This window comes from Pelmatolapia mariae, linkage group LG6, assembly GCF_036321145.2.
Source record: "Pelmatolapia mariae isolate MD_Pm_ZW linkage group LG6, Pm_UMD_F_2, whole genome shotgun sequence".
Lineage (NCBI taxonomy): Eukaryota > Metazoa > Chordata > Actinopteri > Cichliformes > Cichlidae > Pelmatolapia > Pelmatolapia mariae.
Window position 1 is genome coordinate 21,391,290 of NC_086232.1, and position 71,354 is coordinate 21,462,643.

Consider the following 71,354-nt stretch of genomic DNA (forward strand, 5'->3'; position numbering starts at 1 on the left):
CTGCGCGCGCGCATACCTGAAAAAAATACATTAAAATTAATAAATAAATCGCTCTATCAATCAACGTCACAGTCCTTCAGCAGCGGTCCTTCCCGCTCGTGCTGCACACCAGCAGCCTCCTCGTGGCAACAGGGGGCATTCTGATTGGCTGGGACTTAACAAGCAATTTAGTCTTAGGAGGCCGTCACAGCTGTTTGCGGCTAATAATTACAGTCTCGAAGCAGTTCCATTGTAAATAAACGTTCCGAAATGTTGCGATGCATGCGGTTTATTCGTTAGTTATATTATTAAATAATGTCAAATATAACTGAAAACTTAACTCGCATCTGATACAAGTGGGTGTGCTGCAAAAGTTTTACAAAAGTTGAGCTCTTAAAAAAATTATTTTCATAATTTCAATACTAATTTGTTAATATTTATATAAACTAAGTAAATACAGACATTTATTTTGCCTCAGCAAAAAAACATACCAGGGCAAAGCTCTTATATTTTTGCCACTATTTATTTCGTTGTGGTTATATTTGTGTTCAATAGAACAACACCGTGTGGACCCTGAAAGCAGCCTCTCTGAGGCTGTTGCTGGGAGCTCCGGCCAATCAAAGCATACAGCGCTCCCGTGTAAGTACTGTGGTGGCTGGGGGAGAAAAAAGCATGACATCATGCTCGGCTCCGTCCGTCTCTACGAGTGAAACATCTTTCTTCTACTACAGCAAACAACAGGAGCCGACTGAGCCGTCTGTGTTGTGAATTTGCGCAGGTCCAGCCGTAAAATACACCGAGAGAGCGGCCCCGGTACACCGGAGCGTGCAGCGGAGACGGGGAGGGGCATCGGCCCGTTTGGGGGGAATGGCGGATGGGGATGCTGTCTTGTCTGTGGAATGGGACAGTGGTGATGAGGGTTTAGCCATGGATCCAGAGAAAACGCTGACTTTCTGCCACGGGCTGCAGACTATGGAGGTAATGCACTGCACAGCTTTACCTTTGATGCGCACGCAGCTGTCAGCAGCTGTTCTGCAGAGCAACATGCTTCCCTCGGCCTGTGTGATTGTTGACAAACAGCAGTGACCTCGGCATATTATTATTATTTTTTATTTCGTCACCTTTTGGTCATTACATCTGTGACATACACGAGACAGCACGTGTATTTTTGCACCACTGCAGTCAGTCAGCTTAGGTCTCTGTTTTATTTTATATTTAATTATTTTTAACATTGGGAAGGCTGTCTGTGAGTCTGTGGCCAATGCAAAAATATCTGTAAGTTTGACTTGTAGACGTGGTCGTGTACAACGAATATCTTAGACGTAACAGGATTGGTTTGCAAATCCTTTAAGATAAAGCAAAGATTCTCGGTTTATATTAATTTAAACTTAGAGACACTAAATTAATGAATTTTTGGTTATGAGTTGCCATATTTCAGTTTTAGATTGTAGTTTTCAAGACTTGTGGACAAGTAAAAATTCCTTGTTTAGCAATGTGGCTTAAAAACCTGCAAATGGACAAACAAGAGCTTTTTAATGCAAGACACCTTGTGAATCTTGGCTGTTAAGAAGAAGAACATTATTCTGCTGAACTGGGGAAGTGGTTTGTTCAATGACTGTGTTGTTCTCTGCTTTGAGTGTGTTGTCTGAAAGTATTAAGTGAATACAACTCCAGTTCTCAATGAATTGGGAGACTGTGTAAAATGCAGATCTCATAATCCTATGTTTTATTTGCAGTCAAACATATAAAACACATCAGATGTTTAAACTGAGACATTTTACTTTATCACGAAAAAATTTAGCTCATTCTGAATTTAAGGCAGCAGCACATTTCAAAGCGGAAATGTGGGAAAGAAAGCTGGAAGAAAATTTTCCAAATAATTTGGTTAAATGGAAACAGATCAGTAACATAATAGGGTATAAAAAGAGCATCTTAGGGAGGCAGGGAGAGTTTCACCAGTATGCAGAAAGCTGTCTACAAGTTGCAGAACTATTTCAGAATAATGTTCTTCAATGTAAAATTGGAAAGACTTTGAATATCTCATCATGTACGATCCATAATATCATCAAGACTGTGAAAATCTGGAGAAATCTCTGTGTGCAGTGAACAAGGCCAAAAAGCTCACGATCTTCCAGCCCTCAAGTGGATCTGCATTTAAAAACAGGAATGATTCTGTCATGGAAATCACAGCAGGGGCTCATGAACACTTCCAGAAATCATGGTGAACACAATTCACCATGCCATGCACAAAGGCACATTAAAACTCTATCAAGCAAAAACAAAGCCAGACGGGAACATGATCCAGAAAGTCCATCTTTCTCTGGACCAAAGCTCTTTGACTGTGGTGTATTTTAAAAAAAAAAGCTTTTCTGTGGTCAGAGAAATTAACGTTTTATACTTATTTTTGGAAAACAAGGACACCACGTCTTCTGGACTAAAGATGAAAAGGAGCATCCAGCTTGTTATCAGTGCTCAGTTCAAAGGTCAGCATCGCTGATGGCATGCACCTGTCGACTTGGCAGTTTTCACATCTGGAAAGACTCGATCAGTGCTGAAAGAGTTTAGCATTAATGGTGGAGCAATATGTGCTCCCATCCAGAAGATGCCTTTTTCAGAGGCCTTCCATATTTCAACAAGACAACGCTAAACTGCATCTATGACATAGCATGGCTTCCAAATTGAAGAGTTCAGGTGCTGAACTAGCCTGCCCGCAGTGCAATTTTATGAGATTTGCAATCATTGATTCTATTTTTATTTAAGTTTTACTCAACATCCCAACTTTTTTTTTTTTTTTTTTTTACAATTAAGGTATTACATAGCTTGATCTTACTTTAATAAAAAGACTCACAAGAACTGCTTTTATTTATTTATAGTCAATTACTCATCGTAATATGCAAACTGTTGATGTTGTTAAGATTAAAAAAATCCATCCGTTGCAGTGACCCTTAGGGAAATGAGGGAAAGTACCTGCTATGCCATTGAGTGTGTGAGTGTCTTGAGTTGAGTGTCTTGCAACTTCATGGAAACATAAAAGTGTGTCTTTGACCTCTGGCTGGATATGATTTTAAATGTCATTGTTGCTTCTCCCACACATTGCGGTTTCATGATATGGATAAGTTTCCCCCTCTCTACCAGCCGTTGAGTTTCTCGCAGGCAGGTCGTAACGTTGTTTTGTTTGCTAGTCTTCTGATTAATTGTTGATTGCTGTTGTTACTCTGTGTGGTTTATTTCACAGGCAGATTGATTGGGTGTTTCTGTTCGGTTGCTAAATAGGGCTCCATTTAGGTTGTTTGTATTTGTGATGGTTGACAGTGTCAGTAATTATTTACTGTAGCATTGCAGTGACTCTCAAACTGCTGAGGCATGGATAACTAAGGGAAATGAAAGTGAATGAATATGACTTTTCGAGGGTAAAATAAAGAAGCTTTGCTGATGCTATTGCATTGACTTTTTAACTAAAATTCAGCTTGGTCATGAGAAAATATAAGGTGTGGAGCATTTTAAGGCTCTGAAGTGGAATGTGGTAGAGAAAGGTCTGAATACTAGAGTGTTTTACACAATGGTTATTTTGGGCTTCCAGTTGCTGATAATTATTTCCTTAGGCAGGGTCACAAGAGGTCACTCTGAGGAGGGGTCTCTCAGAGGTCATTTACCGGAGACACTCAGTGGTGCCTACTGAGCATACATGCAGGAGTGTAGCGACTCAGCGTCTGTCTGCAGACAAATAATCTTTTTTCTGTATTTGTGAATAATGGGTCTCACTGTGACTCAGTGGACTCCAAAAGCTTTATAACTGGCTTTGTACCCTTTCCAGGCTCTGTTTAAGTGATTTCTTGATTCAACAGGTCCACCATTAATCAGGCCAGAGTGTGGCAAGTAAAACTGAACTCATATGGTCAATGTGGTTCATTCATGATTTAACAAGGGGGGCAATTACTTTTTCACATAGTGCCAGGTAGGTTTGGACAAATCATCATTTAAAAACATCCGAAACATGTAAGTGTAACAAATATGGAGGAAAAAAAATAAGAAATCAGGAAAGTTGCAAATACTTTTCACAGCACTTTACCTGCCCTATTTCAGAGAGGGAGAAACTGTGCAGTACACATGAATGGGTTGTGTTTGTATAAATGTGTCCTGTATTGGACGGTGGTTTCACATGTTGACCTGTTTTGTTGCACTCTGTTCTCCTTGGTTGGCCTTGTTGCAGTAAATATTTGTGTATAACACTTGAGCCTCCTCAATGTTCTTCCTGCTTGAGGAACTTGGTCTGTTTACATTTTAAACATTGGGGAACTGGTTGACTTTTCTAAGAAAAGCTTTGAAAGTAAAATGATGCCATTTGCACATAATTTTGTTGTTTTTTTGTTTGTTTGTTTGTTTGTTTTTTACTATTCTTTTGTTTTTTGTAAGCAAAGTTATGGAGACTTGTCAGGACCCTTGGGTGGAAATCATTTGTGGTTAGTCTGCGGTATCTGAGGAAGCCTGAATGACTTCTCGTCACACTTGTATGCATATCCTGTGCCGTGTGGTGGGCTTACCTCTCAGGAAGCACATAGGAACTCAACCTGATGGTATTTATGACAGAACATTTCCTGTCTTGACTCTTTATGTTTTCCATCAGTATAGGCCAAGTCCCCAGATGTTGTTACATTTGACACTGGTATTTGCAACGGTAGGTAACATAACCCAATATTTATCAATTTACGGAAGAATCTCTACTGTATTTGTCCAGAATTCGTTTTAAAATCTTTCTTTTTAAAAACAAAATCCTGTTAGGCCTTATTATATCTTTAAAACGCCATAGTATCATATTATCCTAAGAGAGTACTTTGTTTTCAAGCTGTAGGCTTACTTTTGATTCCTTGAGTTTCTAAAAGCAGAATGGGAGGCAGAGCCTTCAGCTATCAGTTTGTGGAGGGTCATCTCATTACCAAATCCAATCTTCTAGTTAACCTCCAAATGTGTAAGCCTAAATTATAAAAGAGAGCTGAAAGAGAAGGGACAAACGACATATCCAACTACTGCATGTCAGAAACTATTATCTGCTGTCTCTCTTAGTTTATTGCCTTGTTTGTCATTTGCGGTTCCCCTATACTTCCCGTTCATTTTCCTTAGTACTTCCTCTTATATCCACGTGGTAGATGGCTGCCCCTCATTGAGGCTGCTTCTGCTGGAGATTTCATCCTGTTAAAACAGCAATTCTTCCTTCCCACTGTCACCAAATGCTTGCTTACAATGGATTGTGTGATGATTAGGGTTCTCTTACTAACAATATAGGAGCTTTAATTTATAATATAAAGCACCCTGAGACAACTGTTACTGTAAACTGGTGCTGGATAGATAAAACTGAAATCAAAAATGGAATTGATATTGATATTTGGATTTTTGCCTGGTTGGTACATCAACATTAGATTCCAGGAAGTGCTTTTATGGTAATTTTAACATTTTGTATCTATCTAATAGACTTTGATTTGTTCATGGAAATGGGGAGTCATCTTTACACACTAAGGTTAATTATGGAGTTCCACTTGGTTCTGTGCAAGGTCCAATTCTGTTTACATTATGCATGCTTCCTTTAGGCAGTATCATTCGAGGGCATAGCATATACTTTCATTGTTATCCATGAAGCTAGATATGCCAAGTACTGTTTCAAAGACATTGAGGCCCTAATTTCCTGCTTCTAAAGTCAGTCATTGTACTCGGTACTAGAAATCTTAGAAACATGGTGTCTAACCAGATGCTTACTCTGGATGGCCTCCAGGAACACTAAGGAATCTTGGGGTTTATTCATTTATTTTTTCACCAGGATATGCCTTTCAAACCGCATCTTAAACAAATATGTAGGACTGCTTTCTTGCATTTCCACAACATCTCTAAAATGAGAAACATCCTGTCTCAGAGTGACACTGAAACACTAGATCATGCATTTAATACTTCTAGGCTGAACTATTGTAATGCATTATTATTATCAGGTTGCCCTTAACTCACTGAAAAGCCTTCATCCATCCATTCCCTTCCGCTTATCCTTTTCAGGGTTGCGGGGGGCGCTGGAGCCTATCCCAGCTGTCATAGCTGGGATAGGATAAGCGGAAGGGAATGGATGGATGAAGACACGGGGCACACCCTGGACAGGTCGCCAGTCTGTCTAACACACAGAGACAGACAACCATTTGCGCTCACATTCACTCCCGCATTCACACCTATGGGCAATTTGGATTAATCAATTAACCTATCCCCACAAACTGCATGTCTTTGGACTGTGGGGGGAAGCCGGAGTACCCGGAGGGAACCCACGCAAACATGGGGAGAACATGCAAACTCCACACAGAAAGACCCCGGCCTGATGGTGGAATTGAACTCAGGACCTTCTTGCTGTGCGGCAACAGTGCTAACCACCGTGCTGCCCTGAGAAGCCTTCAGTTTATCCAAAATACTACAGCAAGTCTACTGACAGAGACTAGAAAAAGGAAGCATATTAGTTTCTCTTCAGTGGCTCCCTCTTGACTGCAGGTTCACTTGTAGTTCCAAGCATATTTAAAAGTATAATGGGAGGCAGAGCCTTCAGCCTTCAGGCTTCTCTTCTGTGGAACTAGCTCCCAGTTTGGATTCAGGAGACTGACACCCTCTTTAATTTTAAGATTAGGCTTAAAACTTCCCAGTTTGATAAAGTATATAGTTAGGGCTGGATCGGGTGACCCTGAATCCTCCTTTAGTTATGCTGCAACGAGCCTAGGCTGCTGGAGGGCTTCCCATAAGATTCCCATCTGAACTGTTTCTTTTTCACTTACGTTTTTTCACCTACTCACATTCACACTGTTTATACAGCATTGTACATTTACTTTGGATTAATCATTAGTTATTAATAATCTCTGGCTCGCTTCCACAGTGTGTCTTTTCTCCTGTATCCCTCCCATCACCCCCAAAAAGGAAACGTTGTTTCAGGAAGAAACCTGGAACAACGTTTTTCCTTTTCACTGTCACCAACTTCTTGCTCATAGATGGTTTTCTAATTGTTGGGAGTATGTTCTCAATCTTTCTTTTGTAGGGTCTAACAACACAACAAAACATAGGGTCTTATACATGACTGCTGTTGTGATTTGGTGTTATATAAATAAAATTGAATTGAAAAGCAGTTTTCTATAAAAGCATCTCAAGGAAAGCGGTTGTAATCATATACACATATTTCTATCTACAACCGCACCAGTTTCTGATGAGAAAAATGTGAGTTATGTATCCTTTCCTGTGTCTGCTATAATGCCAGGTACTTATTTGGAGCCTGTCTGTCCTTGTCAGGTTGATACTCTTCCACTAATGTCACATAATGTTTTGTGATGCAATGTTAATTGCCCTGTGGATGCATCAGGTGTTACAAGTGTATACTATACAGTACTGCAGAGTTGTGTGCCACATATTATACTAAATAACAGTAAACATAAGTGTCTCTTGGCTAAATACGCTTCACTGTCAGAGAAGCATGTGGAGTTGGATTATTCATGAAAGTTTAGGTCACTGACATGAGTAGAGAGCAGAGGTGATTCTCGTACTCAGAATAGTTGCACAGACATGTGCGCATTGTACACACACAAAGTATGCAGACTATGATCAGCACTGTTTCTTATGCTAAACATATAACCAGCAGATATTTGTTAACAAAATGGGTCTCGTTTACCAGGCTGGAGTTTTTGGTGTGCAACAAAGCCTCAGCTGTGCCACCACATTGTTTCTACAGTAGCCTCACATCCAGAACACACACTGATACACACACACGCATGCACGCAAGCACGCGCGCAAGCACACACACACACAGGCGTTTTGTCCTTTGATTCTCAGCAGGTCTGTGTGACATTTACAGAAGCATAAGTGTACATATAGTATCACACTGTTATGGTTTTGGGGCAGTGGCTCTTTTTTACTGTAATTTTGTCTCTGTACACCCTTGCAGGGAATTTTAAGTCAAACAATCAAAATATGAGTGAAGTTGAGCTTTGAGAATACATGTGGGGTGCTTTTCTGATGTTTTATGACTCTAACAGTTAACTAACAGATTAATGAGTAATGAAAATAATTGGTAGTTACAGGCATGTATTTGAAACAGGGAGCGCACAGGGAACGGTTGTATGAGCGACCTTCCCTTCTTTCCTCTTGAAAAGTCAGTAGTAGCCACCGGCTTAATACTGGAAAATGGGTCTTTAGTGGCCAATTTTATATGCTTGAATTACTGTAATAACAACACATCATATCTTTTGTTGCTTTTTTTCCGCTTTACTTTTTTTAAGCTCCATTTTAACTGTTTTCTCTCTCTGCCTTTTGCTAGATGACTATGTCCCTGCAAGGGCTGGATGTAACCGAAGAAGCTACGGTAGGGAGTTCAACCTTTAACCACAACTAAATATTGTCCACACGGGTAAAAAGGCCTCAGAGCCTTTTCCTCAGTGGTTGCTATAGTAATGCATAATTATTTGTTAGCACTTGGGTCTTGTGTGGTAACTATGCACATGACAGATTTAGCAACCTCTCCTCAGTGCTTTATTAGTATGGTTTATGGCTTTGCTCAAGTGTCTGAGCTCATTGAGGTTGTTATAATGTAAAAGCTTTGAAATTTGCTGGCTTTTTATGATGTGTACATTTTTAATGTTTGGGTTTTCACTTGCTTTAGTTTCTTCCCTTTCTCTATATAGGTGCCTGTGAAACAGATCGAAATGAGCACAATCAATAAGGTGGGAGGTTTTTTAAAACATTTTTTAAAATACTTTTTTACCCGCAGCTGCCATTAAATATGCACTCATATAAAAAATAAGATTACAGATGCAATAACTGTTTATTTCATTGTTAACAGAAAAGTATCAGAGATTTAATATGAAACTGCTATGATAATTTTCACCTGATGATGCTTTTGATAACTCTGTTTTATTTCTAGGGTTTCAGGTACACATAAAAGTCTGTGTGTATCAGTAGTTTAAAGTTTGGTTAGACTTACTGTGTGCTTCATTAACTAACAACAGAAAGACATAACAACTAATAAATGGTTAACATCATGATCCATCTGTGAACACCAAGACCAAAATAGACGTAAAAAGAGAGAAAGAGAGAGAGAGGACAATATCTACAAATTAAGCAAATGTTGCTTTGTAACTGGAGTGGGGGAAGAAATTGATAGAGCATAGGAATACCAGATGTGTTATCTATACAGGCAAGCTAAATAGATTTACTGTAATTTTACTATTTTGTCAGTCAGGCTGCTTTTTTTTTTTTTTTGCTGGTCAGAGTTTCCACAGTCTGTGGATTTTGGATTTTGGGCATCTTGGTGGTGCAACGTTTAACACTGGGCTCCAGTTTAGACCTTCCTACAATATTTCCACTGTGGTTACATTGCGATGTGGTGTTTTATCTATTAGATGGCGAGGCATCCAAAGTACTGTCCTGGAGTGAACAACAGTCCAGGTTACCTGTGTGAAACGGGACATTGCTGCGGGGAGACGGGCTGCTGCACCTACTACTATGAACTCTGGTGTGAGTCAGCTGACCGCTTCTTCTCTGCTGTGCTACTGAGGAAAGGGTTCTGATTTAATGGCTGTTTATCGTTCATTACTCAGACCTGCTGGGAAACATTCAATGCTCACCTGCAGCTCTAAAGTTCTGGTCTCATAATCTACTAATGTTGTTGCCTCCGCCAAGGAGGTGATGTTTTTTATAGCCTTTGGTAGCTGTCATTCTTTCTGTCTGTAAACGCGGTACGTTAAAAAGCTTTGAATGAATTCTGATAAAACATCGTAGGCGTGTAGAGTGGGGTCATGTTAATGATCCATTAAAATTTGGCTTACATTCAATTCAGTTTTATTTATGTAACACCAAATCACAACAACATGACCCAATAATAATAATAATAATAAACACTCAGACAACCCCAGACGACCAAGCACTTGGTGACAGTTCAAAGGAAAAACTCCCTTTTAACAGGAAGAACCAGGAAGAAATCTCTGGTTTCTTTTAATAGACCCATTAAAACACTACTAAGGCTTTCAATGTCAACTTAATGATTTAATGGTCGAAAACTGAAAAAAAAAAAACATTCTAACCTAGAAACTATGATGCTTACAAATTAGATGTGTACTGCAAAAATATAGGAAATACCATATAAAGACTTAAACTGCCATGTCACATTTGACCTCTACTTTAAATTCAATAGATTGATCTGAAGGCCAAAGTGTTTTTATTGACAGCATATGGACATATAGGGAATGATATATGGAGATTCTACATATTAGGTTACTTTGGACCTCTGACCTCTCCTTTAAGTTCAAACAAGGTCAAATTTCATCAAATGTTTTTTGGCTTTAAATTTTATTAATATTGGCAACCTGTAGGAGATGATACTGGTATGTTCAGATTAAAAATATCACGTTATAGTTTGCATCCAGATTTTATGTCATATTTGACCTCTGACCTCACTTTGATGTTACGCATCTTCCTTTCTTGGTGGAGGTTTGCGCTCTTGGAGTGTTTCTAGTTCTTACATGGTTCAGTTTAAAATAATCCTTAATGTTTACGTTCAGTAAGGAAGATCTGTAATCTATCATCTGTCGTCTCAGGGGTTCGGCTGCTTTCTGGTCTTTACATCGCTACCACTTTCCCAACCCTCAGTCTTCATCTTCACAGCCACCCTGGGTGTTCCTGTCCTAAATCCTATCACCGCTGGGATTCCCCACTGCCGTGATGGGTCATCAGAGTCTAGTCACCAAATACATTAATTCCTCCATAAATCGTGTTCAGTTCTTCCTTATCTCTCCTTATTGAAATGTGCCTTGGTGCGGTGCTTTTATGTGTCCTTCCCCCGTCTTTAAGACAGCTGTTTTATGATTGGCTTGCTTGCACAAACAGAAAATTTGAATAGTGTGTGCGCTGGGCTGTTGGTTACCTGATGCGCCTGCGCCTGAAAGCTCAATGAGTCCTTTGATAAAAAGCAAAACTTGTGTGAAAGCAGAGTAGATCTGAGATGAAATTCAGATAACAGACCTGAAGGTTACGTTTTCTTTGGGTTTTTTTTGTCTTTATCACGATGGCCACTCATTTTCTGTTTTCTACAGGGTTCTGGCTCTTGTGGACGGTGCTGATCCTCTTCAGCTGTTTCTGTGCTTACCGCCACCGCCGGGCCAAGCTGAGAATTCAACAACAGCAGAGGCAGAGAGAAATCAATCTGATCGCTTACAACGGCGCTTGCAACTACCCTTCATCAATGCTGGACCTCAGTATGTTTGCTTCATTTTAAATCACACATGCTGAATACTAAATTAATCAATTCTACAGACTTCGCATGCGTTATGATTTCCCTGCATCGCTTTTTCTGAGGAAATAGAAATATGCCTACATTTAGATACTTCAAAATACGTCTGTTAACAGGCATCATATGGAAGTAATAAAGCAGTAAATGTAAAGCGTGTGTTGTTAAATTAACTGTTTTGGGTTTTTTTAATTGAGGAAAGCGGCTCATGCTTTTAATGTAACAGCGAGTAAAAATCCTCATATAGAAGCTTTTGGTGTGCACATCAGTCTGTTTGCAAATCACCAGTGTGTGATGCAGCGCAAAAGCCAGCCAAAGGCACAGACAGAACTCAGAGCAAAGATGCATTTGAGGACAACCAGATTTTCCAATATTTTCAATGTTTGTTATCTAAATTCTATTATCGGCAAATATCTCTCAAGTCTACCGCAGATTTACTCCATTAGTGATGCTTTCTGTCTTTTGCCTGTGGTGAAAAACTGTGTGGACTGTGATCGATTGGCAGCTTCTTGTAAACCTAGTGAAACCTATTTGCATTGTTATTAAACCGTGATCACTCAAAGAATGGACACAGTTAAAACTTACGTTAATCTAGAAGTTTTGAAATTTTAGGAAACAAAGTTAAAGGTTATCATTTTGGATGGTCTTTCACATGCTGCGTCATATACGTCCAACTATTCAAGAAGTGGTAAACAAACACCAGATGTAGCACAAGGTTTCATACTTAACTAAAATGTTTTTGCACAGCTAGTTTTAGTTAACTACAATAAAAATAAAAACTAGAATTTTGGAAGGAAAAAAAATGAACCAATTTTTGTGAACTAAAATAAAATAAAAACGGAGAGCAAACATCCTGAGTTTTAGTATCTGTTAAAAGATGTTATTACAGCTTGCCTGAGGAGGCTTTGATGGACATGTATTAGAAAATACAAAACTTTGATTACTGATGTAGCAACAGAAATGAAATACCAACCAAATAAGAAACACAGGAGCTAGAAAACTTTCAAGGGAAAACATGAGGTACAGCAGCAGACAATAAGGAAGACTGAACTATTTATAAACTGTGAGTTAATTAGGGAAGTGAAAGACGGCTGGAGAACAAGCACTGCTGAAAGTAATGGGAAAAAAGTTGTTTCTTGAGTCTTGATGTGACTAACTATGGAAGGAAAATAGAAATACAGTGGTACCTCGCTATAACACGGTTCACCTTTTGCGGCCTCGCTGTTTTGCAAATTTTTTTGTGTGCAATTTTGCATGCTTTTTTTTTTTTAACAGCGCATTGTGTTCTGCGTCCTGATTTGCTGTAGACCATTGTCAATCAATCTCCTCCGTGGCGTGTCTCCTGTACAGTACAGAAAGCATTCAGCTTGTCATATTTACATAAATCTTCAATCGCTAGCAGTTTGACTCTGAAGTGCTGTACTGTATGTTTGTAAGTTTTCTCCCCAACAAACAACAATGTTGACGAAACGTTTTGCACCGTCAAAGGCAGAGTTGGGTGCCTTTGTTTTCATTCTATAATACTGGACTTATTTTTCTACAGAGGTTTGAACTTTGAGAGTGTTTAAACAAGAGAGAAAAGTGTGAAAATGTTCATGCCTGTCTAAGAAAAGTGTATAAAGTGTGTAGTGAGGGGTTTTACAGCCTTAAAACATCTATAATGTAAAAAATAAAGTTGGCTACTTCGTGGATTTCACCTATCGTGGGTTATTTTTAGAACGTAACTCCCGCAATAAACGAGGGACCACTGTAACCCAAAAGAAAACGACTTACAACAGAGACAAGAAGAACCTAAACCTAAAGCACAAAAACTAAAAGACTTCAGGAGAACAAGAATAAAGTAAAACCAGAGATTCACTAATATCACTCTATAGAATAGTAAAGAATTCAAACAGGAACCCAAAACTTGAAAAATATAGACATCACATGCTAGAATAGCAGAAACACCTTCAGACAGAAATTGGGAAGCAAAAATTCACAGATTCTAAAAATAACACAAAACCAAAGGAGCGTGACGCCAGCAGGTTCACACCCATACCCATCTCACCGTGAAGCTCCCTCACCGCCCTGGCATGTGGGAGGAGTAAGCTTCAACTACAAATGAGCTTGCCACACCACACCAATGAGGCATAACCCCATGAGAAAGCTAACTGACATGTAACACTAGTCTGCGTACCCGGAGCTGAAGCCTAAAAGTGTGCTTCTTTCGTCACAGGTTTTCTGGCTTCCTTCAAGTTGCCCTCTTACGAGGAGGTTGTTGCACAGCCCAGCACCCCTCCTCCGCCTTACAGCTCCATCTTTGCACTGCAGGGAGGTGCCGCAGCAGGTCCTAGCTCCTCTTACCCCCATCATCACCACCACCGTCACCCCTGCCCTCCCTACTTGGGCCCCGGCCCCAGCGGTCTGACCTCCTCACAGAGCTCTGATAACTACACCAGCTGCTCCTGTGAGTCTTGCTCCCTCACCTCCCCATCCAGCACCTCCTTCTCTGTCCAGGTGACGGATGAGACGTACGACAGCAGCCACATGTCCACGCCCAGTGAAGCAGGAGGAGATCTGGCCGTGGTGCCAAGGGTCGGGGTCCCCTTCACGCTGATGCCATCGCCACCCTCGCAGGTTCCACCTGATGTTATACCTGCAGTCACTCCGGATGTCATTCCGGTGCAGAGATGTTCCTCTAACGGCAGTGAAGGAGTCTCGCCTCCATCTCATCCGCTTTCTCTCACTTTGCACTCTCGTCCTTCGCACTCCTCTCGCCTCCCGCTCTCTCCCCTCTCGCTGCTATCTTCCATTCCCGCTGGTCAAGTCCACCCTCTTGTTCCATCGGACCCACTCGGAGCCATGGCTCTTCAGAGAGCGAAAGAAGAGACGTCACCTCATGATCCAAAAACCAGGCCCCTGCACTCAGCTCCTAAGCAGGCTTTCCTCTTATCAAACATGGCTGTCTCTGTGCACTGCGGCGGCAAGGAGGAGCAAAAAAGGGAAAAAGAAGAAGAGGAGGAGGAGGACGAAGACGAGGATGAGGAGGACCATTTCCGGCATCGACGGCTGACGGGTGACTCGGGTATTGAGGTGTGCCGCTGCCACGTGAAAAGAGGGCAACAAGAGGATGAGGAACCAAAGAAGGGGCGCTTCGATAAGGGAGGGAAAGATGTTGTGAAGGAAGGGGAGAAGGCAGATGTGCTGCAGGACAGCATGGACTGTTCCCAGCAAAAGAAGGTCGCCGCACAGTTGCCCGTGCTGGACGACTGTGCGGAGCAGCGGGGCCATGTCTCTTCCCCTTCTAGCATCATCATTAACAGAAACGAGGCTATCATCACTGTGGAGACCCTGTAAGTAAACAGCCATGGAAGGAAGGAAAAGTGGGATAGCATTCGTAACCGGATGAGTGACGAATTAAAGGAAAAAAAGAAAACGATCGGTCTTAGGAAAGATTTGAGCTATCAGAACAGATTCACTGCATCTTAGTGTTGGTTCTACAAATCTCTGTAAATCTCCTGAAGGGATGGCACACAATTTTTTTGTCCTTTTTTTTCTTTAAAAAAAAAAGGGCATTTGGATGATGGTTGTAGAAAGTCTCCAAAATCTTCCATTAGTGTATAACTGAGCTGAGATCAGGTGACTGCAAAGGCATTAGCAAAATTATTGACATGACTTTCATACTCATCCAACCACCCAGTGACCTCTGATGGACCGCTCTGTGGATGGGGACAACCCTGGAAGACTACTACGTTAATAAGACAAGTGAACTATACCAACAGCTTCTGGGTTTTCCTTTAATTTGTCATCCGCCTGTCGATGAAGACTTAAGAAGTGAAAAATGTGATCACTGAAGAAAAGTCTTGGAGAGCTTACAGAAATGTCTGCAAGCCATCAGATCGGATGAGTAACATTTTTAGGAGGGGGTCTCTGTATTTTATTTTGGGAACCCCAGACCTCAAAGTTCTCATGATTTATAAGAGATGATTTGGGTTTGTTGTGGAGTACGAGGTGTTCTTTCCTTAAAATGCAAATGGCTCAAAGTCCTTAAAAATAATTCCCCTTTCTGCATCCTTTTCTTGCTAGAGCCACTATGATAAAATGTTTTCCCTGCAGATGAGGGGAAAAATACCTGACATCCTAGACTCTTTTTTTTCAGTGTTTCTCTGTACGAAGCATCGAAGCAGCATTTTTAGCTCTGAAATGGAGCTCGTATCACCGGCTGCCAGCCTGTGGATATAAAATATTCTGACTTTTGTCAAATCCATACATTTTAACATAAAAAATTGGTCATCTTTTTAGGCATTTAAACATTGAAGGACCTTTTCTTTTTTTATTGGACCCCACTTCCCTTATCATAGATTGATTGATTCAGTGGGTCAGTGTTTTATACCTTGTGTCTTATGTTGCCTCCTTCTTAAAGATTTTTAAAAAAGGGGGGCAGGTACAAACTTTAATTAAATGTGCAGGTGGCAAAGCTTTACTATGATATTGTAGTTATACATATAGTTTCAGACTGTTACATCAGTATACTGTATACTTAGCCAGCTGTTTGTCTTTGGGTTCAGTGCAGTTTTAACGTGCTCCTGCCTTTTGCAAGGCAATATCACTCTGAATCCTCGTGTTGAGTTTTTTACTAGGCGCACACTTTAAGCCTAAACTGATAATGAATGTAAAAGGTTATGCATTGCAACAAAAAAACGCACTCAAAGCTGTTTTTTGAGGATTTTTTATAGCATGATGCTCGACTGAAAGCTTTTTTTGTTTGTTTGTTTGTTTGTTTTTAACAAAAAGAAAAAAATAACAGAGTTATGCCAGCGTGGCAATCCAGTCTGTAGGCGTGTGCTTCGAGAAGTCACTTTGGAAAGACGTACCCATCACAAATGAAGTCACAGAACAGAATCTCCTTTATTTTAAATACTGCTGTGGCAAAACGGGACTTTGCAGAGTCAGACTGTTTTTCTCTAAATGCCTCCTGGTTGATGACTAGTTGACATCCAGAGCAAGGCCAAGGATTACATTAGCCTGCCATGCTCACCTGGCGGAGGATAGCACACACGTTCTCTCTCGTAGTTATCTGTCAGTACAACAATGTGCTCAAAAATAAACGGAGAGCGTCTCACAACACAATTTGTACATGTTTGTCTTGCCATAGTTGTTATTATGAGACAAGGGTCTCGGTAGTTCACTGACTGGAGGCCACTTTTTTCGTGTCCCTAGATGTTTAATGCCTAAGGGCAAAGCTTTTAACTCTTAGTAGTGTGGAGAGAAATCTAATTTAGCACAGTTCACTCCTAAAAAAGAACAAGTCACATTTGCTCTTTTGAACATTCAGATGTGAGTTTGCATGGAAGTTTGAGTGGCAGTTTGCTTTCTGATGATCTCTTGATGATCATCTTCAAAGCACCTCTGCAGTGATTCGCTGATGGCCTGACAAAGATGGTTCATCCTCTGGACATATTGGCAAAAAAGCCTTTTTGGAGCCTTGCGTTTCTTCTCATTTTCATTAGTTTTAGGTAACGTGTGTCGTTGATCAGTGGTGCCTAGTTCAAAAAGGATTTTTCTGTTAGGAATCCGTAGTTTCCCAGCTAATCTGAGCGTGTGTGTGTGTGTGTGTGTGGATTATGAATAGCTGTAAATCAAATGGCGAAAATATTTTCTAAGAGTACTTAGCAGTCTCTTTTTAAAATGCTCATATTACATGTGAGACTTGCAAAAATAGTATTTAGCAATAGTATTCACACTTTTTTTTCCTTATTCTGGTTTATGCTGGCTGACAGGAAATGAGATGAACTGAAATGACATTTACCTCTTTATGACTCATATGCTAGCTGTGCTGGGCAAAGGCCCTCGATTGTACAAACACAGCAGTTTTTTAAAAAATGCCTTTGGCGTAAGTGCAAACTTAGATTATCGGGTTGTATTTTAAAGCCCCAGTGTGTGTCTTGCATGTTACTGACCTTAAACTTTAGTGTTTTGTATTGATTTTTTTTAAGCTCATCTGACTGAAGGTTCAGTGCACTTACGCCATGGCGAGGCATCCGTCGTCCGTTTGTCCCACCGCAATTCACAAGAATCCGTACTCCTCCCAGAGTACTGGTCGGATTTTAATGAAACACAGTGATCACCTGATGTGTCTTCACCCACACTGTGCTCAAGGTCAAGGCTGTACAAGTCGTTTTTACAAGAATCGCTACTCCTCCTGGAGTATTGGTCTGACTTTAGTGAAGCAAGGCTAGATAATCCTGGATACGACTGTTTGCGAGCCTCCTTGACTTCTCCCTCGACTTTAATTATCATTCATTTGTGCAAAAGAGCCGCACAGCTTTCTTTCTGTACTTCACACATTACAACAACCTTTGAACTGTGATGGATCATGAAGCAAATGGGCTGTAATGTCACTGACAATCTGGTTAGTGAGTGCTTAGTTTTTTACATTTTATTGTAGATTTTAATTAGGATAATTGTCTTAAGGGGCATCATTCTGTTTTAAATTTTACACTTAGAAAAGAGGTCAAAAAATACCATTTTTACATGGCATCCTCTTGATATTAGTTTAGAAAGTATCCATCCACTTTCTTCCGCTTATCCAGTTCAGGGTCACAGAGGCTTAGCTGGAGCCTATGCCAGCTGCCATAGAGCAGAGGTGGGGTACAGTCTGGACACGTTGCCAGTCTCATATTCATATAAATGGGCAATTTACAGTGCTTGGAGTCTGAGAGTAAGCCAGAAAGAACAGGGAAAACATGCAGACTCCCAGAAACACTTCATGGATTTGAACCCAAGACCTTCTTGCTGTGAGGCAACAAGTTCAACCACTGCACTACCGGCATAGAAGCTATTAACAAAAACACAAAGTTAGCGTGTGGATCTGTCGGATACTAGCTGAGGTGGTTCAGGCATCCGATTAGAATGCCTTCTGGGCATGCCCCGTGGAAAGAGGCCCCGGGGTAGGCCCAGGCCACGCCGGAGACATTACGTCCCTCAGCACTGCCTGGGAATGCCTCGGTGCTTTCCCCGAATGAGCTGAAGGAGGTGGCTGGGGAGAGGGAGGTTTGATCCAGCCCCAGATGAGCTGGTGGAAAGCGGATGGATAGATGTTTAATTTCTATGACTGAAACTGAACAAGATGGTGAAACATAGGAGTCACACACTGGGGCTTATTGTATCCCGACTCCTGCTTTCATTTGACGTCATTGTAAATAGAACCGGTTTGATTTGTCTCGCCTTGTCAGAAGCCAATTTGTGTGGAGAAAAAGCCCCAGATTTTACCTTTGTTACCACTCTTTGGCCAAGGCCTGATATAAGACTGTTACCTCGCTCGAGTTTTGACTGTAAAGGACTGTTCACTTCTCCTTCTGAAGATAGTATCTACTATATATTTGTACTGATTTTATTTTGTAATGCCAAAAGTTAAAGAATTGAATAAAAATACAAAAAAAAACAACAACCTCACATTGGTACAGCCGTTGAACCATTTTGCCAGAAAACAAAAAACAAAACATCCAATCCTTTTGATTCAGGATAACTGAAGACTGTCTCCTTCTACTCCTGCAGCTACGAGACAGCAGCATATATAGCAGTATGTATATGTGACTGTACATGGAATAGTTCAGATTAATATTACTACAACATGTGGTGTACTTTGAAGGTATCTTTGTGCAATTCTACCTGCGGCTCTTCAGCGTGTCGTACGTATGTGTGAGAGAGTAACCGTGCCGTTTTCTTGTTAAAAATCACTGTCGCTTATTGTGAGGATAATGTTGAGTATAATGTTAACATAATAACTGTCGATTTAAAAAAATGCCAAAACTTTTTCGTGTCATCATGGATATCAAGTTGATTTTGTATCTTGGTGTAAAGCAGATTCAGAGATTTCCGATGCATACTGAGTGAGATGCTCTCACGTTTGTTGTGTCTGTTTGGTTGCACACCATCATGTTTTTTTGCTTTGTTTGTTTGGGTTTTTTTTGTTTGTTTGTTTTTTTGTTTGTTTTTTAGAAGGTGGGGTTGTATTTAGATTTCTTCCATCTCACTGATCATCACTGAGATTCTGCGATATTGGACGCAGACATCTGCTTAACTCTATTGAACAGAAAACTGTGGATTTTGTGTCAAAATAAATGTGCTACCAAATACATGTGTGTACTTCTGCTTCACATTATACGCGCCTGTAGTTCTCACATATTTTGCTGTGAAATACAGCCGATCTGACGCCTGACTAAACTCCTACTCCTGATTATCTGTCGCTGTGAATGACTCAGAATAAATCAGGCTGTCAGCTCTGACTCTGAGAGGTTTTTGACTTTTCCGAAGTTTGATATCTGTGTCCTTGCGTTGTTGACAATGCAACAGTGATGATCACAGCACAAAGTATAAGAGGCTTAGAAGTGACTTTTGTACTCATCCTCTATACTCTAATCAGCCACTTTATTAGGTACACCTTGCTAGTACTGAGTTAGACCTATTTCAAACTTCACAGTTGCTTTAATTCTTTATGGCATAGATTTAATGAGGTTTGGTGTATTATGCATTCAGAAATGAGTGGTTGTTTTAGTTACCTTTTTCTTTCCTACCTGCTCAAAGCCGTCCACTCTCTGCCACTCTCCTCTAACAACTGTAATCAGCGATGCATTTTCATGCAGAGAACTGCCTCTCACTGGACGTTTTCTCTTTTTCAGACCATTCTCTGTAAACCCTAGAGATGGTTGTATGTGAAAATCCCAGCAGATTAGCAGTTTCTGATATACTCAGCTGTCTGACACCAACAATAATACCACATTAAAATACACTTAAATCACATTTCTTCCTCATTCTAATGCTCAGTTTGAATTCCACCAGGTCAACTTGACCATATTATTTCAACCTTTTTTCTTTAAGGGAGAAAGAGAGCCTATTCGACCTGTCATAGGATCAAAGGCAGGATATACCCTGAACGGGTCGTCAGTCTGTCACAGGGCTAAAACATCTCTGTGTTTGTGCTCACATTCACACCTCTGGCCAGTTTAGAATCTCTAGTTAACCTAATCTTAACCTAATCTTTCTTCCTCCCACAGTCCAAGTACCTGGAGAGAATCCACATAGAAAGGCCCCTATTAACAAGCAAGCAGCTGTACCCAATGAAGTGACCAATGAGTGTATTTTCTCACTTATACAAGTTTTGAGCTTACATGTTACCTTTGAAAAGGGACACGTCTCCAGTGCTGAGCTTCACTTCACTTCCCTGACTCAAAACAACAATAATACTCTTATTTCACAAACTCACACACACTCAGAGTAACCGAATCGCTCAAATCTGCTGTCACAATCTATAGTCATACATTCCTAAGTTAATATGCGTTTAACAAAATGCCTACAGCATCAACTGAAGAAAACGTGGATAAACCGGTTTATTGATGGCATGATGGTATCAGTGTGTACCACCCACATTCAACGACACACGAGGGAGGACCCACTATCACCGTGGGGAGAAAGAAAATGAAGAAAATGTGCACCGTGATCCAACATTTCGCTAAGCCAGTGAGTAAACAGGCAGGCCATTACAGTGAAAGAATAGTGTGACAGTGACAAATACTACGGGTCCATGTGATCAAACATGCTTTAACGCCACCTAGCGGTGAGATTTCAGATGACATAAAAAGGTGTTTAAATGTGGATTATCATGTTTTATCTATTTATAGCAAGTTAATCAATGCACAGTAAGGAGTCACAGAGCAACTTGCATGTAATCAGATACAGACCAGGGCTGCATAAAGCCTCAAAATCAACAAATATAAATAAACATATTAATTGTAACACTAGTAAAATTCACAATGATTGTAACAGTAGAAGCAAAAGAAGCTAGAACAAGGCTGATCCAAATATCTGCACCACTAACATCTGTTCTTCAATCATTCAGTGGCCCCTGCAGTAATGTGACTGAAGATTCTGCATTTCAAAGAAAACTACTTTAAGTACTCATATCAGGGACAAACAGACACTGTGTGATGGACGGTTTCTTTAAAATCTTTATTGGTCTTAAATAATTAAATATATGTGTAACAACAAAAAGATGAGTAAGCCTATATATAGAAGGATATAGCGCATCAAAAGGAAAGTAAACACACACAAACTACCCCATAGCCCTACTTTAAAAGTATAATAATTAAAACAAAACCGATCATTCATGCATAGAAAAAAAAAAACCCTGACGTAACCTCTCTACCCATTCTGATGAAACTCTGCTGGGTGGTAATCCTGTTGAATAGAAGTGGGCAGAACAATACAAATATGTTAGTATCGATACCAACACTGGAATTGATATCAGAGCTACCAGCGTAGTAGGATTGTTACTTTGTTTCTATCCTCTGAGTTCAGCATGTGGTCCACTGATCTGTGTTAAACAAATTATTTTTTGGAAATTAAAAATACACAAAAAAAGAAAAGCAGAAAGGTGAGTTCTTGCTGTCTTAACAAATTATTGTGGAAAGTAAAAATCGTAGTGATTTAGTTGTCATTAAAATGTGTGAATTTTCAGAGTGACACACTGCTCTCACGCTGCCTTTACGGGTTAAAAATATCGCTATCAGTATCGGTTTTAACAGTTCTGGCCCTGTATTCACTTGGTATCGGATCGATATCAAAAAGCGGCACTGTTTGGGTATTTTCCGTTGGAGACGTGCAGACGTTTGCTGCTCTGTGATTGGTCGCTAGGGATTAGCACCCACCCCCTGCGCTGACCACTCCCCGTCCGCGCTTTCGACACGTGACTCCTCTCGCGTCGCTCCTGCAAAGTTAAAAACAGACTTTGTTTATCTTCCAGGCTGTTTGATGAAATGCTCTTCAACTAGTTCACCCGCTTCCTTCCCCCCCCCACAGCGTGATTGTTTTTTTTTAACTTTACACCCCAGCTGTGCACGCGGACAAGAGGACTGAACTCCTCCATCTCGCGCCTTCACTCATTTTTACTCATCTTTTTTTAACCCCTCTCTCTAAGCTAAGCACGAAAAAGACACTCCAGCTTTGCCCTCCGTCTCTCTTGCCCGTAAAACTCGCAGTAAACGAGGCTGCTGTGCAGAGGTTTGACCTGCAGGACTGTTATTTAATTTTTTTTATTATTTTATTTTAGTGGGGGCCCTCTTGCAGCTAACGGCAGCTCGACGGGAGGAGGAGTGCACCGCCAGGGGTTTTTAATCGAGCATTTGAAGAGAGAGAGCGCCATGGCGACCGACATGGACACCGCTCCTCAGGCCGACGGTGAGTGGATCCAACCTCGATGCGAAGCCTTGGAGAAGCAGCCACACAGATGGGCCTCCTCGCTCGATCCATTGTCCCTCCTCGCATGGGACTGTCTGCAGCGCCAGCCATGCGCCCACCACCATGTGCTCCGTTTAAAAAACCAGACACGCACACACAGGGAGGCGGTGGTGGGTGCAAAAGATTAAAAATAAATCTGTGCACTGTAGCGCAGATTTGCGCTTTCGACACGTTTTCGACTCGCACCAAACCCCATTTGTATTTTTACTGTTTTTTTTTCTTTTGTAAGCTTGCTGTTGGTCTGCTTTTACATTTAACCCTTTCGCGCTTTTGATTGGACGAGATCGTGCTTACTTCCGCTTTTGCGAGTCGTCGTTGAGACTTTTCCTTATAGTCCATCTTCGATGCCAAGGAAGCGCGCACACATAAAAACGAACAAAGAAAGGAGTTTGAATTTAAGCTGACGTTGTTTGAAAGACACGATTCCTCCGTCTGTGCGTGCGCGTGGCACCATGTCACCCTGCGTGTTTTAAAAGCTGTGCAGATGGCATTAAACCTCAATATCCTGCACCGAGTCATATGTTGAGATCCGGGTTTGCGGAAGATATCATCGTGTTTGATCATAGATAGAAACCAAACCGAGGTTGCTTGTTTGTTTTTTTGCGTTCTTGGGTTATATGAGCGATGGTTTTGATGATCATTGCGCTCTATTTGTTGTTGTTGTTATTGTTGTTTTACGGTAACATGACCCACATGGTTTCGACGGTGATGTGGAAATGTGCAGCCCACTCCAGAATACGAGCCAACAGCGAAACCTTACATAAGCTCTGCGTTGCAGTGCATTTAAATGTTACATAAGAAATGCCTTATTAGCGCCACGGTTGTATGGATCACACTTACCATAATCTCCCATTGGTTTGTGTTTGCCTGAAAACGCCTTGCAGCTGCCTGTCCCAAGGTTATGTCTGTGCAGACTATATATATATATATATCTGTGACACCCCACATGGTGCATTATTGGTATGTCATAGTAGTGACAGCATGTGTGCACGGATGGGCATTTCTGCATTAACTTCCTTGAAGGTCAAGCCTCCATTGATGAGGTTGCGACAGACACCGTCAAAGAGTCTATTGTTTGGCTTGGAAAACAAGAAGGACAACGGCTCCTCGTTAGGTCGTGGATCAGTCTGAGCTCACACAGCAGTGGGTGTAAAGTCGTATTAATCCGCCCAGATGATCAGACCTTTAGGCCGTTTCTGTCAGTTCTGCAACAAGGTGCTGTTGTTAGGTGTTAATTAAGGTGTAATAAGATGAGTTATTAGTGGCTGAAGTGATGGCTTTGCACTGCCAGAACATCCCATCTACTGGGTTTAAATGGGAACTTCTGCAACAGAACAAGCCTCTCCTCACTTTCAAAACGGTGCCGAGTGCAAAAGTATTTGACCCTGGAAATAGTTTTGGAGCTTCTTGCAGCTTTTATTCTTATTACACCAACACAATCGACTAATGGCAGTACAGCGTTTGCATTTATCCTCCTCTTTATGGTCATCTGGCGCGGATTTAAAAGGGCTTCTATAAAAAAAAAAACTTGGTCTAAAAATTAGACACTGCCCTTGTGAGCAGGATGTTTCCCCACAGTGTGGGAGCAGGTCTGTGATCTCTTCAGAGAGGGAACATGTGTATAAATGTGCATTAAGGGCATCGTGGCCATAAACATCACGTTGGACCTCTTTGTGGCTGCTCTTCTTTTGTTACCTCTTCACATTTGTGAAAAAACATGTTTGCACACACCATCCGCCGGCATTCAGGCCCTTTAGTTCGTAAGCTGAGCAAACCGCCCGTGCTTGACAACACACGAGTGATTGGCTGATGATAACAAAACGAGCCATCCGCCTCTCGACTGTTTATCAGAGTAGCTCTAATCTTTTGTGAGCACTTTATCATTGTCGTTGTTGTTCTGCAACCAGCAAACGTTTCCAGCATAAAAAAAGACAAGGACCGTGCACTTTCTTTTTTTTCTGTCTTTTTTTTTTTGTTGCACATGTGTGGCCTGCTTGTGAGCCCGCTGCAGTTGTATATTTAAGCACAAATCACCATCCAAGTTTAGGCTAAGTGCCTGGTACATGTTTTTAAGGAAAAATTCAGTCGGAGTTTCCTTTCATTAAACTGAAATGACAGTTAAACCTCAAAGACATCCACACCCTACCCCCTCTTTTATCATGGTGCAGATGCTTATTTGGCCCCAAAGGACATCCCACTCACATTTGTTTGAGTTAATGTAGAAAGATGTCTTTATATATTTACAGCTACTCTTGATTTTAACCCTCCGAAACTGAGAGTAGTAGTTTGTGCCGTACATATTTACCTTTTGTGAAGCCCTCGTATGTGCAGACTACACCTGAGTGTGAGTATTTGTTAGAGGGTAGGGTGTGTCAGCTGAAGCTTTCTTTGAGAGTGAACATGTTAAATATATCCGTCATCTACACATCAATGGCTTTGAATACATCATAAGATGTGCAGACATTGTGCTTTGACTAAAAGAACTTGCTGTACTTGCTGCATACTTGCATACATCTAACTTCATACTTGGGCAGCACATGTGCTATATTTACAGCTTTGATAAACTAGGTGCGTCCCTTTGGAGGAATGTGAAAACTCTGCTCCACTGACCTTCTTCTCATTCATGCACGCCTCGGTCGTGCAGATACTTAAAACTGAACTGGGCCGATCATGTTCTCTGCCAGCGACTAGCTCCCATACGTCATGCAGGGCAGAGGTCCTGCGCTGGCCTGCGTCTGCCTGTATCTGTATGTGTGTTAAGTGGGTGGGAGGGGGAGGTTTCCATTGGGTGCTCTAGTAGGTGTGCAGTGTTAGTGTTAGAGACTAGAGTGCAATTTGTTGCTGCAGTTTTACAGGACTGCGACGGTGACACTCAGGCCTGTTTTAAGAAGACAGCCACGTGGTCTTTGTAGAGTCTAAAAGTTAGCAGGCTTGGTTGGATTTGCTTACATTCGTTTATGCAACTCTTGTCTTTGCAAACTGCTTTTTTTTTTTTTTTTTCCTCTGTGCCTTCTCATTTTTCTGCTCTTTTCCAGTTGGTCAGTTGTGTGTTTGGCACTTTGCCATTGGGTAGTTCCTAATTTACTGCCCCGACAGGCCCTTGTAGCCTGTGCTGGGGAGGGAGGAGGAGGAACCAAAGGAGGAGGAGGTGACACGTGGTCGGTTGTTTACAGATTTTGGAAGGCCAGGGTGTGGTGCTACTTTTACTTCAACAGGTTAAATCAGGATGGTATCCTTCTTCCTTTTCTTTGTTATAAACTTTACTGTGAACTCTGCAGATCTGTTGTTTTGTAGTAATGTCATTTAAAAAGAAAAAAGAAAAGCAGGAAACCACAAGTTACAGTTGGTTCTCCTTTTTTTTTTTTTTTGGATACTTATCTGTTGCTGGGACTACCTGTGTGTGTTTTCAGCTTGTCCTTATAATCTATATGGCCGTAACTCCACAAACTTCCTTTTGGAGCCATGCATTAGGGTGCTGAGTATTAATTTCACCCTCAGGCATTCCTCCTGCTGCTTTCCCTCACTCCTACAGTGCTGTCATGTGATCACTCATGGACCCAGCCATGCCATATGTAGTCAAGTCCACTCTAGCTGCGCCCCACAGATCGCGAGAACATAGAGTTAAAAAAAAAAAAAAAACTGGCGTCAGCATTTCTACAGCATGTGCTCTCCTTTGCTCGCTCCCTCCTCCGTCCATGCCTGCATCGCAGCTCCAGTCACACTTGTTGGTTTGTTGTTTGTTTCACCACGCTTGCAAGAAGCTAACTTTAGGTTAATTTACTGAAATGTTCCCGTTTTTTTTCTCCATACACCCATAGAAGAGAAGCGTATTAAAATACCGACTCAATCCACCTTATGTCTTCTGATATTGCTGGTGAGTGTCACAAAACTATGCATGTGAGTAAGTTTGCACTGCAGACTTCCTGAATAATGTTTTGCCTGTTATGTGACCTTTGGTTTGCTGTGCAAAACACTGCCCTGACGCACACAGGTGGACAGAAAGCCAGTGTATTAGCTGAAGGGTTAAAGGAGTGCTTGTGCAGTTTGCAGAGGGTGCACTTGATTGTTTGCAAATGCAAGCAAAATTAAGACTGGAAATTGGCCCGTAAACCTTCGGTATGTACTATTTTGCTATAGTCGTGCAGCTGTTCTTATGCAGAAAAAGTCACAGAGCGAGATGTCTTGCACAACACCGATATGTTAAATGTTGCCATGTCGTCTTGCCAGAGTGAGTCTTGGCTTTGTAAACCGGAAAATACAGTCACCATTAACTGCTCAGGCTTGCAGCCAAACTTGGCTTTAGTAACAGAGCTGCACCTTTTAAACTCACTTTTTAAATTGTATTTATTTTTTTGTGTTTTACTCAGACATGAGAAGTTTTTATGGTAAATGGCCTGTAAATGGCCTGTATTTATATAGCGCTTTAATAGTCCTAAGGACACCAAAGCGCTTTACATATCCAGTCATCCACCCATTCACACACACATTCACACACTTATGAAAGTTGCTTACCTCAGAAATCAGTCCACTGCTGTAGGTGATTTGAGTCGTCTGTGTTATTGTTCAGAAAACTAGTGCTGGATTATTTTTAGACTCGTGTGTTGTTACTAAATAGTAGTTTAATGTTTACCTTTTACTGTGGCTTCCGTTCTTGTCAGTGTGTCCTTTGTTTTTTTGCAGTCGTCACACACGCCTTATGGGCAAAGCTGTGAACACTTCAGAGTGTTGATGTTTAAAAAAAATAAGAAAAAAGGTCAACAAGAAAGGGTGGATTCATTTTTTTTTTAAAGTCACTCAAATGATATTTAAAGTTCACAGAAATCCACTGTGAAAAACTATTTTTAAAGGCGACGTTGGTAGATGATCCATCTACCAATCATAAAACTCCCTTTGAACAGGAAGAAACCTCCAGCAGAACCAGCCTCAGGGAAGGGCAGCCATCTGCGGCGACCGGTTGGTGTTAGGGGAGGGAGACAGGACAAAGACGTGCCATAAAAACTTTATATTTATTGTCTGTATACTTGTGGCCATTCTGTGTGCTTTTATAAGGTTGTCCGTCACAGTGTAGACCAGTTCATTAACGAACAAATCCACTCTTCTCACTACAGGGATGTTTGCTCCCGGTGGCACCGTGGCGGAGGCTAACCGTCCATACAGCGACGACGACGACTCGCTGAATGAGGCCGAGGTGAACGGGAACTGGACGCCCCAGGAAAAGGCGCTCCACGAGGCTCGTCTGAAAGCTAAAGCCAAGCGTCGCCTGCGCAAATCCTCGTCTCGCAACTCCACCAGCGAGTCTTTCTCAGAGTCAGGAGAAGTGGCGGGTGGTGACCCGCACAGCCCGAAAGGCAAAGTCAACACCAATGACCGGAAATCCAGGACGGGCAAAGGCAGAGGCCTGCCAAAAAAAGGTAGAATTTGCAGTCTGCTGCGATTTTCAGCCCTTTTTCCATTAGTTTCTACTTGGATCGGCTCAACGCGACTCAAGGGGCTGTTATAGCAACACAACAGAACGTCCAGTGAGGTCATTTGTTTGCGACACGAACGCTATAACAAAGGTGGACGTTGAGCCGATTGCATACCTGCTCCTCACTCTGTGGCATTTTGTCAGACTCGAGGACCACAGTGTTGTTTCTGTGCAGCCATTTCCCCTCGATGCTGGGTTTCAAAAATGACATCACTTTTTCAGGTCACCTCGGATTGCTTGGAATCTCACCCGAGTACATACTTAAAAAGTACTCGGTACCAGGTAAAACCCTAAAAACCATGTTGAGTCATGCCGAGTAGATACTAATGGAAAAGGGTTATTAGCGATGTACCTTCTTTCTGAATCTGTCCAAAACTGCATTGCTGCATCTGGTGCTTTCACCGCTCTAATTGATGTCGCACCTTTTGAATAGTGCGTAGCCGTCACCTACTCAATGCAATGCAAGCATATGTCATTATAGTAGCAGTGCAGTTACGTTTGAAGCAGTGCATCATGAGTTATACCGCTGACTGTTAATGCTGACTCTTCGTGTTCAGGTGGGGCAGGTGGTAAAGGAGTTTGGGGAGCTGCTGGGATGGTTTACGAAGATGAGGAGCCCGACATACACGATCCCAACTATGATGAATCTTCTCAGGTGAGGCCGCTGGGGGGTTTGTCTTTTAACACTTCAGATTATCTGCTAGCAGGTTTGTTTTATATCTGTAAGTCCTTTGCTTTCAAATACTGGCATCCAGCAGTCAGGGGTTTTTGTTTGTTTGTTTGTTTTTTTTCCTTCCATCAGTCAGTGCATTGGATGGCACCCTTTATCTCTTTATGTCCACGTTCTGATACTGAACTGCTGATGAAATACATTGTAATCCATCTTCCATGCTCTGCAGAAACACTGGAAATGCTGACAGTAGGATTTCCCGGGAAATACAAGACTGTTTTCATATCAAAAATATTAACAAGCTTTGTTTGAAACCCGTTAAAAAATTGGTCTGCTAGCACGATTCTTAAATCCAGATGGCTCCGTCCCATTGCAGTCATCACTATTTGCGATCTTTAACCCCTTTATCATCCCATGTGACGCCGAAGGCCGAGTTTGTTTGTCTCTTGCTGCACTTGCGGACTGGGAACGGCGCTTCTGTCTGTAAAATGCTGATAACTGTTTGGAAATGGCTTAGAAAAGCCGGTGTGATTTCGGCCTTGACTGGAACACGAAGGTGGCATAAAGATGTCGACTGTTAAAAGGGAACTGGGACAGAGTGGTACAGAAAAATAGACGAGACATGTGCAGACTGTGGCCTTTGAATCAGACTGCACAGATCACCTGATAAAGGAGTTGCCCAGAAATGGGAACTGTAACACGCTGGAATGCCTCTTTCCTCTTTGTTGACTAATTCTTTTTAGGAGATGGTTTTTCCTTAAAATAACTCAAATAATTAAGAGGACTTGTAGAAATGTATATGTTAGCCTGCACTGAGATTATCATTTGTGCTCCAGGTTGTGCAAAACCTCAGCTGAACGTTAGTTTACTCATATCCTTGGAATTCGTAAATACAAGTGTTGAGACAGAAGTTTAGGTTAAAGCTCACCGGTAGCCCGTTTTCGGTCAGTGTTATGTTTACACATCTGCTGTGGAATTTTTGGTATGACCAAAAAGGAAAAGTTTTCATTAGAAGAACTGAAAGGTCAAAATGGTTGTGAGACTTTCAAAGGTAACAACTTCTGGTTTCTTTGGGCAGAAACAAACTCAGTATGAGTCTTGCACAGCTCTCTGGGGATCTGGTGGATGTTCAGAGCTTTAATAAAGGAAAGAAAAGCACCTCAAGAATGAATATGGATGCTCTTGTTAAAACTCCAGTGAAAAATATCTTATATATCACGCAATTATACTAAGTTGGCTCATACAGTACAGTGCAAAAGCCTCGAGTCACCCCTCATTTCTTCGTATTTTAGAAGAATTTTCTTTAAGCTACTTAACAGTGCCCTACGACTCATTCAAGCATAAAAAGGCCACCTAATTCAAGGATGAACCAGTGTTGTCTACACATAACAAAAACAATTCAAGCATTTTGTTGCTACAAGTCCACACAGCGTGTTCCCATTTCTGGAGTTCAATCTATAAGAACACTAAAGATAACAGGTTGACTGTCATAAAAATTTATTTTTGGACCAATAAGGTAATTTCCTAAGAGCTATTAGGCTTAAAACTTAAACTTAAAACTGAAAATATCTACAGCAGAGGAAAGTGTATTAAAGCCTGACACCTATGACATCAGAAATGGTCTCAGTGGAAGGGTAACTCTCAAGATGCTATTCTTAAGAAGGCTGAGGAATACCAAATTACACAAGAAATGGGCTGAGAATCAGTTTTAACGGGTCTTATGGAGGGATGAATCAAAACTTAAAATTTTTAGTTCAAATCAATGCCACTATGTACAGAGGAGGTCAGGAGAGAGGCACAACAGTGAGTGTATAAAGCCATCAGTAAAACATGGCACATTCAATAACATCTGGAAAGCATCCAAGAGAACGGGGTTTAAAAAAAAAAAAAAAAAAAAAAGGCAGCCAGCATCCAAAGAAGAGCTTTGAATGTCCTTCCAGGATCTTGGGAACTGTTCCTGAAGACTACTTAAAGAAATTACAGCGCAGCTTGCCTCAGAAGAATAAAGGTGTCCCTTCTGAATTTTGACTCTTAAGCTCATTAGAATTATACAAACTCTGTTATTGACTGTTTTACCGTGTACAGAATGTTTGCACGTTTCAGTAAACCACTACACCTATTTCCCTAGCAAAGTATAAAGAAATGAGGGGTGGCTCCAGACTTTTGCACAGTACTGTAAGTTGAACTGACTGTGTATTTTAGAATTGTTGAAAATACTTCATATAATCCTGAAACAAAGCTGATGAGAAATTCAATAATGAACGTGCATCTGCTCTGCTGTGCGTGCTTGTTTCTGACTGACGCCGCGTGTGTGTATTTTTTACACAGGGGGACACGGTCTACGAGACGGTCGTGCCCGAGATAGACGAGAAGGAACTTGAGAAAATGGTGAACCCAATTGTACAGGAGTACTTTGAGCACGGGGACACAAAAGAGGTTCAGGTAAATAATTATAATAAAGCTTTTAAACTCTGTGCATGCTGACCAAGAGTGAGCAGGTTTAAAGAAAAAAGCTGGATGACTGAAGTAATGTGGAGCTTTTAACCACAGGTTTATTGGGCTGTGCTCACTCTAAGCACGGGCGCCAAGCACACGAAGGCTCTCCCTCTCTCAGTGGCCTGCACTCGCACTGTGCTTTGATTGTCTGAGTTTGATTAGGCTTCGGTTTGTGTCTCTCGCTTTTGAAAAGCAAAAGACAGTGTTTTGGGGTCATTTTTGAAAATGCTTAAACTGTAGACTTCTGTGAAAACTAAATGCAGCTCTCCCTCCAAACCCTATCAGATGTTGTTGAAGGAGCTCAATTTGGGCCAGCACAAGTACGAGTTCTCCTCTCTGGCCGTGTCCCTGTCCCTCGAAGGCAAGGCAAGCCACAGAGAACTGACCTCCCGCCTGCTGTCTGATCTGTCGGGGAAGATGCTGTCGCAAAGTGAGATGGGGCGAGCTTTCGACAAGATGCTTAAAGAGCTCCCGGACCTCATCCTGGACACACCGGATGCCCCGCAGGTAGAGCTGATGCATGGGAAGAAGCAGTCACACATATGCTACCAAATATAACTGTGTGGGGTGGAGAGGCACTGCAGGGTTTAACAGGCTTAAAAGATCAACCGTGGTTAAGTGTAAACCACTCCTTTTTATCTCAAAGGTGCACACAAATCCTCTTCAAATATTACACATGCTCTTTGTATCTTTCCTCTATTACTAGGCAGCAAAATGTTGCATACTAGATCGCCACCTTCAGCAGTGCAGAGGCCTAATAAATTTAAGAGCTAAAACTAAAAAATAAAACAAACGTTAGTCGGGCATGTTTGTTACGCTGGTTTCACTTGGTTCGCTTAATCTTTTCTCCTGTTTCTTGCAGATGTTAGGCCAGTTTATAGCCAGAGCCATCGCAGACCACGTCCTCCCCATGTCATTCCTGGACTGCTACAAGGGCAAAGTGGACTGTGAGCATGCCAGGTGAAAGCCGCAGTTCGACGCATTGTAAGAAAGGCTGTATTGTGCCCCTGCCACCCTTCCCCTCCACCTAACTGTGATCCTTTTCTTTAGAGTGGCTTTAGACCGCGCTGCAGTGCTGCTGTCCATGAAGAGGGAGATGGTTCGCCTGGACAACGTGTGGGGTGTCGGTGGAGGTCTGAGACCTGTCAAACATCTCATCAAAGAGGTAAGCCCCACCCCATTCAGAAACAGATAAGTCGCTCGCTTGTGATATCGTAGTGAATCCCTCACATCGTTCCAAGTGTGTATTTACATTATGTAATGTAAACAGGGTGAAAACGGTGCATGCTGGGTAGAGAGCCACAGTCTAGCTGCTGTGTCAGCGAAGATTTTCCTCCCCTGAGAAGTGAGAATTAAAAAAAGAAAAAAAGAAAAAAAATGGAGGGCATGGGAGGGGCAGACATAAACAAACACACTCTCACGGTAAAGTCTTTCTGCCAAATCAATACAATAAACAGTGTGAGAGAATATAAACATGATTTAATTTAAATCACCTTAAAAGCGTCAACATATGCATAGATTTAAAAAACCCAATGTGTCCTGCAATAACATAATAAATAAATGATTAAAATTAAGACTGTCTCAATTGATTCCTCTCCTTGTTTCTTGAGAGGAGGCGAGGGAAGGACACAAGGAGACAGGATTTGACACAACAGGCCTTCTCTCTCCTCTGCTCGTGTGATGCACATTATGAACTGAGACACTCTTTAACGTGGCGTACTGAAATTGGTTTCTAGGTCGCAGGCCGGAGGATGGAGGACAGAGGATTGGTGCAGAGTGTACTGTGCAACTTCATGTACACTTAGGTCCATATGTTTCTGGACAGTGATGACATTTTTGCGTCAGTACAAGCGAACATATTGATTAATTTTTAAATTTATTTTAAATCAAAGGTTGTGACTGAAATGTTCCTCCTTTTAAATTATGGGGTTTAAAAAAAAGGACCTTATTAATTGCTTAAAAATGGGGTATTGTTGTCACCCTGCCAGGTGGGCAGGGGCAATGGACACGTACGTTTGTGAATGCAATAACGCGAGAGCGATGCGATGTAGGAGTTTCAAAATGATACCGTAGGTTCATCTACTTAAAATCTCGGGACAAGTTTGAATCTTAGTGATCTTGACCTAAGGATCAGGGGTCAGAGGTCAAGTTTTATGAAAATCTACTGAATTTGATAACTTGACAACAAGGCGACATAGGATTTTGAAATTGATACCATAGCTGTGTCTGCTAGGAGGCTGAGGGGCAGCATTTGTGGTCGCCAGTATTTTTATGCACAATGACCTGCTTTTTTCCAGAAGCTCCAAATTAATTCAGCTGACTGATGAGCAATTTCATGGCCTGTTCTCTTATTTAATGGCAGCTGATCCATCTGGAGATCATCATATCAGAGGTTAATTGAAAATGATACATTTCTATTTTATAGCTTGGCACTTTAATTTTAAATATGAGGCTCGAGGAGATCTCAGTGCAGTAGAGGCAGTGTATCATTAGGCTGAAAAACTATAATAAAACCAGTTGGAGAGAACAAAAACTTTACGAGTGACCAGATCAAAAATCTGCTGCATTCTCAACAACACCAAAAGAAGACAACTAAAGTGGAGGTTAATAGTTGTTTCCATGGTTTCTGTGAGTTTCACTCAAGAACAAGAAGGGCAAATTGAGACTTTGGGGGGAAAAATGATTTGGACTGATGATGATAAAGTGCGCTTAGAGAAGAGAAACGACTCGTAATCCAAAACATACATGATGATCATCGTGGAGGCAGCATTACGGCACAGGTGCGTATGCAGCTGGCCCACTAGTGTTTATTGATGATGTGGCTGCTGATAGAAGTAGCAGGATGGACTGATGTGGACGGCGCTATGCTCTCTGTTCAGATTCGGCCAAATTCTGCAAAACCGCAAGTAGATAATGAGCCAAAGCCCTGCAAAAGCAACTCTAAATTTTCTCGAGGCAAAGAAATGAGATACTCAGGGGCCAAGTCAGTCACCTGATCTCAACCCAGTAGAGCGTGATTTTTAGTTGGTAAAGACAAAACTGAAGGCAGAAAAACCCACAAACGCGCAGCGACTGGAGGCAGAGCATCTCAAGGGAGGAGACGTAGCATTTGGCTTCCAGACTTTAGGCAGTCAAATGCAGTGCAAAGGATTTTTCATCCAAATATGAAAACAGTCTTTATGTTTAAAATTGTTAGTTTGTCCAATTATGTTTAAGCCTCTGAAAATGGAGGGCTGTGTATAAAAATGGCTGTAATTGTTAGACAGTTAACACAAAACTCTTGTTAAACCCCTTGAATTAAAGTTGAAAGTCGGCACTTCAATCACAATTTACTTTTTTTTTTAAAACTTATTTTTTATTGAAAATGGCTTAATAAGTAATCATAATAGGTAATCATTTGCGTGTGCTTGTGCTGATGGGCTCTGCTACTCGGTCTTTTGTTTCTCTGGTTTGTTTTTGTTTACAATCACTCTTCAGTAATCTGGGATTTTGTTGCCGTGTGAATGTGGGTGTGGACAATGTGGGAGTTCCACTTGAGGAAAACAAACCCAAACTGTAAGTTGTGCAACATTTAAAGAGTGTGAGTGAGAGCGGTGTGTCAGCCTCGGTAGCTTTCAGACCCATCGCTGAATTGGATCCAAAGTTGACTCAGAAGTGTTGGTCATGCTCGGTGTTTTGAGCATCTTGGATCAATCACGCGCTCTAATCGAATGACTAATTGTTCCATAAATAGGTTGAAGTAAAACCATGCTTCCTGATGTACGTGCAGATCTGCAGTGAGAGTGACATAACCAAGCCTGCTATAAAAACGGAGCGGAGACTGAAAATTCAAGCAGAAGTGCAAACAAAGAAATGTTTTTCTTTCTGTCGGGAACGTTAAACATTTCATGATAGATTTTATTTCCCAGATGAAGGTTGGGTTATTCCTGGAGTAATGGCTAGATGAAAATATTTCATAGGCAGGTGCTTTAAATGTTGTCTGGTTATGTGCAGATTCCGTAATTTTGCAGTAAAAAACATGTGATAGCAAGCCTTCTTCGTGCAGCTCTGTTTCTCTCCTCTCTTCTGATCTCCTCCCACCATCATGTGCCTTGATGTGCTTCACATGTATGATTTCTGGCTCTACATTGGATTTGAACATTTCTTTTTGTTGTTCTTTACACTCCCTTAAATTGCTCACCTGAGCTGGTCTAAAAATATCTGTGATTGGCCAGAGTCTCCCATCATGAGTGGATGTTTTTTAAATGAGCAAGCCTAAAAGTACAGGGCTCTAGTTAGCCTTTTTCCTGCTTGTGGATTTTCTGTGCATTAATGCCAGAAGACATGTTTTCATACTGCAGCTCCTAACAGAAAAGATTTTCTTACATTTCTGTATACTCTCACCCATGTTTATTATACATAAACATGGGTGAGAGTAAGCACTGGGATAATTCAGTGTAGAACACTGTATGCATGGCTTTTTACCCTTTATACCTACTCTGAATTAAATGTGGGTTAGTTAGTCTTAATGGGTGTTTGACCTGCAGCTCAACTGATGCGGCAGCAATGCATCAGTTCAGTCTTCAGCTGTGTTTGATACCGTTGCCACACACTGCTAACGTGGCTGTTTGTGTTTGTTTCAGATGAATCTTCTGCTCAAAGAGTATCTGATATCAGGAGACGTGTCGGAGGCGGAGCACTGTCTCCGGGACCTGGAAGTGCCTCATTTCCACCATGAGCTGGTCTACGAGGTATCCACAGCTTTTTATTTATTCAAATCAAGTGAGGTCAAACAAAGTAGAAGGTTTATTTTTTTCTACTTTTTTTTTAAGTGTTTTCTCTCTCTGGTGTCGAGTCAAGTAAACTGAAGAGCAACACTGGGAAGGAAAAAAAAAAAAACTGATCGGTGACAGTCATTTCTGCTTTCTGCCAAGGACACTCTGTGTTTGGCAGTGATTGTCTCTTATTTGCAGTACATGTATTCGCTAAGCTCACTTCAAATCAGTCAAACCAAAATGTGTCCTTGTGTAAGTATAAACAGATTACTGGTTACCAAATTTCAAACGTGCACACAGTTGACAAGCTCAGTCTTGGATGGCAAGTTTTTCTGTTCCATATTAGACCAAGTGCAAACAGATGCACGCTTAGTGCACGTATGGCAGCGGTGATAATTCTGCTTCCTTGTGTGACCTTGTGGGTTCCTGCTAAGATTTGCACAATGTTATGCAGCTAATTGCAGTAAAGCCAGTTTTACTTTTCGGGCACGCAGACTTCAAAAACGTATTTTTCACACAGTCCAAGGTCTGCAAAGGGCACAACTGAGGAGAGCACAGTCGTGGTAGGTTTGCCCCCCCCTTGTCCTGTCTCATGTTAGTCTAACAGTGGCCTCGGCTGTAGGCTGAAACACTTTACAATGCTGTAAAATGTTCAGCTCAGAGAATGTTGATGATTACTGGCCTCGATTCTCTTAGTTCGATTCATTGATCGGACGATGATACTTGGTGCGCGTTTCTCAGTATTGTGCGTCTATTTCACTTCAATTTTATTTATATACTGCCAAATCACAACAGCAGTTTCCTAAAAGTGCTTTATATTGTTAAAAAAAGACTCTTCAACAATACAGAGAAACCCCAACAAGCAGATGACCCTGTATAAGCACGCATGTGGTGAAAGTGGGAAGAAAAAAACTCTTTTAAAAGGAAGCAACCTCTGGCAAGACCAGTTGGGGGTGAAGCGGGGAGACTGGTCCAAAGACACACTGTGGAAGAGAACCAGAGATTAATAATAATAAATTATGATTAAAGGCAGAGTAGTGTACAAACACAGAGAGAATGAAAAGGAGAGTGGAAAAAGAAACACTAAGTGCATCATGGGAAGCCTTCAGCAGCTTAGACCTGTTGAAGCATAACTAAGGGAGGATTCAGGGTCACCTGCTACAGCCCTAACTGTATTCTTTATACTCTTTATCAAAAAGAAAAAATTTAAGCTTAATCTTAAAAGTAAACAGGGTGTCTGTTTCCCATTTCCAAACTGGGAGCCTGTTCCTGAAAGCTGAAGGCTCTTTCTCCCATTCTACTATTAAATATCCTGGGAACCACAAGCAAGGTAGCAGTCTGAGAGTGAAGTGCTGTATTGAAGTGATACGGTACTGTGAGGTCTTCAAGATAAGATGGGATCTGATTATTCGAGACCTTGTATGTGAGGAGAAAGATTTTAAATTCAGTTTCTGAATTCATTTTCCAGGCTGTAGTGATGGTGCTGGAGTCTAAAGGTGACACTGCCACTCATATGATGATGAAGCTCCTGCAGTCCTTCTGGAAAACGGGCCTCATCACTGTTGATCAGATGAACAGGGTTAGTCTCCTTTTTTTCCCCCCTACCATTTTATGCACTGTATCACTTTAGTATTACTACTTGTAGATTTTGGGGTTTTTTTCTCCTGCAGGGTTTCCAGCGCGTCTATGATGAGCTGCCTGAAATCAGCCTAGATGTGCCACATGCCCACTCTATCATGGAGACTTTTGTGGACCTCTGCTATCAGGAGTCTGTCATCACCAAACAGCTGAGGGATGCCTGTCCCTCCAGGTGAATTGGGGTTTATTGTCCAATGATTTCAGGTCCGTTCCGCTGAAAGTTTCAGAAAGAATCCGGAAAATAATACGTCTTGTCCCCGTTGACAATAAAGGCGTGAAGTGAAGGTGTAATCCCACGTTTATCCATACCAAAACAAAACGATCAAACATAAGTCCCTTTAAATGAGCTGGTACTTATATAGTGCTTTTCTACTCTTATTTAAGCACTCAAATTGCTCTCTCACTTAAAGCCTCATTTACACCAGCGCCTTTTTCTACTTCTAAGTGCTTTTAACTCGTAGAGTGACGTCACTCACAGTTCCAACAGCAGACTCGTGTGCTCATGCAACGTCTTCCACGTGTTAAGGATAGACTAGAACATACCTTTAAACCCGTCAAACAGCACTGGCTGTCAGTTGGTGGACAAACTACAGCTTCCAAAGAACACGTATCGCACATTTTCATGCTCTGATGCTACAGGTTGTCCACACTGGATGGGATGACCTCCTTCTCATTTTCTAAACATGGCTATTATTACTTAAATACAAATCTGTCAGTATTTTCTGGCTTCCTGATCTTGCTCCAGGTTAAGATGCAAATCTTTAAAAACGAGTCACACATACACTGTTACATTTTCAGTAAAGGCCCAGTGATTTCTTGATTACACTGCGCTTTTTGGACAGCGGCGTGTTTTACTCCTGAGACGATTTGCTGTTGTTTTGTTCTCAGTGAGAAAATGTGAAACGTGCCATGTCTTTATCTGTGATTCTGTGAGCTGCCAACACTAAAACATTTCTCTATCTTGACTTTCTCCACTAGAGGGCGGAAGCGTTTTGTCAGCGAAGGAGATGGCGGGATGATCAAGAACTAACCTGCAGGAGGAAGAGGGGGCATCAGCAGCAGCAGGAAGAGGAGGGGGTGTCTACTGGTTCTTACACCCTGTTTCTGCTCCAGCATGTTTCCCTGAAACCGGACATGCCTGCGGTCTAATGTTTCCTTGTTCCTCTCCTGGTAATGTTTATAATGTCATCAGTCAAAACCAGCGTTTGTCGACGTTTGGTGGAAGTAAACCGAAAAGAGTGGCCTGGGTTCAGATCCCATCATCTTGTTCGTCACTGCTTTCTTTTTTTTCTTTTGACCTTTTTGTGAAGAATATTCTCTGAGGGTTCATGTGACACTTTTGCCTCAGTCTTTGTACCTGTTTGTCAAGAATAACACAAGTCAGAGCTGCAGAGCTACAGGGGGACAGGCTGGGTTACGTGGGAGATTAATTGGTTTTATTTGTCTCTTGCTTAATTTCACCTGTTACCGTGTCTTTATTTTTTATTTTGTTTTCATTCACATAATGTGCTATAAATGGAAACGCGCACTCAGAGGGACAGAGCATACCGTATTCAGCGAGCACTTAGTAATTTAGCTGAGCAGAAAGGATCTAAAACTCTTCAGCTTCTGTCCTTATTTCGAGGATGCCATGTTTCGTACCTCTTGTTTAAGTTGTTCATTAATGTTTTATGAACAGTGATGATTTTTTTTTTTCCTCTTCCTTGAATTTTGGGCTTTGAAGCCAAATGTTTACTTTTGTAAAGCACCAGTGAAAGCAAAAGGTGCTTTGGGCACTATTTGGGTGTTTATCTGAAACTTGCATCAGGGCAAATACACTTCAGAAGCCATTTCTGAAAATGAAGATAAATTGGGGTTAATGTGATTTCAAAATAAATAAATAAATGAGCAATATTTTCAGCACTCTGCTTGCAGTTAACTCATGTATTTACAGCCACGTGGTCAGCAGTTGATTCTGGACAGGGTAGCCTTCGGTGTGCAGAGCCACTCTAGACGGCGTCGTCTGGTAATTGTCTTTAATGGATTAAGTTTAATGCATGTGTAAAGACAACCCCAGCTTTTCTTGGAAAACAGTCCTTGAGACTTTTTCTGCCCCTGTCTTACAGTTTTACATGTTGACCAAAGTTATAATAAATATATTTCATTCATTAAAAAAAGTAACAAATTGAAGTTTCTGTATTTTGTCATTCATGCGAGCAGCGCGGGTGGATAAGTAAGGTTGGAAAACCAGAAATATACAGTCATGTGAAAAGGAAATGACACAATCTTTTACTTAAATTACTTAAAGCTCAGCTGAACAACTATACACAACATAATGCATCTTCTAATTATTTTACAAAAACTAGTACATCCTTAATTGTGTTTATTTTTGTGGAATAAACTGATAATCAGCAATTGTGATCTGGTACATTCAGGTGAGTTTACAGGATTAAAAACATCAAAGATCACAGAAAAGTGCCTGTTGCTGCCCATCAGTCTGGGAAGATTTATAATGCCATTTCCAAACAATTTGAATCCATAATTCTGAAGTCTGAGAAAAAAAAATTCACCAGTGGAAAACATTTAAGACAGTTACTGATCTTCCCAAGAATAGACATTCCAGGAAATTCACCACCAGGTCACACAAGTCTCTTTCTTAAAAAGAACATGGCAGCACAGGATCGATTTGCAAACTTTATCTGAAGAAACCACAGGACTTCTGGAACAATGTCCTTTGCACAGAGGAGATCAAAGTGGAGATGTCCTGCCATGAAGCACAGCACCATATTTGGTGAAAACCTAACACGGCAACTTGGTAGAAAAATCTCATGTCAACTGTCAAGCACGTTGGTGGGAGAGTCATGATGTGTGCTTGTTTTGCAGCCATGGGGCCGTGGTACCTTTCAGTCACTGAGTTGATCATGAACTCCTCTGTATACCAAAATATTCTGTCCCAAAACTACAGCTTGGTTCAAATTAACTTCATGGAACAGGACAATAATCTCAAACACGGCAGCAAATCTACAACCAGCCAAGAATCCAGTCTGACCCAGTCAGAGTCCAGACCTCAACCTGACTGAAAGATACTGTGACAAGAGCTGTGCATAAAGAAATGCCTGTAAACCTTAACGAAGTAAAGCAGAGTGAGAAAAATCCAAAATGATGTGCTGCTAAAGTTAAGCTGAAAACAATTCAAGTTACTGCTGCTACAAGGTTGTTCTACAAGCTACTGAATCACTCATTTAACACACACTGATTTAATCAGCGTTTATTAAAATCTTTTATTAAAACCTGTAACCAAGAAGCTGGGCCCTGAGGTTTGGACAGGTTTTCTTTCAAGACTCTGGCCCTTTAAGGACATATGTAGCTCTAGTTTAACCTAGCATCGCTTTACTATTCCTACAGTATACATAAATTGGTTGAGATAAATGTGCGTTAAATTAATTCGCAGTATATAAAATATACCATATACAGTTCATGGTTAAAATCCTACTACTTTTTGTTTAGTAAAATCTATACTTGCTTGTATGCTGTGGCTTATAAAACTCTCGTTTTTAACGCTTAAATGAAATGAAACGGCCTTCTAAGCGTTAGTTTTACATTTATTCTAATTATAGATATTATTATTATTTATTATTATTATTTGATTGTTTTTGAGGGGCAAGCGGTAATCATTGGATGACATCATCGGCGTGCGGTAGGGAGAGCATAGACACGTCAGTGGAAGCGAGCAGTAACCAGGAAGTGGCTAGCAAGCTTAGCCAAGTACGGATAATGATCGGCTGAGACTCTGGTGTTTGGACAGGTCGGTGACGGTTTGCTCAATGAACATGTAGCTAGAAATGATAAATGAATCCGAATTTAATCGCCTGCAGGCTAACTAAGGCCAAAATATACCGCGACAGACAGCTGTTAGTTCTACCAACTCACGTTAGCATTGAGGCAACTAGCGAGTAGCGTGCAGCCTGCAGACGACGTTGCATTGCCGGGGTGTAGGGGCGAGGAACTAGTTCACCGTGTTAAACAGGTGTCGGGAAATGGCTGCTAAAATCGAGACCTCTGCTTGTGAATAGGATACATTTCTAAAAATGCTTTATAAAGTCGACATTTCCGGCTCCTGTACACAATGCAAGGTTATCAAGCTAGACCGCGTTTTTATGCTCGAGACTACGTGAACCTGCACAGTTCCTTCAGGACTGACAAGTTTAATAAGGATGCATTTTATTAGATGAATGTTATCCCGGTTATTTCCGGGTTATATGCTTTAGTCCCCGTCATGAGTCCTGCCTCCTCGGTCTGATTTCATCGATGTTAGAGTTAGAGCTTTTTTATACTTGCTATATTGCAAGACTATAATTTCTTCTCATCTCGGGGTCTCCAACACAGATCAGCTGCCTCTGTCTACACCCTATCATAGACATCCACGAATCTTCTCTGTGGTCTTCCACTTCTCCCCCTGCTTGGCAGCTCCATATTCAGCATCCACTATCCCTCCTCTGCACACGTCCTAATCGTCTCAGCCTTGGCTCTTTAACTTTGTCTCCAAAGCACTTGACCTGATGCTTCCTGCTCACATAATACTTCAACCTTCCTTCTCTTCATCTATCAGTCATTTATGACAGCTGTGGCCACTGACACCCTGTTGCTGGACAATAGCATCGGAGCCTGGCCTTGACTGATCCAGTATGGTAGTCTCATTTTTGATGATGATTTTACACTGGATACCCTTCCTGAAGGGTCCAGGCTTGGAACCAGCACTAGGAGTACACTGGCTTGACAGGAAGTAGTGAGCCTTGTATTTGAATGGGAAAGGCTTCACATTATAGTAAAATATACATTTTGGCACCATCTGTCCATCCATTTTCTTAACTACTTAAGAGCCACAGCGAGACTGGTGTCTGTCCCAGCTGCTATAAGGCTAGAATTTTGCACTGCTAATCTATGATTTATTGGTATTGCAGTTTAGAACGGCCAATAAATGAAAATTAAAAAAAATAAAGCGTAACACCCTTTGACCATGCTACTAGTATTGACGTTGCTTAATTTTAGAAGTCTGCATACTCTGCAACTATCATGTTGGCAACACGTTTGGAATTTCAAACACGAGACTCAGCTGATCCACCAGAGTCAGGCAGAGCGTAAACGAGTAAATAAGCACACCAAATTTTAGGAACATCTGTTTATGTTTTGTGTGTCTGAAAGAAAACGAATATCGTCCGACATATCAGAATATTGAATTTTTAAATCCAAAGTTTCACTGGCTGGTGGTAAAATGCCATTTCCCAGCTGCAGGCACCAAAACCAATGATAATAACATATTAACATATGTCACTTTTTTCTACATACCACTTTACTTGATGTTAAACTTTGAAATTGATTTATTTATCCCATAATATTTATCAATGATGAGAATCAGCATGATAAATCTTAACTCTTTCTTTCTTGTCTTTTTCCTAGCTTCTGTAGGGTAGGATGGGCAGACAGAGGAAGAGGGTGGTGACGGGTGAAGCTGCTCCACCTCCGCGGAAAGATGAGAAGCCCTCTGCATTTCACCGCAAGGACAAGAAAAAGAAAGTCAATATTGGGAAAATGTTCATTAACATCTCAATTGGTCTCTGCATATTCAGCCTCATCTGGTTCTTTTATGCCATCTACATGAGATCCAGCCTGGCTAAAAGGGTGGTGACTCTGCATCCGTCTCCTCACATCCTAGATGCCAATAGCACCGATGCCAAGGTTTCCCCAGAGAGGTTCTGGGGGTCATACAGGCCTCAGGTCTACTTTGGCATGAAAACAAGGAGTCCCAGGTCTATTGTGACAGGTATGCTCACATATTTAGAGTCAGGCTCAGGCTAAACACTGTGTCATTACATGTTTTAAGGAAAAACAGTGACTTATTGTATTTTAAACATCAGAATATTTAATAATAAATATCTAAATAGAAACAATATAGCAATGTGGCCACTTGTTGAGGCTAGTGTTTCCCAAAATGACATGTTAGAAAAACATTTTTGTCTTTGTGAATTTATTGTTCGTTCAACTCTGGTGAAAGACTTTTGAGACTGTGCAAAATCCTTTTTTTAACCTTTCAAATCCCACAAACTGCCATAGATTACAAATTTAGCTTCAACTTACTACATCTCAGAAAAACAAGTGTCTAATAATATGCTGGCCAGCCATTTCATTAGTTGCACGTGTTCGAGTGCTCATTAACACAAATATCAGCCAATTACATCATAGCAGCTTAACACATTTAGGCATGGAGACATGCTCAAGGTTGACCTGCTGAAGTTCAGCTGGTAAATGGGGAAGAAAGGTGATTGAAGTGACTTTGAATATGGCATGGTTGTTGGTGCCATACAGGCTGACCTGAGGGTTGCAGCAACTGCTGATGGACTGGGATTGTCCCACACAACCATCTGTATGGTTTACAGAGAATACCTTGTTGGTGGGATAATAGCCAAAGGAAGACCACAGTAACTCAAATAATCACTCATTAATAATAATAATCACAAAGTATGCAGAAGAGCATCTCTGAACGTACAGCACATTGAACCTTGAGGCAGACAGATTGCAGAAGATCACTCCTGTTACTTAAGAACAGGAAATTGAGGCTACAATTCAGACACGTTCACCAAAATTGGACATCAGAAGATTGGAAAAACGTTTGATTTCTGCTGCAAGCATTCATATTTTAAGATCAGAATTTGGCGTAAGCAGCATGCACAAAACGGTTCAGGCTGATGGTGGTGTAAGGGCATGGGGGATATTTTCTTGGCACACTGGGCTCACTAAAGTCAACTGAGCATCATTTAAACACCACAGCTTACCTGAGTAATATTGATGATCACGTCCAGCCCTTTACGACCACAGTGTACCCATCTTCGATGAGTTTATTGTTTCAGTGGTTTCAAACAGGAGAGTTTAGCTGTGCCTTGAAGCTCCACTTACCTACTCAGCATCCTTGGTTGAAATGAAACAAACATATAAAGTAAAAAAAATATATTTAACTGTAACATTTTATTAAAAAAACAAAGACTAAAGAAGAATCTTTTTCTTTTTTTGTAGCTTTTTTTACTCTGTCAATCACAACAAGGGCACATTGGTAGAATACGTGGACTTTCTCTTTAATATTTAATGTAATGTAAATATGTAATTCATCTTTTATTTTATAAATCCTAATCCTCCATATTTTGAGTGCTTCCCAAAATTAAGAATGCTTTGACCGCACTTAATATTATTGATAATTAGTTGACAGGACTACTTACAGTACATTTTGAGGTACTGTTTGCAGATTGCCACATAATCCTGAGCATAGCAAAGTTTATTGCTTCCAACTGAATTTTTTTTTTCCGTTTATGTGTAAATCTTGTCAGGCATGATGTGGATGCGTCAGTTTTCTGACTTGGACATGAATCTCAGGCACACTTGTGAGCAGGGCGATCGCCTTCAAGGCTACGGCTGGCTCATGCACGATGGCCTCACCTTTGGCGTCCAAGAAATCCGAGACAACGATTTCACGCTGACCACCGAGTTTGTTAAGAGGATGGGAGGGGGTCATGGAGGAGACTGGACGTGGAGGGTCACAGCCAAACAGCATGTGAGTAATAACTTTGCACGGCCGCAGCTGTTATCTTACATGATCAAAAGCAACTGATAATATTCTGTCATCTAAGTTTATATATTTTAAATGTATTTATGTTCTTCCACTGGTGATTTTTATGTTGTTCTTCAACCACCAGAGCTCTGCCCCCCAGGCACCAGTCATCTCTCTGATGTTTTACGCAGCAGCAGACGCGCAGGGCTCACTGCAGGCTCACGTAGAGGAGAGGAATCGCCTCGCTTCCATCGCCGGTTTCTCAGAGGAGCTCGGAAACTTTAAGATCACCTTCCGAAAGCCTGTCACTGGGGAGATGTCCAGTGCTAAATATGCCACGTGAGTGTATGAGTCCAAACGTGAATAGGAAAAATAGTACACTAAATACAAAGGCAAAGAAGTTGGAGAGAATATACTTTTAAGAGGCTGCTCAGAATTATCAGGGTTAAGGATATGCATCAAACAACAGTGGTCTAAGCTTTAATAAATATAGTACAGCTGCCAGAAATTCCACTTATCAGTCAGTGATTTAAGGTAAACCTTGATAGAACGGTGAAAACATCCACTCGTGTAGTAGCCAGGAGTCCTAAGTCAGCAAACACAAATGAATTTCTAGTAGAGAATCATGACTTGAATGAGCCATAACATTTTAATTATGTTGCACCGTCTTGGATGATGTTTTGTGGTGTGATTTAGAGTGATCCTAATTATTACTAGAGTACCTAAAAAAGAAAAAAAAAATCTAACCACTAGATGTCAGCAGATGAAGATTTTCAGACTTGATGATACAAGTTTTCTCAACATTGTGACATTTATTTTAGGCGAATATGTACAAAACATTTTACAACCAGTACAAAAATAAAAGAAAAAAAAACTAATGTACTGCTGAAACAACAGATGATATTAGTGCAGTGAAGGTGTCGTTCACATCAGGAAAAAACTGTTGTTGCTTTTTATTGAGTGGATGAGGACTATGCTAGCTTTCTGCTAGCAGCATTTACAGGGAGAAGGAGTATTTTGCACTTTGAAGAGGGCCAGAGAAGACCAGCATAGCAAAATAGCAAGGTACAGTATGCACGGATAGAAATGATAAGAATTGTATATGAACTGTTCCAGTGATTAACTGTGGGAAGGGGCATGATGAAGTTTTATTGTGACCATCTGTTCAAACTCTGAGTCATTAGTACAGCAGGAGATATCAGAAGTTAAGCTACAGTGTGCTAAGTTCAGTTAAGGTTGCTTAATAGTTGTAGCTGAATACAAAATACACTGTAAGGTTTTGTGTTTATTCAACTGATTTGGCACTACACGGCAGTTAATGCTAGTTTTCTGTCTTTTTCAGCTACAACTACCTTCAGACTGTGTCTCCTGGTCTGGAGAAGCTGACTGACATTGTGAAGTACAGTCTGAACCGCAGGTTTGTGTATAGCCCTCCGTCTGGCGAGAAGAGGCATTACATCGGTGTAGACACCTACAAACCCCCCCACCACCAAAACCAGCAGAAACCTGACCAGAGGAAGGAAAGCGACTTTGTGGTTTACCAGGTGACTGTTCAGACACCTTTCCAGATTGAGGTTCTGTTTGAATCTGGAAGCTTTCACAATCGCCCCAACCAGCTGGTGGGCTCCATCATGACTCAGGAGCTGGAGAAGAGGAAAGCGGAGTTTGATGCAAAGTTTGAGAAAACTTTTGGCCTTGAGAAGAAAGGTTTTAGCCAGGCATATATTAAATTCGGCAAGGCAGCACTCAGCAACATGCTGGGCGGAATGGGCTACTTCTTTGGGCAGTCGGTAGTACAGTCGGTCTACAATGAATACCCTCTCCTTTATCCTGAAGGTGCTTTATTCACCGCTGTTCCATCACGCTCATTCTTTCCCAGAGGATTCCTTTGGGATGAGGGCTTTCACCAGCTGCTGTTGAGTAAGTGGGATCCCCAGGTGACGAGGGAGGTCATTACTCATTGGATAGACCTGATGAATATGGAGGGCTGGATCCCCCGTGAGCAGATTCTTGGAGATGAGGCTCGCAGCAAAGTCCCAGCTGAATTTATTGTTCAACGAAACGAGAACGCCAACCCCCCTACGCTTTTCTTAGCGCTTCAGGAGCTTATTGAACAACTCTCATCCAATCCAGACAAGGCAGCATCTCAGCCAACCTTGCATTTCCTCCGACGGCTCTTCCCCAGGCTCAAAACCTGGTATGAATGGTACAACACCACACAGACGGGGCCCCTACCCAATTCTTACCGCTGGCGTGGACGCGACAAGGACACCAATCTGTTTCTCAATCCCAAGACCTTGACCTCTGGGCTGGATGACTACCCACGGGCCTCACACCCCTCAGCAGATGAGCGTCACGTTGACTTGCACTGCTGGATGGCATTGTCCTCAGGCACCATGGCTAAAGTAGCTCAGCTTCTGGGCGAGCCCCACGAGGACTACCAGCTCTCACACAAAGTGCTCAGTGACAACAACCTGCTCAGTGAGCTCCACTGGTCAGAACAACACCGTGCTTTCAGTGACTTTGGCAACCACACAGAGGATGTATCCTTGCAGAGGGAGAAGGTGTACGTACCTCCAGGGCAGCCTCGTCATCAGTTCCCCGTAGCTCGTCTCGTTCGCTCTGTCCGCAGAGCCCCCAAAGCGCAGTATGTTAATGCTTTGGGTTATGTTAGCTTGTTCCCCTTCTTACTGCAGATTCTCCAGCCCGACTCACCCAAGCTGGAGCACATTTTCCAGGATATGAGAGACTCCAATAAGCTGTGGACACCCTACGGTCTGCGATCGCTCTCCAAGTCCGATCCACTGTACATGAAGCGAAATACAGAACACGATGCCCCCTACTGGAGAGGACCCATCTGGATTAACATCAACTACTTGGCAGTCAGGGCGCTCCACTACTACAGCCACACAGAAGGGCCATACCAAGAGAAGGCAGCTGTTCTTTATGAGGAACTCAGGACTAACATTATTAATAATGTTTATAGACAGTATGTTGAAGCAGGGTATATTTGGGAGCAGTACAATGACAGCACCGGCAGGGGGCAGGGAAGCCACCCCTTCACCGGCTGGTCATCTCTGACCCTATTAATGATGGCTGAACAGTATTGATGCTGTTGATTTTTATCTCATATCTTTTAAGATACTGGCCTTCATTTATCTGGATGTGACTGAAACAGCATTGTGCAGTAAAGAGTAGCGACACAGTCTGGTTCACTATGCCAACGAGATCCAAAATTAGAAACTGGCATCTGCGGTCACACTGTCTTGTTTAACCTTTGATCAGAATTAAGTGTTTTCACACAAGTATTTTTTGAAGGGCAGTTTTAAACAAGCCTAAGTGCAGCTACACTGTCTTTGCCAAGTATTTGGAGCCAAGCTCCCTCTAGTGCTTCAGATGCATTTAACTTAATTGTCTACACCTTCACTAGTCCAGCCTTTAGTACGGAAAAAGAAAACGGACATCCATGTTTGTTTTTTTCCTTAGGGAGGATTCATATTTTAACAGCAGTTGGGATGACAATTTTTAAACGGACAGCTGTTCGTTAAAAAAAAAAGTTTTCTGGAAAAGTTCTACGAGTCGTGCTTTCACTTGACAAATAAGGGCCATTATCTGTAACTGTGCCATTTTCTCTTTAATCTATCATGTCTTTGATTCTCTGTCTTAATGATTGATTATTTTGACGTTTAATTGTTTAATCAGTCTTTTGGGGGAAAAAAACGTTACATTCAGTCTTTTTCAGCATTTTTTTGTTGCCTGTGGTTTGACTGGCAGGGAATACAGCAGAGACTGTGACAAAAAATAAATGGTTTAAATATTTTTTTTGTCAGAGTGTACTTTATTTTTGGAAATACTGGTGTGTTTGCAATATTGGAAACAGTTTTTTTTTTAAATTTGCTAAGCCTTTAACTGCAATTTCTGCTTGACATCCAACAAAAAGAAAATTACCCTGTTATGTCTGTCACTACAAATACACAAATGGGCCAAAAACATTAAAACCATTGACGGCTAATAGTGATGTTACTTTAACTACCCACCGTAATGTTGTAGATAAAGTACACCCTGTCATGGCAGCAGGCCGGTGTGCGGCACTACCCCACAAAAACCTGAGAGCTCAGTACAAGTAAGAAGCCATAAGTTGGGCCTAAGCTATCCTCATCCACAGTGGCCCGTCCCCACAGCCTACAGGACCCAAACTATCTTCTGCCAGTTTCCCAGAACCAGACATCAGGCAGGTTAGATCAGGAAGGATCTACATAATGTTATACAGGTGGTTTTAATATCATGGCTGGCTGGATATATATAGTAGTTTTTACACACAAACAGCTCATTTTTTTTATTCAAGTATAATCTTAGATTAGTAAAGTTGTTCTTATTGGCAGCAAATGAAATCCCACCACGAGCCTTTTTATCTTCTAAGCTCCAGATCTTTATAATATCTCTGATAATATCGCCCACCCTCTAGGAGTGGATATTATCCCAAAAAACGCGATTAAGCCTGAGATCTAAGTGTTAATATTTAATGAATATTATGCAGTACCACAGAGAGGCTAAGTGTGATTTTCATCCTCAATGTACAGCTTACATGGAAGGCTATCCACTCTGCCAGTTATTGACATAAAGTTGTGTTGCAGGTACTTCCTGTCATTGTCAGTCAAAGCTGACGGTAGCTTCAACACGCTGTGACCTTATACAGCAGCCGGTCCTTTTTCTTTTGTGAGATGGCGCATTCGAAGGCCTTTTGCTGACGTCAATTTTTTCCCTGTTTTTTTTTATTTTTTGCATGGTTTCCATGGAGCACAGTTGTTGTGAGGGCTTGGTGCTTAATTAGCCAAGATCAAAGGCATAGAGGAGACATACATGGCAAATTCTTTTCACTCCTTGACATATGTTGCCATACATTCACGCACGGGGGCAAAGAGTGGCAATGTTCTTATTAATACTTTGACACCAGATATATAAAACGCTGGCGCTGAGAGCACTGATACCGGCTCTCAGTGTGTGTGCAATGACCACTGGGTTGCAGCCTCTACACTTTTATGAATCCTTTGAATGGACTAGATGTGCGGTTGTATAGTTGAAGGCTTAGCATGGTGCTTTAAGGTTGCATGGCTAAAAATAGTGCCTCTATCAGTTAGCAGAGCGGCAGACTGAGAAGCTGCAGACTGGTAGTCCTGCTGAATGTAGTAAAAGCTACAGTGTTAGTATCTGTTTTTCCCCTCGATCTTGTCACCGACAATAAGTTTAAGCCTGTGCGCGTCTGCAGAATGGCTTAAAATTCACATTTTACGGTTTTTCACCTCTCGAAACTCTTACTTGACTGAATCGTTGCTGGGTATAGAGCACAAAACATACGGCGTATGATTTATCAATGTGAAATAATTGGCTCCGGGTTCAGTCGCGGAAGACGCAAGCTCGTCGTTTGACCCCTTGACCTGCTAACGTAAAAGCAGAGTATCAAGGGATTTTGGACACAGACGAGCCACATCATCTGCCTTTTTGCTGCTTCTCTCAGAGGAAATGGATTCCACATCCCCTCAATGCAACTACAGTCGAAAATGCATTTATTTCTTTGAAGAGTGCGGACAATCTGTGTGACTAAAGCACTCACTGCGCAATCCATCCCCCTCACCCAGGACCCTTTTTTCACAGTGAGATGGGATAATAGCCAAACAGCATCAGAGCTAACTAATGTGACTGCATAATAAACAGATGAGTCAGGGAGTATTCATTTGCATATCATCCCAACCTTATCAGAGCTTCTATACAGTGAATATTTTGTGATTGCCTGTTGCCGGTGATTCGGCTGAGTGAGTGCGGTGAATACAGTGTCCAAAATGCAGCAGCTCTGTGGGGAAAGGGGCTTTTTTTTTTCTTTTCTTCCTGTGATGGAGATCATTATACATGTACAGAGTAATTATAAAGTTGTCTAATAGCACCCCCTCCCACCACCCCAGCACACACATAGACACACACATACATGGACACACACAGCAGTGACTCCTGTATTGAATGTAATTACTGGGAAGGTATGCTAGAGGGAGCTAATTAATAAGGCATTTGTGAGTGGAAAAGTGGCTTTTTGAATACAGCTTAGCTATCATTTTACTTACAATGGAGAGCTACTTAGAATTAAAGCAGTATAAGTGGATAATTATGCTAATGGATCAATTTGGATTTAAGATATGGTGGCAGGCTGTATTTCTAGATGATCACTGTTCATGCATTACAGCACTACAGTGGCTCTAACACACAGTTTCTGTGCTCATGTGGGCTTGCATGTTCATATTATTTCACTGCAGATATCAGATGTTTTCTTGTCCCGAGGCCACACGCTGCTCTGTGTGTGCGAGAGTGTGTGTGAGCGTGTGTGTGTGTGTTCTCCTCTGACACAACTTTTTTTTTTTGCCTTTCATACAAACAAACAAAGCTTCCAGGCTAACTGGCTATGAATTTGTGCTTCTTAGGAAGTAAGGGTTTTTTGTTTTGTTTTTTTTTCTCGGTCCCTGTGTATTCCTCAAGCCTCGTGGCTTTAAACTGCTCAATGGGTCACGTCTCATTAGCGTACTGCATGTTAATGTTGTTGTGGAACTCCAGCTTTGACATCACTGACCACACAGGATGGCGTGACAGCGTTTGTTCTCCCCGACATCAAAAACAGCAAGCTTTCCTCTCATTAGGAGTCATCCTAATTGCTGTTTACACTAAATGGCTTTCAATAAAATTTGCTCTAGGATCTATCATATTCACTTTTACACACAAACTCCCCCCCTCCTCCTCAGAAGCTTGCTGTTTAATACCAAAGTTGCCTCAGCCAACATAGGTCTATGTATGTTATGTAAGGCCCACTATAAATAGGTTCACCCGGGATCTTTTGTCTTTACCTGATTCGCTCTTAGCCCAACAGTTTTTATTTCTGGAGAGAGCTGTGGAAGCTAGTGCAATGTAGAGCCGGCCGTTTCCATAGTTACTTTTGTTAGCTGCAAGCTCTTAACATTCTTCATCTGTTTCCTCACATGTCTGCTGTTAGCTATTTGTTTGAATGTGTTTGCATTGCAGGTCTCTGTAATGACCAGTATATGCGCACCAGTGAAGCACCGATAGGAATAATGCTTTCTAATAATTAACGGACGTACATTTTCATACACTTTGTGGAGTCACTTGATAAGAGAAAGAGCAACAAATAGAAATCGGTGTGGGTGCAGATGAGTCAGAGACTAGAATATGCCGACCTATTAACTTAAGTTGGTCAAAAGTACATGCAATTAGTCCCATGTTGCGTGAGAATGATTTAGTGCAGTGGATGTTATTGAGCTTCAGTTTAAAGGCATTGCTGGTTTGTCTGTCGAATGAAATATTATAGATATTTGCGCTGCTTTCTCTTAATTTCATGTTATCTAACAGTATGTGTTTTGTGCGAGTTAAGGAATGCTTCACCTCTGTGGAGATGTTATAATTGAAACAGCAAAAAAAAGAAATAAAATGTTAATGTCTTGGCATTTTTTTTTGTTTTGTTTGTTTGGATTTCTTTTGAAAATGTGCAGGCAGTTAGGTAACACCAGGTGCAGTAGCTGGATCGGGCCCAAGAATCGGACTGTCAGAGAGCCGTAAGCATGGATGCAACAGAGAAGAGGGCAAGGTGGGAGCCATGCGAGCGCAGCGTGTGTGGAGGAGTCTGGGGGCATAGTTAAAGAAACACTGGGGCATTCCGCAATCACGATTGGAGAGCTGGAATCTGATTCTCACCCATCCCTGTTGTAGAACCAAAGAGTACAGGCAGGCGGCTGGGGACCAAAGTGGGCGAGTGCGAAAGTATTTTTGGATCGCACGGGAAACCTGCCACACCAACAGCAGCAGCAGCAGCATCGGGGCCTGGTACCGGGCTTCCCTAACCCACTCCCACTCTCAGAGGAAGAGCAGGAGAGAGATGTTCCTTCAAAGACGAACCACGCTTCCGCTGCTTTCATTTTTCTTATTTGTGCTATTTCGCTTTCAATTGCCCAGTGTTTGGATGATGATGTAGTATATATAACTATGCAGAGCCCCACATGACAGAGAGAGAGAGAGAGGGAGAGAGAATAACGAACTTGGCAGCTGAGGCGAGTATCTTGTATTTATAGAAAGTCGTGTTTCCGGCAGAGGTTTCTGTGGTTTTAGCACTCCCAATCCATTTTTGCGGTGTCTTACGGGCCCCATTGTAGTCAGGTTTAGATTGAAGATGTTCCCTCATCTAACGCCTTGGGGGGGAGATTTGACTGTGAGACGTGTCAGAATGTGATTTGGGGGTGGCAGATGGATTTCTCCTAGCACCGTTTAACCCTGACTTTCGGAGGATTTCTCCATAAATGTTCTGTGCAGTCAGAAGCAGAAGACATTAGCAAAAAAGTACGGCACAGCTCTTGAGGCTGAATGTAAATGTGTTATATATACATATACATTTTCACACCATTAGGATGCAGAGAAGATGGGAGCTTACCTTGTTAATTTTTTTTATTTTTTTAATCTCAGTTCTTTTGTATTTGTCTTGTGGATCCAGTGCAGTAATTTCTGTATAAGCTCTCCAGATCATGGTGGGTTTGAAGTGCTTTTTTATTTCAAACAGCAACGACAGCCTCTGCATCTCAGTGGATTTCCTGGTATGGATCAGGTTCGTCTATTATTTACTCTCAAACACTGTGGGCTGCAAAGCTGGTTGACAGGATGCCAAGGCATTGAGATTTTCAGGAGTTACTGTACACATCAGGTTCATTTTAAAGCATCAGTTGTAGGTGCAAAATGATTGTGTTCTTTTAACAAGAAGTAAGGTTGATGTGACTATAGAAAGATCCAGTGATTGAGTACGTAAGTTAGTCCGGGTGTCAAACTGTTAAAGTCCGAGAAAATCAAACAGCGGCGGAGCTGTGTTGTCCGGAAAATTTAGAATTCCTATTGCAAATCGATTGATGGAAAGAAGCCTGCAACTGATTTTCAATAACTGGTGAAAGCCATCCACTTATCTGATTTGGCTTAAAACCAGAATTATAGTGTGCGCTGCAGGACAAAGGCAATAAATTATATCAATAAGAACAGACAATTTCAACAGCACCTTTGGTCTCTGGGTGGAACACGAGCTCACATTTTTGGGGGAATTGAAAATTCGAAAATTAACACTTGCAGATCCCAAATACAATACAATCCATTGATGACACTTTTTTGATGTGCAATTTGTTTCACTAGCTTGACTGAGACCAGAATGAGCACAACACAATGTGCATTTACATGCCAGGATGTGCTTTTTTTTGTAATGATGTGTTATAAAGGCTCAAACTATCATCTGGATTTCATCTGTATTACTGATCTAGGTTGTTGGTAAAGCAGCGCTTAGATATTCCATTTCTTACAAACGAAGTCAAAATAGCCAAATATACAACAGGCATTACTGTCCACCCTAAGCTTCATCTCACAGGCAATGATTTCAGAGGACACTCACTCCTTTCTGCCTCTTCAACTCGTGTCAGGCACCCACCTGGTAAGAAAAACTCCCACTGCCTGTCCAGGAGCGAACCTGAAAATAACCCAGCCAGATGCTTCACTTTGACCTAAACATCCAATAAAGCAGTTGCAACGTTACCAATGAGTTAACATAGACTTACTATATTTTTTCTGTCAGAGTAGGGCCGATATCATCAGGACACTGCTATTTTTTCACATGCAGAGACTAAACGCTATAAAATACAGAGTGTATTTCATGGAAAATGTTAGCAGCGTGACTTTGAGCACAAAAGTAAAATCAATTGGCCCACCACTGTGGTCTAGACTGAAAATATCAAAAACTTTTATATTATACTCTTCCTCGGTGATCCCTTGACTGATGATTTAGAGCCGCTAGCAGGCTTTTACTTTTTTTTTTTTTTTTTTTTTTTACCTTTTTCCTGAAGTATCTTCACATTTAATAGAAGACGTGCAGCGAAAATTCCTATAAATATTCATGATTGTCCGGTGACACATCTTAATGGCTTTGATTATCCTCTGACTTTTCCTCCAGTCTAACGGCGAGGCTGACATTTCTGCACTGTGGAAAGATTTTGCAAGAAATTTGCTACACATGTTAAAGCCCGCCCTCAATGAAGTGGTGATCCACTTCATGTAGCAGGTCCAGATTTTAATTTGTCTCGCTCTTCATGACAAAAGAAGTGCAATTGTGTTAATTGCGCGGTAGCAAATGTTTGCATTTTAGCGCGCTGAGCCAAATTTTGCAACTCTGCTGGCATCTTGAAACATCTGCAGGGAATTACTTGTGCAGGTATTTTGAAGGATTGTTCAAAATTAATTTCAGTAGTAGTAAAAAAAAAAAGCACACATATTATCAGTTGAATCTGACTAGAAAAGAAAGTAAAAGCTTAAGAAGTTTGCTGACTGTGCCTCAAAATAATGTTTTAAGAAGCTTTTTTGTGGAAGTTGTAACATTATCTTTCCCATAGATTTCAGTTCAGGGTTATTTAAGTGCCATGCCTCTGATATAGCTCTCACGTCTCTTATTTCTGGCTAGGCTAAAATGTTGGACAGGATTTCATGTAATAATAATAATAATATTGCCATTTTCAGTGTGTCAACATTTAGCCCAAAGCCTCACAGCCTTAGCAGGGCTGTGGACTTCACAAAGGAAAGAGCTAAAGCAGAAGTAGGCGCTCAGTGTTTGTTTGTCTGTTTGTTCATTTGTCTGTCTGTTTTCAGGAGGATAAAAGACAAAACAGAAAACTACCAAGCAGACTTTCATGAACTTTAGAGGGGAAATGGAATATGGGCAAAGAATCCATTCAGTTTTAGGGCAGGTCTGGTTCACTCTTTTTTTAAAACCCTTTGTCACCCAAATATCGGACATATTATTATCAGACTTATTTTGTAATTTTAGCTGCAAAAGTAAAAAAGTAATAGTCGTCTTTCAGGAACCATCTGAATTTCCCCTCTAGCCCAAAATGGTTGAGGAGCTCTGGTAATGTGAGGCGCACATGGTAAAATCTAGGCGGAGCTGATTTTTCTGTCTGTGTTCAGACAGCAGTACCTTGTGAATGCTTTGTGCTACCACGATACACCGAATATCCCCATAAAACTCGTCTTCTCTACTTTCCGAAAGCATTTAAATTTTGTAACTAGCACAACGGAATTACGGTTATTTGAAGAGCTCTTGTAAAATGGGCCCTCCACCGGGCTGATAGTAAAAAGATGGGTTAAGACGCCAAAACAGGGCACTTGACTTGGCAGAGGATGTGCTCCATGAGCACCCTTCTAGTTTAAATGTGCCCTGTCGTGTTTATATGTCAGATTGACAGTCGTGCAATGTTAGCGGGAAGTTTATTAGCACACTGATGGCACTTGGTTAATAAAATAACTAAGCGATGATGCCAGACCTTAAGGTTAGAAGACAAATTAATACATTAGCTAAATTAGAAAGTACTACAGCTTGAGCTTGTTATAGGTCAGTACTATATTAAAGCAAGTTCCACTTGTGCTTTACTGAAACTATCCATTTAGCAGAAGTGCCAAGACATCCTTTCATTAAACCAATGTTTCATCTCCTTTCCATTGCCAGCACTTTGAACCTCTTTTGAAGTCAATATCTTATTAAAACAGAGAAGTTGGTATTGCTCTACATTCTTTCCCTGCCTAGCAAGCCGTTTCCTCAGAAACAGGAGCATTTTGTCTTACAGTGCTCAGATGGAAGGGAATAAAACAAAGGCTTTCATTTAACTTTCACAGGTATGGAGTTACCCCTGCGCTATAATGTCAGTAAGTGCTAACATTACGTAAATCCATTACTTAGTCCCTGTGCTGTGGCATTTTATGGAGGAGAGAGGTTAGCCACACTGCAGTTATCATAACAGCATCTCGTGATCTGAACTCTGTGTGATCAGATTGGTTTTAATAGACTCTGGATTACTTGGAGGCAGTTCCTCAAAGCTAAACATCTCTGGGCCTAGAATTAGAGTGCATAGCTGAGGTGAAAACGATTTGTTCCGGAGAATGTCACCGCTGCAATGAAAGAGCTTATATGCTATTATCATACCCTACCTTAAAAAGATGACAGGGTAGCGACTTAGAGATCCTTTGATACATTTTCCAGCGCTCAGTATTGATGGAGATAACATAAAATTTGAGCTGTCTAGCGTGAGCGGGCTGTTTATTATGGCTAATAGTCCTTTTTGCATTTGTGCTGCAGTAGACACAGTAACTTTTATTCCATATAGTCCACAATCTCTCTTACCTTCGGTTAATCTCACCTGTAACAAAACACACTTAGAGTCAGGTGGAATGGCCTGAGATCTGAGCCCTTGCAGTTGTCTGTTGTACGTGAAGGAAGCAGCTTTCTGGTTTTCCTTCCCTTGCCTTGTTAGATTTTTGCTCGTGTATAGCCACGTGCACTTGTGACCCCGTGTTGCTGGCTTTACAGCTATTGCAAAAGTCAAATTAAAGAGCGATTTCCCTTTGCTAAGATTGCTTCATTTGAATACGTTTTAGCCCTAAAAATTACACAGTGCGGTAGATAGAAGTTTGAGAAGTCTGCATAATTTTAGGAGGGGTCCCTGTCCTTTCCTCTCTCCCAGGCGTGTTCCCTATTTTGTCCGTCTGCTTTTATAAAAGCTAAAATACCAACAGACACTCAGCGCCCACTTCATTACCTGGTCAGCCTGTGCTGTTTAATGCACTCCAGTACACGGTGCCATTTATGTACATCGCTTTACCATTAAGGGTACACAGCATTTAGTTATTGAGCTTTTTAATAAGAGGAGTTTCTGTTATTCTGACCCCTCATGTACAGAATGTGAATGGGAAGGACAAAATATAAGAAACACTTTTTATTCTAATGTAGCATTATGAATAGCATTTCATGTCTAAAAACACAATCTTCCTCTAACCCCTTAAATACGTTTGATGATTCATGTTTGGTTTTTTTTTCAGTATACTAGCATGCAGATTATTTCATGAACTGTTATTTGCTTTCTATGGAAATTAAATACAATATTAGTGCAGATGTTTGAAGTACTATTATACTTAAGGCTTAATAAGGCATCTTACTTGAAATACTCAAATCTTCCCATGAATATTATGGCCGTACAGAGGCTTAGAGTATCACTTATGCAGTTTAATGCTGTATAACTCAGAGCTCTGGGCCTCCTGCTCATGTAAAAGAAATGTTATCTGTAGAGATAAAAGCTCCACGGTGTTAATGGAAATGAATGATTTCGGTATGAATTCTTCTGCGGGCTATAGGATTGATTTTAAGAGAAATAATGCAATTCACCTAAATAAAGACAGACACGAAGCATTCAGAGTGAAGTTTAAAAAAAAAGAAAAAGTAATGACTTTTTGCTGGTTCATGTGTGATTACACGGCCGAACGCTGCACCGTCGCTATCCATGGTCCTGAACCTCCGAGCCGGAGCCAGAGGTCTGCTGCAGACTGCAGCGTCCTATGAAAGAGTATCGACTTTTTGTAATAGGAAGTGTGACCACGGAGTGCACCCGGCAACAGATGCGAAAGTGAAAAAAAAATGCTTTGGGGGGGTTGAAATGTCATGTGAACAGTTGGGTTCAACCACTGAACACCTCAGGGGTGTTATCGACTCCCTTCAATGCTTTTAAAGGCCAAGGGTTCGCTCAGACCGGGCTGTGCTGTTATTCGCCTGATAGAGTGAGCGACCACAATTTCCAGCGGCACCTCGAGAGGAAGTGAATTTGTGAAAGTAAATCTAAGCAGTGGAGCGTCTGGAAGGAGAGTTCAGTGCACTACTAGAAACATCCAGATCACACATCCTGCACCAGACACGAGAAAGGATGGTGTCAGCCGAGGGAAAAAAAAAGTACCTGAATAGGTGTGCATAGGCTTGTATTTAAAGCGTGTAGTGATATTTGTACCCCGTGTCACAGCACATGAAGCCAGCCTCATTCATTTCAGGTTTTAAATAGAACAAAGTCTCAATTAATGTCATTGGTTACACCTTTAATATGTTACATTTGACTTTATAGACATTTTTGTATCCTTGCGTTATATCTGCTGGGCTACATGTGCGTTATTTCCTACTCATCTCGCACATTTGCGCGCATTTAAACGTCCTTTATGGCCTGTTTGGTCATGTCTTGTTTTATAGTATTTAGTACTCTGTATTGCATGTTACGTGTAGTTACTGCAACAAATGAGACATTTCCGTCTTTTAAGCTCATAGCCCCAAGTTGGAGTAACTCTTTTTTACACATCCTTAATTGGTAACTGCGTCCCTCTCGGCTACTAAACAAGAGGAATAATACTCGTTTGACACGCACAGCCAAAACAAATGGGCGCATGGACTGTGGAGCCCTTTTGACATTGTTTCTTTTCAGTGTGAAATTTTCCGCGGTGGATGAGGATGCATCCAGGGGAAGAGGACTTTATGGCTCAAGATTAGCTTCACTTTTGTGACATTTTAATTACAAAGACGATTCGTTTATGTGGAAAGAAAAAGGCATCATTATTAAGGAACACTACCGCCACTTGTTGCAACGTCAGACTCCCATCTCTCCGGCATGGGAGGAGGGAGGATTTGAGGGGAGGTGGGGACACCGTCACATCCTCTGTCCATATATGGGCATGAAGTTTACACGCAGCGGGGAATCCTCTCACTGGAGCTGATGAATGGGGAGGAGGGCCGAGGGAGCTGCCAAAGTGTATATAAGGAGAGAGAGGGGAAGTCGCTGATGTGAAATCCACAGCAGGCAAATACCTACCGAGGAGCAGAGACGAAAAGGAATACCGTTAATTGCTTTTTTTCCTGTTTTTGACCACAGACCACTTTGGATCATTTGTTGAAAACCATCAAAAAGGAGGGTTGAAAGAAAACAAGCTTCTGTATTATTTGTTTACCCCCTCCCTTTTTTTTTTTTTTTTTACCTTTTTTATTTCCTTCCCTGGGAGAGACGGACTTTTAAGTGCATCAGTATGTTGAACAATATGGATTTGAATGCGAAAGATTCTTTCTACCCTCAGTTTGAGAATTGCAACAGTTCTTCCTTGGGGATGGAAAACAGCGTGCGGAAAGATAACCAGGAGGTGTATGTCGATGCAGAGCGGGGAGTACCTGCCCAGTTTGGCCACGGTGAGTTCGCATGTTTGCACTGTCGATGAATCTGCATGCATGACCGTTTAAAACGTAGAAGATGAGCATTACCGGAAAGCGATGAGACTTTATTTTCGGGGCAGTCCGGTATGCTCTGTATCGGGGGCAAAATACGCACGGATGTTTATGTAACGCAGATTTTTTTTCACACACCCCCACCAATCGCTTAAATTCCACTCATTTTTTAATCCACTTATAAAAGACTCGCGGTTACAAAGTTTCCTCTCTTTCTAATTCCACAGAAGGAACCCCTGCAACTCTCAAAACCGAAGCTTCCAACTCAGAATTCGCTTTTAACCCCTGCGAGTGCCCAAAAGACACATACACCCCCTCCTCGCTCGCCTACTCCGGCAGTTTCTATGTGGAGGCATCTCAGGGAGCGCCGTGCAGCACCGAAACACTCCTCAACATGATCACAGAGATTGTGGGCATATCCACGCTGCCGCTTTCAGAAGTGCAACAGAGCGGCAACAGTCGGGGAACTTATCCGTCGCCTGCGCCGCTGGACAGCAGCAGTGGTAATTTTGGAGACCCTGGCTCCAAGAGGCAGTCCTACACGTGCTCCGGACCCACTCCTCCTGTGTACTCTCCGGATCAGACGTGCTCGAGGTATCCCGATGATCAGGCCGGCGGCCAGGTCCAAGACCCGTCCTCTTCCCAGCTCAACTTCAGCTCATCCCGAGCTCCTAACCAGAAGAAGGCTGAACCAAAGTCAGAGGCTGCTTCTTTCCCCGTCGTGGTGAAGAATGAGTTTGAGAGCAGCTGCTACGAGTGGGGGACCCTTAATAAGTCTGACTGTTTGGAGACCAGTTTCCAGACTGAAACCTTTCCGATGTCGAGCGATTTCCCCCCTGACCAGCAAATGGATGTAAAGGAACTTTTAGACACGTTCCCCCCAATTTGTCCCAACCCGGAGATGGAGTTTAAAGTGGAGGAGGGCATCAAACAGGAGCCGTGTTTCTCTGACACCTGCTCTCAGAGCTACTCCAGCCCCATGTACAATAATTACCTCCCACCCCCGCCGATGGGCCTCTCCTCTAACCTGAAACCCTTCCCCGAACCTCCACAGCCATCTAATCAGTGCGATTCCTTATACACAACACCAGCTTTACCGAGCACCATAGACTCCATCCTGTACTCTTCCTTGCTGCCAGATTCATTTGCCCAAAGTTACACCACCCGCGCTGCGAAGCCCCCCAGGGCCAGAAAGAGCCCTGCCGCCTCTCATGGCCCCGCCAAAGAGAAGCCCTTCACCTGCCCCATGGAGAGCTGCGACCGGCGCTTCTCTCGCTCGGACGAGTTAAACCGGCACATCCGCATCCACACAGGCCACAAACCTTTCCAGTGTCGCATTTGTTTGCGCAGTTTCAGCCGTAGCGATCACCTCACCACCCACACCAGGACTCACACCGGGGAGAAGCCGTTCTCCTGCGACGTGTGCGGCAAACGCTTTGCCCGCAGCGACGAGAGAAAACGGCACGGACGCGTACATCTGAAACAAAAGGAGAAAATGGAAATTAAGCCACAGGTGACCACCGGCGCGTGGCCGTTCACTCTTCCCGAGGGGATCTGAAGACCAGGCCGCGTGTGCACACATAACATGTTAGGATCTTTCCGTCTTGGAAGATAAACCAGCTGACTACAAGTTGATGTCTGAGTTGGTCTGACTGGTGAGCCAATACCTAACGTAAGAGGTTTTTGCGAATATTACGAGTTTTTGAGGAGCAGAGAAGGGGAAGAGGACTGCTGCTTCGGCCTTATTGCAGGCTGCCGATGCTGCTGACTATTATGCAAAAAAAAAAAAAGTGCATAAGTTGTAAGAGTCGGTAAACAGATCAACAATTAACTTGTTGCTGTTACTGTCAGTAAAGCCAAACCTCTCCGCCCTGAATTGCATGACTGCTGTTCAGCACCTCCTTCACCTGGACAGCTCCAACCTCCATTCGCCTCTCACACTGAATGGATTGCACTTACAGATTATTAATATCTCCATTTAAGATTCTTATTTTCTGCTTTTAGCATTCTTAGAGCAATTGTTTGGACTATGTTTCTTAAAAATTCTTGCATGTTTATGTCAGTGTTTTTTTTTCTTTTCCTTTGGCTGGAATATCAACCACTGTCAAGGTACTCGTTCACTCCACAGTGAGGGGTTATTGACATGAATGTAGACTAACATATTTATGGTTCTCACCATAAAGCTGCCCACCTTTGATCAGATTTAGTGTTTGTTTATCTTCTTATCATTATGCTGTCAGTGTTTTTTGTCACTGGTCTTTGTGTTGTGTTACAATTGTTTGGATTATTACAGTTGTGAAAGATATATCATAAATGGGAAATAAATATATTTGTATTACTGTACTTTCTTTGTATTTTTATAGCCAACTGTATATTTTACAAGTATATTTGAGCGTCCTTTTTAAGGTGAATTGTATTCTAAATCATAACTAATGTCTTGGTTTTTGAGGGCTATTGTTTAGTAATACAATATTTTAAATGTTACAATTTGATATCGGAAACCTTTTCGCACTTCATCCCATTGTTGGTACGATGAGAGTTATTTCATTGAATTGTTGATCTAGATTTTAAAAAAAGGGAATGTACTCTAGTTGTGGTACGGCTTTTCAATTCAAGCCATTTTACAGTATGTACAGAGGTATGTTTATTCGCGCTAGGGGAAAAAACCTAGCAAATCATATTTAAAAAGAACAAAAAAAACATTGCTTTTAAGTAATCAGGTAGCACACATTGCTGCGAGTTTCTGTAGACTTTACCTTGGCGATGAAAGGGTTTTTGACTCCTCGTATCTTTTGCTGGAGATACTGTATGCTGAAAATGTTCACACTTTAGCAAAAAAATGTAAAAAAAACAAAACAAAACAAAAAAAATGTTCAGAGTTTGGTGAAACTGTCACCAACAGGGTACTGCAAAAAGTAATTTAACTCGCCTTAAGTTATATTAACTGTTCAAGTAAAGATTTTGTACATATACAGTTTCTACAATACTTTAAATTAATATCGATGTTGTTATTTTTATGAAAAGTTTATGAACAAAAATAAAATTTTCTGGAAGCAGCAAGTTTCTCGTGTGTGTGGTTTGGAATGATCTCACTTTGCTCAATGGTATCGTGCGCTGTCGAGACCCCCCGTCGGAGCATTCAGATGAGTGTGTGTCTTACCCAAAATAAACATTATAACGGGCCCCCCGTGGCACCACACTGTAGCCCTAACATTAGACATTGCAGTTCTGCCCTGTGACTCACGGGGCTCAAACACATTACAGTGAATACCTCACCCCGAATCCCTGTTGACTTCAAAAGATTTTCTCGTGATGTGAACACCACGTGTGCCACGGTAATCTTGTTAAAAAGGACATTTTCTTGCCATGTCAATGAGATGATCTCAAGCCCTGTGTTCATTCATTCCTTTGTTCATTCACTCGCCCCTTTTTCCTCTTTTTTTGGGGCTACAGAAGGATATTAATTTCAACCCAGGCGCTGAACACGATCATATTCTATTATCGTGATTTTGTTTCTTTTTGAATAACGCTGGAACTTTAGCCTCCTCTTGTCAAAACTTCCCATTGCATTCCTGTAAGTGCAGGTAATAATCTTTGTGCCTTCAGACCTTTCTACAAGAAAAAGGAAAGAGTGACTCAAAGCTGTGGTGAAAGCCATTTCTTCTTTTTGTAATCTTTAGAGTGTTTTTTTTTTAAAGCAGCACTCTGTAAAGAAGAGAGCATCGTACGAGCAATGCTTAAAGTAAAAGCAACTACAACACTGATTTGCTCTACTGTGTACATGCATACGATTTTCAGAGGCATTTTTCAACATGTCAAAATCTCACAATCTGTCACCGCAAACCGTGGAGCCATCCATGTATGAGGGTCTCCGCGGTGGTACACTGCCCGTGACGCAGTTGGCTGGCAGATCATTACTTTGCATGCCCACGGCAGTGCGCAAGTGCCTGCGTTGTCTGTGGTTGACAAACATACTGTAGCAGTGTGGAAATGCAAGCTGCCACACAGAGCACTGTGAATAGTATGTACCCATCCTCTCCTGTCTATCACTCATCCTTGCTTACAATAGCGCGTGGCCCAACCGGCATCGGCACGCACCCGCTTGTCCGTGTTGTTTTAGTGGCAAACATTGTCCAGTGATGGATGGTTGAGGTTTTTGAATTGCGGCGATGTGCAGTCACGGTGACCATTATCCAGACACTTGAAGATTGAAGAGTTATTGAACTGTGGCCAGTGATGGAATTTCTGCAATTGTGCGTTTGTAAGCTCAAATTCACATTTGCATACTGTAAATGGCTGATGTATCTGCAGCATGTGAGCCCGGTCTCAGCAGCGGTGCCTTTATTGAATATGTTTAGTATGTTGTAAGTCTTCCTAACAAAAGACGTAAATCAGTTCTTTTCCCCTGACTGATGGGTGTGTGTTGTTGTTGTTTTTTTTAAAACTCCTGTAGATATGCATAATTGCTGAAGCCATTAAGTAATTGTGCAGGGAGGGCACATGACCGCCACAGAGTACCATGCTTTCTAAGAACGTGGACCACTGTGAATTGTAGCACATCAAGTCCATTAAATCCTTGCCAGGGCATTACTAATGCAAACATGTTAACAAAAACTGTTGCACTGTGTAGAGGGGGGGTTGGTTTATCCAAGGTAGCGCGTCTGTGTGACTAACATATTCCATATGTGACCAAGGAGAAAACCATGAACTGATGTGATTTTACTGCCTTATTGTCTCATCCAATTAATCGCTTGATGTAGGATTGCTTCTGGATAAGTCAATGGTACTATTTATCTGCTGCACCAAATGAGTACTTTGGCTCAGGATAAAAAAAAATCCTAAAAAATGACAGCGAAGGATTAGATAGGCCCAAATTCTGAGGATAAGTGTCACTACAGGATGATTTGTACTTACATGTTCATTACTTGTAATCACCAGCTTTCTCTTTTTCCCCCAATTGGCACATAGCAGTTTGTTTTATGTACATCATTTGTTCTTCATAGTCTTTTTCATCATGCAACAACACACTGACCTCCATTAGTTCTATATGATGACATAGACTAATAAGCATCCCACCACCCTCCTGAGTGTGAAGCCCTTCCAAAGCTGTACTGCCATTGAATGTCTGAAGCCTATCTTGAGAGGGATAAGTACAGCTCCAGTTGTCTCTGAAGAGTCCAACATCCCTTTTATCCATGCTTGAACTCCAAACAATTCTGCCTCTACAACAATAATCCAATAATGACTTTCAGAATGTATGAAAAGGAATTTATTTGCGTATATGAAGGTTCAGAAGCAGTTTCATTGGTTCAAGCTTCAGGTATCAGGTCACCTCAAGTACCTATTAATAATCACAGTCCTACTTGAGACGGTCTATATGGCCACACAGTCTCATTCGCTTGTGGATTGATCTATTGTGGGGTAATCACCACATAATTTTATGCGCACCTTTAAAATGTGCACCGGGGCACGTCACGGTCCTTGGGGTGGGCTCGGTAATCAAGGTGCATAATCGCATGGCGGTAATGGCAATCAGGCTTAGCAGATTAATTCCTCGGATCGTACATCAGCCAGTCAGTCCTGTATCTGATCATGAAGAAGGGTGTAGGTGGTCTGGAGAGTGCAGGTGATTAAAAAGAAGAGAACCTTTGCAGTGAGAAGGTGCTTGTTATGCAAACATTTTAAAGTGCCCAATTCTTTTCCCTTGCTCTGGCTCCAAAATTCTTCATTTGTATTACTGATCAGGCGAAGCAGAAAAGTGAGGGGAAGAAAAAAAGAACTTTTCTTTCCTTGCTCCTTCATAACTGGTAAGTCAACTCTGGGTCAAGGAGTTCAGTCTAGCACTTTTATCCAGTGAGCAACATATCTACATCAAAGGCGTTATGCTGCACCTGAGGTGAATGGAAAGCGGTGAATGCGTCCAGGTTAGATGAATGACTTTATAGTTGTTCAATTACTTGGGAAATTTACAGCTGCCCTCGGAACATTCCAGTTTTAGGCCTTACAATGCTGCTGTGGCACTGCTGCGTGTTTACTGTGACAACCTCGGGGAAATCTGGAAAGTCAGTGTAAATGATATTTTCAGAGCATGCAAACATATTCATAACTACATAGCAAAATCTTTTGAACCTTATGGTTTAGATGTGTTTTGCTTCACCTTAGCTGAGTTAGGGAAATATAAATAATGATCTATTTAAAAAAAAAAAAAAAGCTTTAATGAGTAACAAATGATACTGTGTAGTGAGTTTCTCTATAGGTCAGTGAAACATCTTTCAGCTCACTGTTTTGGATTGTGGCTGCAGCTGTTTTCTATCCGCTATCGCCACACTCGCAGTATTTTTACAGAAGCAACATCCAGCTGTTTTCTGCAGTAAACCTATGAAAGCCCACTGTACCTTCCCAGCTTGGCATAAAAAAGCAGACAGCTAAAAAGCAGCTGGCTGATAAACAGCAGTGGAATATTAAACAGCTAAAGGGAGGCATTTACCTTGAGAACAGGTGGAGACCAAAAGCAGAGCTAAAAGGAGAACGATGGCCAGAGATATGATGTAAATGTTGATGTTTATCTCTACCTGTGAGTATGTAAAACAGGTGGTGCTATACTTGTTTAAGATGACATAATCCTGATATATCTAGTATAAGACTTCTTTATATTTTAACTCCAAGCAGACAGTCTTGAGCAGGTTATTGAGGCTTTCTGAAGGGCATTCAAATCATTTCTTTAGACATTGGCTGCTTTTTCACTCATTTTCACTCGAGTCCTTGTACCTGACCATTTTCAGAGGAATGCTTTAACACTTACCTGTGACTCATTCAAGTATAAAAAAGGCTCCTAACTCAAGGGATGAACCAGTGTTGTGTTTACACATAACAGTAAACAGCAAAGAACCAATTTTAAATTGTACCTTTAGGCATTTTGTTACTGGCAGCCTGTCACAAAAACGCATTATTTGTTCCCATTTTTTTTAGTTGAATCCATGAAAAATGCCAAAGATAACACAATGTGACAGACATAAAATGTAATTTTTCCACCAAGGAGGTGAGTCCCAAAAAGCTGAAAACTGGCAATACATGGGATTTCTCAGTGTAGTATGCAGTTTGTCCTTAAAACATTTGAGGAAAGTGGACAAGTGGAGGACAAAAGAAGAAGTGTCAGGCCTAAAAACTATCTACAGCAGATGAACAGTATCTGAAAGTCATGTCCTTAAGAAACAGGAAAACAATCCAGCAAAGACCTGATAGAGGACTTGAGAGATGCATCTGGCCCTTCAGCACATCCATCTGTTTATCAGAAATGGTCTCAGTTTCAGGGTGGCTTCAAGAAGCCATTCTTAGGGAAGGGAAACAGGGAGAAAAGCCTGAGGTACGCTAAATTAAACAAGAATTGGACTGAAAATCTGTGATGGAGTGATGAAACCAAATTTGAAACTTTTGGTTCAATTCATCATCAGACTGTAGCGAAGACGTAAGGAGAGGTACAACAGTGAGTTTCTACAGGCATCTATAAAACATGGTGGAAGCTCTGTCACGGTGTGAAGCTGCAATTCAGTCAGTGGTGTTGGGGACCTTCTTAAAACACAGAAAAGTAAAATCAGGTTTGATCTGCCATACAATACCATCTAGAAATGGCTCAATGTTTGAGTGTGATAATGATCCCAAACACAGTGCCAATGGATTCAATGGATGGAGAAACATAAACAGTCATTGACAATCTCCCCAGAGCCCCAGCATTACTGAAGCAGTGTGGGACCCTCCTGACAGAGGACAGAACAAAAGGCAGCCAACATCCAAATAAGACCTTTTAATGTCCCTCAATAAGCCTGGAGAACTATTCCTGAAGACTGTCTAAATAAATCAGAAGAAAGATTGACTGACAGAGTTCAGGCTGTGTTGAAGAATAAATGTGGTCATACCAAATATTGACTTTCAAGCTTCTTACAATTGTACAAACTCTCTTTTTGCCTCATATTGTGTATTTCCATTTATGCTTCTACATATTTCAGGACTTTTACACAGCACTGTAGTTGGCAGCATCTAATGTAAGCTAAGACCTCATGGTGCAGCAGCAGCGGGTGTGAAAGAAAGAGGAATATTTCTCAAATCGGAAATTTAAAAACAACTGCTAGGAGCAGACACATTGAGGATGTGATTAACTATCAGTACAGACTACAAGACGTACACAGGCACAGAATTTGTGCCCAAAAACATGAAAAAATCAACTTGCGAGATCATTTATGATGTGACAAGACTAAACTGGAGCTGTTTGGAGTCATGGACCAGTAGTAGAACATTAAAGCAAGAAGAATGATGCTTTGCTGTTGCAGTAAATTAAAAAAGTTGACCATGTGACTGGCATCTTGGGTTTAAAATACCAAGGCCATGCATCTAAAGGAATGCGATGCCCTCAGTGCGTAAACAGAAAACTGGTAATCACTGGACAGCAACCCTGAAGCATCAACCCAAGCTTGGTTCAGGAAGCATTCCTCAAATGTCCTTGAGTGGTCTGGAATTGAATCCTTAGTGGGATATAAAGAAAGCTGTGGCAGCAAAGGAAGCTGGGAACACTAGGACCTGGTTAAATCCTCACAAAGAGAGCTTGTGAGAAACTACTGGAAACATTAATCAGCGGTCATAAAAAAAGAGGATATTGTTATTAAATACTGACTTCGGGTGGTGAGTAATTTGGCTTTTGGGCTTTTTTTGGAGAACTGTTCTTTATTTGTAGCAGCATTACTAAGCTTAACCCTTTGTTCTCCAAAAATCCCTCTAATATGTACTTTGGAGCGTTCTTTGGCTGTTTACCAGATTGAAGTTGATATGCTTTGATTACCTTTTATTCACATCACTAGAATATCTCATCAGTTAAAGGAGGTTCACATTTCTGATTGCAACTGTATAAAGCGATGATTTGCCGATGTCGTGTCAGCAACTTTCAACTCCACTCCCTAAAAGTCCCTAAAAATCAGTTATTTCAGATTAACTGCATGTTTTCCAACATGATTAGCTTTTCCTCCATAATCATTAATCTGATCAGCCGATGGCTGGTCCTTCAGGTGCTCACGCTGAGGCTGGTGAGCACCTGAAGGACATCCCAACAAAAGCTGGGAATATGAAGTACCCAGCACAAATGCTTACTGCGACTATGTGTGGAGGAAATCAACTTAAGGTGCATATATAAAGTAGCTGAAAGCATCCCTGGATTGGCAGTAATAACTCTGAAGGAAGTTTGTGAAAAAAAAAACCCTCCACCATGCTATTACTTGTTGCAAATAACCAGAAATCTGCTGTCACATTAGCATGAGGGCATGTGGGAAATTACCTCAAACGTAAAAGATCTCTAAAATCTCTGCACCCTCAGCATTTATATATGCAGACACACACACACACACACACACCACGCACGCACACAACGGTTAACCCTTCTTCCCTTGAAATAATTTATCGTATGTCCATGTGTCCAGTTGAGCTGCGAGCGATTACTTTTGGTGCTTTGACATTTGCAGCAGCAGTAATGAGGCATGTCTCTGACAGCCGTGTCACTACCAGCAGCCGATGTCTCAGCTGTTCAGTTCAACGCTGGGAAGAAGGCACACTGTGGCCAAACACTGGCACTCTTTCTAGATAATGATGGCTCACCCATAGAGAAGAAGCGGAGGGAACGTGTCGAAGTCTGAGAAAACTGTGCGCATGTGTGGTTCAGTAAGAGAGAAGAAGTGAGTGGGGAAAGGCCGATTGAGTTTGAAGTGTGTGTTTGTGTGTGTGTGTGTATGTGTGTGTGTGTGTATGTATACATGCCTGTCATTGCCAAGATGGAATCAGAGACTGGGAGAGAGAGGAGGCTGGGCTGGGACATGAAGACTAGTAGTGGAAAAAAAAAATGAAAAAAAAAATGAGTGGGCTGAACATGCTCACACAGTGCACCCTCCCGTCAAGCAGGGCGACGATTTGCATGTGCACACCAGCCGCAACGCCAACTACACTACGTATTCTGCATCTAAATTAACCAGCGAAATCAAGCGCGGCTCTCAGGAGCTCCATGAAATGTATGCAAAATGTCGATACTTCAGCATTAGCAGCTTTTGCTTTCTCTGCCACTGCCGCCGCCACCGTTGTTTTAATACCTGCTGAATTCTGACAGTTGTGGATTGGAGCCATTAAGGGAAGAATAACTGAAAACAGAAAGGCCCATTACTTTCTGTCAGCCACATAAGTGCCCTAAATCATAAAGAGGTGCTTTTTTTTAACCATGCAGATGAATAGCTTGAAATATAGATACATTTATTATGGAACAACTTGATATCAAGGAGACGAGAGATGAGTGCATGCTAGAGCGAGCACGGTCATCTGGTTTTGAAGTTTATCCGTCCACACGGTTTTCTTTATAGCCTCCCGCCAGTTGAGGGAACTCACTGAGTGTCTGCACTGTCAACAAGCAGCCAGGCTGTCCTTGAGGCCTCTTTGTAGAGGCAAAACAGACAGCAGCAAACAGAAAGGAGGCAGGCTGTCATTCTCCAAAAGACTCCACTCTGCCTGAGCAATGCAGGCCTCCTCAAATTAGTGAGACCTCACCAAATAGAGAGAAGTGAAATAAATAAAACTGTATTTGAAGTCTGAATTGAACATGTTGTGGTCACATTTAGGCCAAAAATCAATCTGTGACAACTCTCGTGCTTATTTTTTTTAATGCTTAGTTATGTAAAAGTTGGCACCCAGTCTCTTAGTGTTTTGCAAAGTCTCGTTATTGATGTATGTAATCTATATATTTAAACATTTATCCATCTTTACATCACCACTGTCTTTTGTCTTGTCTTTCTCCCCTCACCCTCAACCAGTCGTAGCAGGTGGCTGCTCCTCCCTCATCCTGGTTCTGATGGAGGTTTCTTCTTGTTAAGAAGGAGTTTTTTATTCCCACTGTCGCCAAGTGCCTCCTCAAAACTGTGCTGTTTGGTTTTGGGGGTTTTCTCTGTGTTATTGTAGGGTCTTTACCTTACAGTATAAAGTGCCTTGTTGTGACTTGGTGCTGTATAAATAAAACAGATTTGAACTGAATCTATGTCAGCATTCTTGAGCTGATCTT

The 71,354-nt window shown here is 41.6% G+C and overlaps 4 protein-coding genes across 4 annotated transcripts; all 4 read left to right on the top strand.

Annotated features, from left to right (window-relative positions):
• Positions 1–561: 561 nt before the first annotated feature.
• si:ch73-290k24.6 (uncharacterized) lies at positions 562–19,497 on the top strand. Its single transcript, XM_063476176.1, has 7 exons — positions 562–618; positions 758–957; positions 8,297–8,341; positions 8,661–8,699; positions 9,378–9,492; positions 11,067–11,228; positions 13,476–19,497. The coding sequence occupies exons 2-7, from the start codon at positions 847–849 to the stop codon at positions 14,594–14,596; spliced, it is 1,593 nt and encodes a 530-aa protein (XP_063332246.1). The 5' UTR covers positions 562–618; positions 758–846; the 3' UTR covers positions 14,597–19,497.
• A 2,499-nt stretch (positions 19,498–21,996) lies between these two features.
• Positions 21,997–39,714, top strand: pdcd4a (programmed cell death 4a). Its single transcript, XM_063476178.1, has 11 exons — positions 21,997–22,474; positions 27,643–27,945; positions 28,559–28,656; positions 31,000–31,113; positions 31,453–31,674; positions 32,030–32,127; positions 32,218–32,332; positions 35,790–35,897; positions 37,390–37,500; positions 37,592–37,731; positions 38,538–39,714. The coding sequence occupies exons 1-11, from the start codon at positions 22,438–22,440 to the stop codon at positions 38,587–38,589; spliced, it is 1,398 nt and encodes a 465-aa protein (XP_063332248.1). The 5' UTR covers positions 21,997–22,437; the 3' UTR covers positions 38,590–39,714.
• A 1,550-nt stretch (positions 39,715–41,264) lies between these two features.
• On the top strand, positions 41,265–48,940 carry mogs (mannosyl-oligosaccharide glucosidase). Its single transcript, XM_063475258.1, has 5 exons — positions 41,265–41,343; positions 42,996–43,359; positions 44,915–45,138; positions 45,281–45,474; positions 46,478–48,940. Exons 2-5 carry the CDS (start codon positions 43,011–43,013, stop codon positions 48,243–48,245), a joined length of 2,535 nt encoding a protein of 844 aa, XP_063331328.1. The 5' UTR covers positions 41,265–41,343; positions 42,996–43,010; the 3' UTR covers positions 48,246–48,940.
• Positions 48,941–60,084: 11,144 nt separating this feature from the next.
• LOC134628557 (early growth response protein 1-B) lies at positions 60,085–61,990 on the top strand. Its single transcript, XM_063475259.1, has 2 exons — positions 60,085–60,241; positions 60,505–61,990. Exons 1-2 carry the CDS (start codon positions 60,085–60,087, stop codon positions 61,833–61,835), a joined length of 1,488 nt encoding a protein of 495 aa, XP_063331329.1. The 3' UTR covers positions 61,836–61,990.
• The last annotated feature ends 9,364 nt before the right edge of the window (positions 61,991–71,354 follow it).

Coding starts and splice junctions, on each gene's coding strand:
- si:ch73-290k24.6 (XM_063476176.1), top strand. CDS start 847: ATGGCGGATGGGGATGCTGTCTTGTCTGTGGAATGGGACAGTGGTGAT. Junction 958..8,296: donor ACGGGCTGCAGACTATGGAG/GTAATGCACTGC, acceptor GCCTTTTGCTAG/ATGACTATGTCCCTGCAAGG. Junction 8,700..9,377: donor AAATGAGCACAATCAATAAG/GTGGGAGGTTTT, acceptor TTTATCTATTAG/ATGGCGAGGCATCCAAAGTA.
- pdcd4a (XM_063476178.1), top strand. CDS start 22,438: ATGGCGACCGACATGGACACCGCTCCTCAGGCCGACG. Junction 27,946..28,558: donor CAGAGGCCTGCCAAAAAAAG/GTAGAATTTGCA, acceptor CTTCGTGTTCAG/GTGGGGCAGGTGGTAAAGGA. Junction 31,114..31,452: donor GGGACACAAAAGAGGTTCAG/GTAAATAATTAT, acceptor AAACCCTATCAG/ATGTTGTTGAAGGAGCTCAA.
- mogs (XM_063475258.1), top strand. CDS start 43,011: ATGGGCAGACAGAGGAAGAGGGTGGTGACGGGTGAAGCTGCTCCACCT. Junction 43,360..44,914: donor TCCCAGGTCTATTGTGACAG/GTATGCTCACAT, acceptor AAATCTTGTCAG/GCATGATGTGGATGCGTCAG. Junction 45,475..46,477: donor TCCAGTGCTAAATATGCCAC/GTGAGTGTATGA, acceptor TGTCTTTTTCAG/CTACAACTACCTTCAGACTG.
- LOC134628557 (XM_063475259.1), top strand. CDS start 60,085: ATGTTGAACAATATGGATTTGAATGCGAAAGATTCTTTCTACCCTCAG. Junction 60,242..60,504: donor ACCTGCCCAGTTTGGCCACG/GTGAGTTCGCAT, acceptor CTAATTCCACAG/AAGGAACCCCTGCAACTCTC.